The sequence below is a fragment of the Panthera uncia genome (assembly GCF_023721935.1).
Source record: "Panthera uncia isolate 11264 chromosome A1 unlocalized genomic scaffold, Puncia_PCG_1.0 HiC_scaffold_16, whole genome shotgun sequence".
NCBI classification, from domain to species: Eukaryota; Metazoa; Chordata; class Mammalia; order Carnivora; family Felidae; genus Panthera; species Panthera uncia.
In genome coordinates this window covers 78629255-78699776 of record NW_026057576.1, presented here as the reverse complement: position 1 = coordinate 78699776, position 70522 = coordinate 78629255, and the positions used below count along the sequence as shown (strand labels likewise).

Here is a 70522-nt window from a genome sequence, read left to right as displayed (position 1 = left end):
GAGCATTGGGGTATCGCAGAACCCGAGGGAAGAGCGTTGCAGGAAAAGAGTGGTCAACTCTTCTGCATGCTGCTGAAAGGCAGAATTAGATTCTGGTAGAGAATTGATCGTTGCATTTGGCAAGAAGATGATTTTGACGAGCTGTTTCACTGGAGTGCTGGTTTGTCACGTTTTTAGAGTTACTATTTTTTAAGAGAAGCAGCTTTTGGCGATGCAGATTTTTTTCTGTGTAATTAATCTCTGCATATGTTTATGACATGTCAAGTTTAAAGATTAACTGCAAAGCCAGAAGCCATGTTCCTACCTTCTAGTTTAAAATCTACAGCATTTCTACCAATGTGGGAGCCTCCTGTGACCTTTCCTGACTCTGTCACTGACCCCTTTCCCCTGTAATTTTACCACCTGCATTTGCATTGCTAAGAATAACAGATTGTTGGTGGGATCTGTAATTCAACACTTTATGTGTGAGGGCATACTGGTGCCCATAACTTAAGTGTGTTGATAATGGACACCTTGAGCAGTTACTGAAGTTCACTTACTGCTATGTGTCACTCCAGTTTTTGAACGTACCACAGTTTATTCAGCCCTTTTATTCTTAATGAATGTTTGGGTTATTTGCAATTTTTGGCTTTTACAATTATCACTAGATTTTAATGCCAGTCTGGCTGCAGTATGATGGTATCTCATGGCTTTAATTTATATTTCTTAGCTAGTAATGAGGTTGGATGTGATTTGATGTATTTGCTGGCTATTGAATTTTCCCATTTTTTGAATTGCCTGGTTTTGTCTTTTGTACTTTTGGGAGAGTTTTGTTTTGTTTTGTTTTCTTGTCATTTTGTTATTGATTTATGGGATATTTATATTTTTATATTTTTTTGTTTATTTTTGTGAGAGAGAGTGTGCCCATGAACAGGGGAAGGGCAAAGAGAGAGACGGGGACAGAGGATATGAATTGGCTCTGCGCTGACAGCAGGGAACCTGATGTGGGACTCAGACTCACAAACCAAGAGATCATGACCTGAGCTGAAGTCCAACCCAAATGAACGCTTAACCAGGCACCCCTTTATATAGTTTATGTACGAATCTTCTGTCAGTTATAGATATTGCACACATCTTTTCTCAATTTCTGGTATGCTTTCTTTGTGTTGTCTTTTTATCTTATTAAATTTTTTTAATGTTTATTTTTGAGAGAGAGAGAGACAGAGAGAGACAGAGTGTAAGCAGGAGAGGGTCAGAGAGAGAGGGAGACACAGAATCCAAAGCAGGCTCCAGGCTCTGAGCTGTCAGCACAGAACCCAATGCGGGGCTTGAACTCACAAACTGTGAGATCAGACCTGAGCCGAAGTCAGATGCTTAACCTACTGAGCCACCCAGGGGCCCTGTATTGTTTTTTTCATATTTTAAATTATAATATTGACCCATCTGTCAATCTTTGTTTTATAAAAATGTTTTGGTTAGCAAATGCTGCATTTTGTTTAAGAAATACTTCCCAACCCTGCAGTCATGGAAGATAAAAATGTAATAGTTTTATCTTTCACATTTTGTTTTCAATTTACCTGGGATGAATTTTTACATATGGTGTGAGGTAGGAGTTCAATTTCATTTCTTTTCCATAACTATTCAGTTTCCAAGTCCCAACAATTGAGAAGTCTGATCTGAAATACTCTCTCTGTCATAAGCCAGAAATCTACATATTCATGGTTTTGTTCCATTGGTCAAATTGTCTGTCCTTGCGTCAACACGAGACTGTCTTGATTTCTATAGTTTTATAGTAGATATTGGTATCTCTTAAGGAAAGTGCTTTAAACTTCTTACTCTTCTTCAAGGAACCCCTGGCTATTTCTGACCTTTTTCCTTTCATGTAAATTTTAGAGTCCAGTTCCCAGAAAAGAATAATGTTTTGATTAGGGTTGTACTGTCTATAAATCAATTTGGAGAGAGGTTGACATGTTTATAATATTGCTTATTCCAATCTATGAACATAGTATATCTCTCCGTGTTTACTTTTGTCTTAATGCCTTTCAAAATCCTATAAATTTCTCCATGATGACTTTGTACAACTTTTGTTAGGTTTATTCTTAGGGGCCTCATTTTTTAAATGGTAGTGTATTAAAAAAAAAATGTTTAGGGAGGGAGGGAGGTGGTGGGGGAAGGGGCAGAGAGAGAGGGAGAGAGAATCCCAAGCTGGCTCCGCGCTGTCAGCACAGAGCCTGACACGGGGCTTGATCCCACGAGAACTGTGAGATCATGACCTGAGCCCAAATCAAGAGTCAGATGCTTAACCAACTGAGCCCCCAGGGGTGCCTGTATTTTCTTCAAGGTAGGATTTTTACTTGTTACTGATACACAGAAATGCAACTTTTATATGTTGATTTTGTATCCAGAAGTCTTACTAAGTTGTTGTAGCAATTGCCCACTGATTGTACTAGCTTATCTATGGGTTCTTTGGATTTTCTGTGTACCTGTGCTGGTTCCCCCAGCAGCAGACAGCAAGGTGGGATTACTTGTGTGAGAGCTTTATCGGGAGAGATGCCTGGGAGAGAGCTTTATCGGGAGAGAGACCATGGTGGGAGGGATTCGGTGGAGGCTGGGAAGGCCGGCTAGGTGTGATTCAGGTCGGATCCTCACAGAAAAGGGCCGTGGGGATGAAGAAAGTTCTGGAGGAAGGGTCAGATGGCAGCACGGTTCTGGGGAAGTTTGACAAAGCATCGGAGAGTTCCTGAGCCAAGTTACCAGTGGGGTCCCCTGTGTGCAAGCGTGGGCTGAGCAGCTTTCAGGGAGCCTGGCCTGGCAGGAAGGCCGTGACGGACTTCAGAGCGTGCCATCTGGGGCTTCAGATCAGTGACGTGCCCGCAGGTGAAGATCTGAGGTTACAGCGCATGGATGTGTTTGCTCACACTGGGGCGGCTCAGAGGGAGGTGGTGAGTGGGGTGAGCCCCTGTCACCCTGGCCCTCCAGTCTGAATTCTCGGGGACCACTCTGGCTTATGGTGTCTTGCCTGCAGTGTGGCCCAAACCTTCGTTCCTGGGTCAGGGATCTGAATCTCTGCGGTGCTGCCCTCGTAGGCCAGGGTTGCTGCCTTCCGAGGGGATGGCTGGATCCCTGGGTCCCCCACGTATTTCTTCCCGTCAGGGTGCCCTCCCATGCCTGCCCGTGTGGTGGCCCCTCACCTGTGGTCGCCACGCGCGAGGGGCCTAAGCTGCCTGCGTCAGCCATCCCTGGGGTCTCGGGAGCCTTGCTGTCTGGGACTCCTGGCCCTGGAGTGGCCGCTGCCCCTGTGGGCATGACGCCTGCAAAGCGAGGCCTCAGGGGCACAGACTTGCCCAGCGCAGGGCCCTGGAGGGTGTTTCTGCTGCTGGTTAATCTGGGGAGGAGGCGACCCGTCCTGGCCAGAGCTGTCTGGCAGGCACTGTAGCCTTGGAGCACGGCCCCAGCCCGCAGGGCTGGCCCGTGGAGCTACGACCTGCGTGGGGGCCCAGCGGGGATATGGGGGGCTGGTCTGGCCACACCCTGGCCGCCTGTGTGTTGCGGGGCTCCGGGTGGGAGGCGGGGAGGTTAAAATTACACACAGATCTCCCTGCTCTGAAAATATACCTCTCCTTTCCAGAAAATTGCGTCAAATGGTATGGAAATGTGGCTGAGTGATTATGGATATTGTTCTGTGGACGTGTCGCCAGGTGTCTCTTCAAGAGGAGAAATAAATTTGTATATCTCTGCCTTTATTCTGGGTTTAAGGTTTTAATAAAAATGCAGCAAGGGAATCCTGCAGAGCAACTTGCCGGGAGCAGAGGTTCCCGTTGCTGGCAAGAGCCTCAGGCTGCGTTCCCTCACACAAATCCACCACTTCTATGCTGTCACCCCTGCGGGACACCTGGGAGCCCAGGGCCTCACTGTCCATCCCGGGACGCAGGCCCGGCCTCGTCCATCAGGCTGCCCCTGCTCGCCCTTCTGGTCCACAGCCTGGGGCCCGTGCCCTTGTGTCATCAGAGGGGTCTGCGGGTTCCCCGCTCCCGGGGACGTTGCTGGGAGCTGAGGCTGGGGGTGGCCTGTCTCAGCCTCCACCCTGGCCGGGGGAGGTCCTGCGGTGTGGAAGGCCTCCCATCCGCCCTTCTGGAGAAGTGAGTTCCCTCCGTCAGGTGCCAGGATGGGAAGGGTGGAGCTGGGGAGAGGGGGCCGAGCCTCCTGGGGCCGAGGCTGCAGGCCTGGGGTGGGGGCTCCGTGAGTCAGGCCCCCGGGCCCGTGAGCGCGGAGCCACCGTCTCCTGTCGAATCCAGAGCTGCTGCGCACGAGGCTTCGGGGAAGATTCTAGAAGGGCTTGTACTGCTCTGGCCATGGGGGACCCTGGTGACCCAGCCTGCCACAGGCAAATTCTGGGGGTGCCCTGAAGAGGCTCAGTGGTCTTCATGGTGGGGTGCCCGGCCCGGCACATCCGTCAGGCAGTCCGCGGAGGGGGCGAAGAACGTGTTAACAAGAAAGACAAGTGCAGGTACTTTGCATCGAGTCTTCGTGCTTAGAATACAGGTGGACTCCGGGGTGTGGGAGGTGTCCTTTACTGTGCTGGGGCCACCCCACGTGTCTCTGGTTTTGAGGGATGTTTTTGCAGAGACAGAAATGTGGGCTGGTGTTGTTCCACCTGCGGCCACGAGCTCAGATGACGGCAGAGGTCTCCGCCTTGATTCCCTTGTCGCACTGTCCTTTTTTCTTTCCCGTGCGGCTCTTTTCAGGATTTACAACCCATCCTGGTTTCCAGCAGTTTGCCGTGTGCCTTGGAGGGTTTTCTTTGTATTCTCCCGTTGAGTTTGCCAAGCTTCTTGGATTTCTGGTTCTCTGTTATTTTTGCAATATCCTTGCCTGTTATTTCTTCAGGCATTTTTATGCCTCAGATTCTGTCTCCTCTGGGGCTGCAGGTTCACATGTGCTGGCCGAGAATGTTGCCCTCAGGTGGCACTTCCCCCAATGCACCATCCTTCTGCTTCAGTTTGGGTAGTTTCTGCCTGTGCCCCCAAGTTCAGAGATTTCCTGCCATGCCGCTGCCAGCCCGCAGACAGACGGCAGACAGACGGCAGACAGGTGGCAGACAGGCGGCAGACAGGCGGTGTCTTCTCCGACACCGCGTGTTCCGCGTCGCAATTCTGTTTGGCTCTCTTCACAGACATCGGCCTCCTTGTTTTCTAGGTTCCAAACACACTTGTTATGGTTTTTTTAAAGTTTTGCTCTGAGATTCCAATATCTGAGTCATTTCTCCACGTTTGGTTCTATTGACTCTTAGTTTTTTTAATCTTTATTTTTTAAAGCAAGCTCTGTGTATAACGTGGGGCTCAAACTCATGACCCCCGTGGTCAAGAGTCGTGTGCGCCACCGAGTAGGCCAGCCGGGTGCCCCCCCCCCTCCCAACTAGTTCATGTTGGCGGAGCACGTTTTCTTGTTTGTTGATGTATCTTGTTTTTGTTTTTATTGATTGCCAGAGTCAGCTTGTATATGAGAACAGCAGAGACTAGAAAACTGAAACCACGGATGTGCAAATTAGCAAGATGCGGAGCCCTGTCGCGGTGTAGATGTGCACCCTACCAGCACGATGTGCGCTTCAGAGATATTCCAGTGTTAGTGACGCTGCAGCAAAGCTGGAAAAATAGAAGGAGCAGCGGACCCCAGCGGAAGCAGGTGACACTCACACCCGGCGCGGGCGCCTTCTGGCCACACGGGTGCAGTGGGACAAGTCCGCCTGTCCTGTAGTTGAGCCACGTGGAGGCTTCATGGCCAGTTGAGCTGGACTCAGATGACATGAGGCTGGTCAGGACTTTCTTGTCCTTTGGGGTCGAAAGTGGCCACGGGTTCATCTCCCTTCCGCTGTCTTGTCCTCAGGTGTCGCCCTGCACCTGCCCCTGGGGAGTTCCCGGCCTCCACCCCTGCCCCTCAGGGAGTGTCTCCCGTTCACCCAGGGCGGGGTGCAGCGCCTTCGGGTTTCTCTGCTTTTCTGCCTGACACCACTGGCCCCGTGTGCCTGCCGCCCAGAGCTGGGTCCCCCTCTGCTCCCCCGCGTCTTCTGTCTCCAGTGGCCGAGGTTCCCTTGTGTCTGTGGGGGCCTCTCAGCTGCCGCCGTTCTAGTCCCCCCATGAAGGGTCACCTGGGCGGGAGTGAGGGGTGCCAAAACTCGCTCCTGCCTCCTGGGCATATGGGGTCCCCTCAGAGGGTCTAGGCTACTCTCATTTCTGGGGCGGGAGCCACGGTCTCTCTGTGACCCACCGCGTCCACGTGGAAGCGAAACCACAGTGTCAGTCCCAGCATCAGTGGGTCCTTGCCGAATTTTGTAGGGACACAGGGAGTGATCCTGAAGCACCTGCTGCACCCGGAGCCTGGCGGTCACCTCAAGTAAAGAGATGCCACCGCTCTTAGCGATGAAGACGTTCCGAATCTGTGCATGGTCTCTGTGCAAGACGGGGCCACTGAGCAAACATTTTCATAGTAAAACACTCAGCCCCTGCGAGGAAAAACCTGGCTAATGATGTTTTGACAACGATTCAGGAAGGAGCTACTTTTCAGAAGAAATGTGTCTGTGGAGAAGACGCTTGGAAAATGTTCAGAAATGTTATGTTATTGTTATGGGGGTTTGTTGCCAAGAATAATGTGTGTCACTTTTGTTTAAGTTTAACTTAACACTTGAAAAACTTGGAAATAGTTTTTAAACTTGTTCTAAAATATCACAAACAAAGGGTTTTCGTAGATTGGACTTATTCATAAAAATCATTAAAATTCAACACTTTCTAATTAGCCTGGAGAACACCTGACTGTTATTATGGAGTATAGAAATTTGCTGCCCAAATTTTAACAAAATGAGGCCAAATTGGTCGATGGGATTGTGTCACGTGCCATGCAACTTGGCGGTCCAGCCAGTGACGCACGATGGAGCTGCCCTGTGTCCTGTGAGGAATCTTCTCAGACGTGATAGAAATTAAAACCAAGAGTCAAAATTATCTGAATGTCGGTGTCTCTTCAAATGGTCGCGTCACAAATGGTAAACGCGATTTTGTAAATAAGCTGGGACTCCCTAAAGTCACTATTTTTACCGTATTTTAGTACAATGAAGACCTACATTTAAAATTGTTTTAAAATATTTCATTTCATCCTTATACCGTCCTTCTAAAATGTCTCCTTGTGTTGATAATATGCATAACAGTAGTAGTTGTTTACATGATTTGTAAATAAATGCTCATGCTTATTGGGATTCATGCTTGGATTGTGAAATTCTTCTCAGAGATTACTGTCGAGACATCACTGCTGTAGGTCAGTTCTTATCTGCACTTTCGGGAGAACCAGGGGAGTTAGGATTTGGGGGGAAGTTGCAGATAATTTGAGGATAAAGTATCTGAGGCAGCACACGATCTGTTTTCTGAATATAAATAGAACCGATTCTGAGTTCTCCTTTTCCTGCAAGTTGCTTGAGGGGCAGAAGGCAGGGAGGCCACTGGACACAGACTCCAACGCTCAGGCCTCCCTGGTGGGCTCCCTGGGTGGCGACCCTGGTGGGCATCCCCGGTGGGCTCCCTGGAGAGCACCTGGAGGGTGTCCCTGGTGGGTGTCCCTGGAGGGTGTCCCTGGGTGTCTGGGTCTGTTGGCCAGAGTTCTACGTCAGAAGCATTCAGATGTGTGGACAGGGGGGCGTCCTGTTGTTCTCCAGCCAGGCTGCTCCGCGGCCCTGCAGGGGCAGAGGCAGACGGCCATGTGCGCGGGGGCTTTTGCGCCTCCCCGCGTCCCCTGTGCCCTGTAGTTCGGGTGCCCCCGGGCCGCAGACCCTGGCTCCTGGCGGAAGGGCCCATTCTGTGCAGGGCGGGCGGGGGGCGGAGCGAGAAGCTCACCGTCTTTATTCCTTCTCTTCGATGCCCAGGAAGATGTTCCTCTGTGGGCGCCTGTGTATTTTGTCTGCCTCTGGGACCCAAGACCGGGAGGAAGGGCCATCGGATAGTGCCGGCTGGGGCCCGGGTGGTCCCAGTGGCCCGTGGTCAGTGTTCAGGTCCGCGTGACGAGAAGGGCACAGCCCAGTGGCGCTGGCTGACTCCGTGGGGCTCCCGGAGGGGTGCGCAGACCCGGTGGTGGTCGACAGCACCATGTAGCTTGGGACGGACATTCTAGCTGTAGGACAGCGGTTTTGTGTGTTTTTGTTTTTACAAAATTAAAAGATTAGGTAGTGGGATAAGGCAAATTTAGTCCACGGGCTCGGTGTCTCATAGCTGGTCCCTTGGCTTCACCATTTGGGACGTTTGCTATCACGTGGGGGTCCCCCCCGTCCCCCACAACCCCCTACCATCCGGGCAGCTCCAATGTTGATGTGCTGTGTCTCACAAATAACTGATTTTAAATCATCACTCCAAGAGCTAATATATATTTTTTCATAATAATCTGCAAATATTTTTTATTAATTTCCTCTGAAGAGGAAAGAGAAGCCTTGCCTCGTTTCCAAGAGAGGATATAGCTCCTGGCCTGGCCCAAGCTGATGCGTTATCAACTGCATCCTTAGCTTGCCGGCCTTATCTGCATGTTCTTGTTTAATATTTCGTGTCACCGTGTGGCCTTTTGTGCCAAGATCCACGCGTCTCTGAAATATCCATTCATCACATCTCATTGTTGATGTTGTTACTCAGCCGTTTATGGCCGCTCTTAGCTGGCCCACCCGTGCCCGGGAAAGGAGGTCGGCCCAACGCGGGGTGTGTGGCCCTGGCGCGTCCTTTCCTGCTGCCGCCCGGGCTCCCCACTCGGGGCCATGCCCCAGGCTTAACATCGCGTGAGCTGTGTGCACGTCAGTCCCGGTGGGCTGGGTTCTCTGGAAAACACGCAGCACTGAGTGCAGACGCACCTTGAGGGGTGAGGCAGGGGGACCCCGAGGTGCGGGTCGGATGAGGAGTGGCCCCCTGGAGCCTGGGCCGGGCCTGTTCATCTGCAGAAGTCCCGTGGCCGGGCCCAGGGCCACCTCCGCTTGCTCGGCAGTGCCGGCCACCCCCGCAGTGGAGGCCCAGACGGCAGGCAGGTGGCCATTACTGGTGGGTGGAGCAGAGTTCCCATGGGGCCACGGCTCTGGCCACAGTGGGGGTGGGGGGGGGCGCCGGTCTTGCTGGGGGAGGGGACTGAGGGGTGGTGGAAGGAGCCAGCCCCTCTCCCCACAGTGCTCTTTCCTCCGCCCTGCTTGCGGCCGGCTTTGGCTGCTTCCCTGAGGGTGTAAACCCAGCCCTGGCTCCCAAGGGGCTGAGCTCCGGCTAAGTGTGCCCTTTCCAGGCCAGGTAGCTGCCCTTGTCTATTCTGGCTGTGCCGGGTGCCCCCTGGGGGCCACCCACGTCCCACACGCTCCTGCCCTAAGTGAGCCACCTGCCTGCTGCGTCCTGGTGGATGGCAGTGTCCTGTCGTCCTCCTGGACACCGGGAGGTCAGAAGAGGCAGCCACCGAGTGGAGTTCAAGGCCACAGGTGGGAGCTGCACTTCCAGATGGGGATTTGTGTGTCCTTTACCCGGCACTGAATGGGTTGAAGGGTGACCCCCAAAGACACGTTCCCCATGAAATCACTGGAACCTGCGTTACCTTGTTTGGAAAAAAGGTCCCTGCAGGTATAATTAAGTTCAGGCTCCTGAAATGAGATCTTTCTGGATCATCTGGGTGGATGTCCTCCTGCGATACGCTGGGAGGAGGAGGCCGTGGGAAGGCAGAGCCAGGGTGGGTAGGGGGGAGGAGATGGGAGAAGAGGTGTTGCCATAAACCAAGGACGGCCAACAGCCGCTGGAAGCTGGAAAAGGGAGGAAGGACCGTCCCCTAGAGCCTGTGTGCATCTGGATGTCGACTTCTCTGGGCCCATGAGACAGTGAGTTCCTGCTGCAAACCACCCAGCAGGCTGTGGTGCTTTGTGGCGGCCCCAGGACACCGACACAGGGACACACAACTTCTGCTCTTTGAAGGCCGGAGTGGATCCTGGGGGACAGAGATGGGCTCTGCCGGACACCCTCTGTTTGCCCCGTGGACTCGCAGCCCCCCAGCAGCCCCCAGAGGCTGATCTGTGTGGATCACGGCCTGTGTCCCCCCCAGTGTCATCCTGTTGCACCGCGGCCACACCTCCTCCCAGCGGCGCTCACCTGCGCGTGGGGCTGAGCGTGTCCCACCCGCCGCGGGTGCCCCGTCGCTGTGGCCCCTGCCCACCTTCCTGTGCTGCGGGGCACCCACGTCTGGGGGGTCCTGTACGACGCCATCTTGACGCCGGAGGTTATGTGACACTGACTCGCAGCCGCACGGAGCAGCATCTCGGATACTAGCATCTCCGCCCTTTCCTCCGTTTTAACCTCGGTGGGGGTGGGTGGGGGTGAGGTGACGGATGATGCAGGAAATGTGAGATCTTGCTGGTTTGTCCTTGGGGGGGGCAGCATGGACATGCGAATGCTTCCCCGCGGGACCCCGGTGGCACACGTGGGTCCAGCGGCTATGCAGACGGTGCAGCTCCTGGGGTGGTATCTGCACCCTGGGGGTCAGACAGGTGCTCCCGGCCACCGTCTGTACCCTGCCTGTGGCACCGGCTCTAGTCTGAGGCCGCAGGGCATCTGCCGGTGGAGAGCAGGATGGGGGCAGCCGGGATCACAGCCCGAGGATCGAGGTACCCCTGCCTGGCACCGGCACTTCCGTTGCCTTCACGGGGCAGTTTGGGGGTCTGGCAGGTGGTCTCGGGTGGCTGGGGCAACAGGGAGGTAGGTGGCTGCCCACGCCATGATCTGCATCTCCGTCTGTGTCCCCACACCAGTGCCCCCCCTCCCACTCCAGCTGTTCCTCCTGGGCCCCATGGCTTCTTCCCGTGGCCAGTCTTTGTGAGACACCCGTCACTGGAACAGGTCCCGTCCAGCCTTCTGGGCCTCTGTGTGTCTCCGGGAGCTTCCTCCAGGTCTGCGGCTCTGTTGGAAAAATTCGGCATCACGTGGTCACCCTTACAGCCCAGACCTTCTGGACTTTTCTGTCACAGGCCACAGGCAGCCGTTGCCCACCCTCACCTCCCTCCAGTGTCTGGCCCTTAGTGACACCGTGGGCAAGTCTTCTAGCACGTCCTTGGATGTCATACGTCTGGCCTCCCGGGCCCCCCTGAGGCCACCCGGCCACCGGGCCAGCCACACAGCCTCGCTCTGACCCAGGGTTCACAGGGTTCGCCACCACCACCACCCCATGGTGCACGGGGTGTTCCTGTTTCTGAATTCTAGAACGGAAGGGATTCGCTGTTCAGCCATTCGCATCTAGGAAGTCACCAAGCCATTCTTGTTAGTGTTGTTTGTAGGTCTTATTTCTTGTGTCTCCCTTTATTAGAGGCTTTTATCGTAATCTCTCTGGCTCAACAAAGACAATGAAATTTGCCCTGTTAATTCTGTAATTGAGGGAGGTCTCTGCAAACATACCCCCACCACCACGGGAAGATGTTTACTCTCAGCTGAACACACACAACATGTTTAGCTGAGCAAGATCCAACTGAAAGGCATAAATCAAGGGTTTAAAAATAGAGCGAGGCTTGCGGGAGCTTCGTCAATATACTAGTCAAGTATTGAAGGACAAGAAAGACTATGTTGGCAAAACTCAATTTGGCCCTTTAAACATTTCACGGTGTTTACAGCTCGTTTCTCAAGGAAAGCAGCGCGTCTTCTGGCAGGACGCTGGGGCGCTGGGAGGTACAGGCCAGAGAGGGAACCGAGACTGTAAAATAGTTACCGTCCTCTCTTCTCAGCAGCCAAGCTCTGCGACCACCGGACTTTCTGGTGTCCCTGAGGGGATGCACAGGTGCTGGTCTCAGCGGTAAGGCCTGGGGCAGAGTGAGTCAAAGCCCGAGACCATAGAGCACCCAGGCCAGGAGGGCACTCCCATCCGGGAGGGGACTTTAGGGAGACGTTGCTGCCCCAGAGCTGGTGACCAGTGTTGCTCGCTGAGCTGTTCGCCCGGAGTCCAGGGAGGCCCGCGGGACCCGACGGCAGAGCTCCATGGGTGGCCTTTCCTGAAGGACTAGCACAAAACTGCATCTGTCAATCAATGAATCAGCAAGCATCCACTCTTATAATTCACTAATTTTTACTTTACGTATGAAAAAAATAAAACTGAGCTCTGCAGACACTTAAGAACTTATCCAAAAGTCACAGAAATATCCAGAATTCAAATCCCAGCCGCTGTGCTGGGCTTGTGAAGGGAGCAGGGATGAGTCAGACCCAGGCCCCTGTGGGGGACTCCAGTCCAACTGAAGGGTGCAGAGCACATGCAGTGATTGTAGCAAGAAGGAGCCAGTGGTGACAGCCTGGTGACCCGGGGAGGAGCAGGTCCAGGAGCGGTGGCCAGGTCCAGGGCCCGCTGGGTCAGGACGCATCTGCAGGGAGGAGGTGGGAGGGTGGGGGGGGGGGGGGGGGCCCGGGGGGGGGGGGCAGGGCTGGGTCACGACGCTGTCCCTGGGACTGGGGTCCCGTCTGGAAGCTCAACTGGAGAAGGGTCCACCCCAGCTCACCAGCATGGTAGTGGCAGTGTTCGCGGGCCAGAGGCCTCTCTTGGTAAGTAAGCAGTGGAGGAGGTGACAGAAGCCACTGCCTGCTGGTGGCCTGACAGTGAAGGGATGGCCCAGCACTTTCCATGTCCTGCCAGTGAGGAGCTACTGAAGGAGGAGGGAGGGTGTGGCCGGGAAGACCACCCCTCCAGACCTCCCCCCCCCCCCCCCCCCCCACCCCCGTCCAGCTGGGGCCTTGAGCCCATGCCTGAGGGGCAGCCCCAGGGGAGGCCCTCCCTCCAGTGTGTCTGTGTCACAGCCACGAAGACACTGGAGAACAGCTTTGAGGACCATGTGGTCTCAGCACAGCTGAACATCAGGTAAACACCCTGAACCATTCAGCTGCCTCTCCACGGACATGACCTTGAGTCCTTGTGCCCTCTTGTTCCCGCACCAACTAAAGCATTCCTCTCAGCTCATGACAAGCACCCCCGGGAGGCAGCACCAAGATGTGGTCTGGCAGGTGCGCCCCGGAGGTGGTAACCACGTGGCGTAGACACAACCCTTCTTTAGGGCAGAGCCTGAGGCTGGATTAGGTGGATGGTGGCCCCACCCACTGCTAACGGCTGAGCTCCCTGGTGACAACCTGCCCAGTCTTGTGATCCTGTCACCAAGACACTTGCCCCACCCCCGCGGGACACCCCCTGCTCCCCAGGACCCGCCCTGCCTCCCTGTGGAACACCTAGTGCTCCCAGGCTCCCACCCCGCCACCGCGGGAACCCTGTGCTCCCTGGACCTGCCTCCCCCACCACTGGCAGATGCTCCGTGCTCCCCAGGACCCTTGCAGGACCCCCTCCCCATTAAATTTTATTATGCAGGACTCTGCCCATCATACAGGGTTGCTATTTTGTTGATTAGATGGTTGCTCTCCCCCAAAGCAAATGTTATTGTGGCACCTGGGTGTCAAAAAAAGAACTGTGAGGTAAAAACCCAACTCAGATGCACATCTGGCTTTTGGCTGTTTCTGGTCAGTGTGGACAGGATGTGAAGGGAAGCTGGGATCCAGTCCTGCAGGGAAGTGGTGGCCTTGACGACGGTGTGTGTGACCTGTGGTGCAGGTGTGCTCACTCTCCCACCCTGGGGCACCCGCCTCGCCCCCTCTGGCCGCTCCCGGGGGACCCGCGGAGTCCGAGTGGACATGTGACCTCCAGATGACCGGTCCCATTATGCCACGCGCCTCTTGGAGAACTGAATTCAGTTCAGTCTAGCTCAACAGAAAGTCCCACAGGATGGCGGGTGGCCGCGTGCCAGCCACCAAGTCGACCTGGCTGCTCGGAGTGATAGCGTCCGGTCTCCTGGACGGGTCCCCAGTTTCAGATGCTGGTGCCCCGTAGCCCCCACCCCCTTTCCCCACAGGTGGGGCGGGGAGACAGGGAGAAGAGAAGGGAGCAGGGAGGGGGCCAGCAGGGCAGGGCCCCCGCTGCCCCCCCAGGAGCCGTCTGGGCCTTCCACCTGTGGCCGTGGGGCCCTTTACAGAAAGCTGAAGGACAACCCTGAAAGTCGCCGCCATGGGGTCACGGAGAGTGGCAGCTGGGGGAGGGATCAGGCTCCGGGCCCCCCACGGGCTTTGCTGTCGGCATCCGGCTCTGTGCTGCCCTCTGAGACCCCGCGGAGGGACACATAGGGCAGAGAGCCGGCATCCCCGCATGGCCGCCTGAGGCCGCACCAGGTGGTCTGACCTTTAATGGAGGCGCATGGGGATTCTTGTGCGGGGCTTCCTGAGGCCCTTTCGGGGCTGCAGCCTTCTCCGGGATGAGGGTTGTAACTCCCGCCTGCTGAGCCTGTTTGATGCTCCAGCCACAGGCTGAATGCCTTCAACATCCCAACCATCTTACTGCCGGCACATTTTGCAGATGAGGAGTTCAAGGCCTACACTGGGTAACAGCCCTGTGTGCGGTCACATGGGCCCTGAGGGCCCGGGCAGGGCCTCACACCTGGTCTGACTCCAAGGCCGCACAGTCTCTGAAGACCTTCTCCCTGTTAGCTGTGCCCGGTGTCCCCACTGCACAGCTTCAGCATCCAAGCCTCGGTGCCTGGGATCGTTGCTGTCTAGGCCCAACATCCACCTACTAGGCTGTCTCCTCCTTGCCCGTTCCCGGGGGGAGGTCTCCGGTCTGACGCCGTCGGTGGAGGTGGGAAGTGCTGGGGCTGAGGGCTTCCCGGCGGAGGACGCACATCCAGGACAAGCCCCTGACTGCAGTGTCCATTGCACGGCCGCCGCATCGTAGGCTGGGGTGACTCCTGACTTCCAGAGTAGTGGGGAAGGGCAGAGTGGTTGTCGTTCTTAGATGAGCCACGGGGAGGCAGCGCAGGACAGAGATTGAGGTCCTGGGCCAGCCAAGCCCCTAAGGCTGCCCCTGCTCCACCATTCGAGCCTGGGCCAAGGTGCCTCCAGGCCCCATTTGTTCTGTCTGGGGTGATGGCAGCCATGCAGGCGCTGGTCGATTTTACGGGTCCATGTCTGGACTGTGGACACAGCCGGTCAGGATGTGGCCGTGAGTGGATCAGAAGAGGGTCCGAGTGAAGCGGGTCACCCTCCCTGGTGTGGGCGGGCTGTGGCGTTGCATTGAACCCGAGAGAAAAACCCCAAGTGTCCTGAATAGGAGGGATTCTGCCTGCAGACAGCCTTTGGGGTGGGAATCTCCATACCCTTCCTGGGTCTCCAGCCTGCCTGTGGGCCTGCTCACCTCAGACTTGCCAGCCTCCTGAATCGGGTGTGACAGTTTCTGAAAATAATCTCTAACACACTTCTGTTTGTCTGGAGAACCCCCACTAATACAGGTAACGAGGTGTGATAGCGTGTGTCCCTCGCAGGGGGACAAGGAGGGTGGAGTAGGTGGCCGTGGCGATGATGGTGGGGTGGGGGTTGGGGGTGACATTGGGGGAGGGGTGATGACCAGGGTAGAACAGTGGGGGTGTGTGACAGCTGGGGAAGTATGTGATGGTAGAGGAGTGATGGTAGGTGTGTGTGTGTGTGTGTGTGTGTGATGGTGGAGGGATGTGTGTGACAACTGGGGAGTGTCATGGCGGGTGGTATGTGTGTGATGGTGGAGGGATGTGTGGGACACTTGGGGGTGTTACCACGGGGGGCGTGAAGGGGGGCTGATGGCAGTGCTATTCCCACAGGTCTGTTGGGTGGGATGCGCTCATCCAAATGGAAACCCTTTGGACAAGCGTGGCACACAGTTGGCTCGTGATGATGGTCAGGGTGTCAATTACCACTGTTAATTACGGCTATTTCCTCCAACTGGTTATTTCCATTTTCATCACGGCCTAAATTAATCCTTAGAACCACCTGTGAGCTGAGTGCCATCATCTCCTATTTTGAGTTAAAAAAACAAAACCCTGGAGTGAGCTCGGGACGTGGCATCGCCAGGCCCTCTGGTGACCCGTGGCGGAGGGGGGTTGGCGCCAGGCCCGCTGGTCACCCGTGGTGGGGCCTGACCTCCCTGCCTGCGGGACGCCCCCTTGGGTGCTGGCCGCTGGGGGTTGGGGGCCCAGAGCTGACTCTGTAAAGCGCTGTTATCAGGGATTCAGATGTGAGCAGTTAAGAGTGAAATCTCAGTCGAGAAATGTCATGTGCGATCTTTAGCTGGAAAACATTTTCTAGCAAATGTTTTTCAAGTCTATTTGGCCACTTAAAAATAGCATCTTTTTTAAAAAAGTGTTTTCTGGGCTTACGACTTTTAGCCTCTGAAGACTCAAGTGGAACTTTTTTCTCTTTCGGTAAAATCATGCACAGGTGTGTCTGTCACCAGGAGCGAATCTTCTCTGGGCCTGAAAGGAGATACTGAGGAGGGAGCGTAACCGGGAACTCCGCCCGGTGCTCAAATGGAACCGGTCAGCCAGGTCTCGACCTCCCTCACCGAGGGGCCATGCAATAGGCCGCCTCGATTGTTTACCGTTAACTTACCTGAAATACAGTTTAAAATCTAGTTCTTTGCTCACACTGGCCACATTTCAAGTGCTCACGGGCCCTTGGGGGCTGGTAGTTCCCACGCCAGGTGGTGCCCGCGGAGAATGGCTCCTTCACCGAGCCCTTCCCCTGGGTGGCGCTGTCCCACGCAGACGTCTACGCCCAAGGCCAAGCCTGACTTTTGTAGAGTCTTGGACACGGCCACCCCCGTTCTGCCCAATGATCTCTAGCTGCCACCATCTGACTCGTAGCAGAGGCCAGGCGGCCTGCAAAGCCTCCAGGACCTTCTATCTGGCCCTTTACACAGAGTGTTTGCTGAGCTTGCCCTGGGGCTGGCCTGCTTGTGGTGGCCACACGTGGCTCTTGAACCCTGGCCCCTCTGGGGGTGCAGCCAGGTGGACAGGTCTGAGACGGGACATAGCAGGGGGACAGGGGAGTTTCTGGGCACAGCAGCTTAAGTCACAGGGTGTGCCGGGAAGGGGCGTGGGGACACACGGCCTCATGGGCATGGGGACACACGGCCTCATCACATGTGCATCGTACGTGTGGTCTATGCGCGCGTGAATGTGCATGTTCCCTGTGGGGTGGGCATACAGCCAGTGAGCACTGCTTCTGTGGGCAGAGGCAGGAGGGGCCGTGGGGCTGCCTGGGGCTGTTTCCTTCTCCAAGGCGGATGGAGGGCTAGGATCCCACAGGGCAGAAACCCCCTATTCACCAGGGAAAGGCTACCAGCTTACTTGCCAGTGACACTGTGCCCCGGGAATAACAGGCCTCCGCTTTATCGCTCATTGCACCAGGAGGCAGATTCGTCCTTGCAGGGCTGTTTCTAGAAAACGCGGTGGCATAAACTCCAGAGCAGGGGAGGCTCATGCTTGCAATCAAAGCGAGGATGCTGCCCAGGACTGATACAAAGTCCTTGGAACCAGACGCAGGCACCGACCCGTTGAGCTGGGGGCACGGGCTGTGACCTGTTTGCTTCATCACCTGTGGGCTGGGCTCTGCCATCCAGAGAGGAGAGCTGCTAGGCTGGGGAGAGCTGGGGGACCGGTGCACCCAGCACGTCTCCCCGTGGGAGAGCCACAGCGCAGGTCACGCAGGGGCTCTTGGGGCACAACAGCAGCAGCTTTTACAACGTGGGTCTAACTGCAGAGCAGACGCTTGTGTGAGCAAATCGGGCTGTGCTGCTGGGGATCCAGCGAAAATGCTGGGAGAGAGACACTGTGTCTGAGCACAACATCTGGGCGCTCCTTCCTTTCTCAGTGTCCCTCTACTTACCCTGAGTTTGAAGTCTCTCACTTATGCCCCTGCAGGGCAAGAGGACACTGCGGGTTCCTGGGTCTCTGAAGTGTGACTCATGGAAGATGCTGGATTGAAATTGGTTCATCTGAGCACAGCACTGGCCTGTGACGCTGACCTTGTGACCAAGGCACCTTCCCCCATGGAGGAGGGGGGACGATCTCGGACACAGATGCAAGCGTACGACTGTATTTCCTCTCTGTTGATCTAGAAACGTGACAGCCTGAGCAGCGGTCCCCCCTGCACAGGTGCCAAATCTCCCGGAGTGACAGAGCAGGCCGAAATCTGAGCGCTTTTGCCTCTGACAGGTTCCTCAGGAGTGGACGCTGCTCACCCAGGAACGTCACTTTGAGGAACCAGAGTCTGAGGCACAGAGCTGGCCTCCTGGCACCTGCAAGGAAGGCAGAGCGCCCAGAGATTCTGCACCTGGGGCGGGGCGTGGATGCAGCGGAGCGGCCCAAAGGGAAATGCGCTTGCAGAGTGTCCTGGTCACCTGCAGCTACACCCCACCTCCCCTGCACAGCCGCAGGGGTCGCACCGCACGGGGCTGGACTCCACCAAGCACGAGCCAAAATAGCAAGAGCAGGGATCAGCCATATCCCGAACTGCGTGTGTTTTAGGGTCGAGTGTTCATTTGTCGCAGACAGAGGGACTGGGCACTCTGTGGGTGCTGCACCCACACAGTCGACGGTGAGGGCATCTGCTCCCAACAACAAGTTGGGATGGAACAGCTAAAGGTGCAGGCTCAGGCCCCGGACAAGGCAGGTGTCCCCACGACCCCGGCAAGGCAGGCTCTGTAGAAAGAAACTGCTCAATACATTCGTGGTGAAGGAGTGTGTGCAAGAAAGAACTGCTGGCCGAGGGCTCGGCCGGTGAGGAGGAATTATAACTGAGCGCTAGAATCACAAATAACTGTACCTTCACACGATCTGGAACTTCTCGTCCATGCTCACGGCTTAGGTCTCCTGTTAGTAAGCTACACGTCGTTCATTCTGTAGCTTGGGCTTCTCGATCAATTTCTTTTGGTCCTTATTTAGAATCTCTTCCCACACTCTTCCAACTAGATACCCAAATCAGAGTAAACTTCCTCGATACTGCATTTTGATCAGATGTGCCCGGGAAGGCATTTGTATTTGCACCAGGAGAGAAAGCCTCCCCACCTGCTTCCTCGAGTTCCCCCATAGTTCGACGGGGATGCTGCTAGCTAACAACAAATGTCTCGTGTGTCAAATTCAAATAGATTCTTGACTCTCCTCTTTGTTCCTCTGTTTTCTTTAATTTTCTCCACATCTTTAGGTTGGCACACACAGTAGCAAAGGCAGACACATCTAACTTGGCGTCCGATACATACACAACTTGAAACCCTGGAGTCACGATGCCAAGTCGAGAGGGGGCGGTTCTTGGATGGACTGGTCTATGGGGAAGGGGGACAGTGAATGATTCAGGGGACCCCCTCCCCGACTCTGGGAAACAACTCAAAGTATTTCCTCATTACAGCCAGCGGCACTATTTTCAGGCCAGAAAGACCACAAGTTGCAAGAGAGAGAACTTCTTTGTGCTGTTTTCCTAAATATAAAAATTAATAAGTCTTATAAATCTTTACCTGTAATATTTTTTCTTTCATTTTCTATCCTCACTGCCCAGGACAGTCTCTGTTTCTCAAAGGTCCACTTCTGAAAGTGGTGGTTTGTTGGTAGTGGAGCTTTATCCCACTGGAGACACCGTTTCAAATCTGTGTACGTTGGAAAGACACCAAGAACTTGGGGTCAAGACACCAGAGAGGACAATTGACTGATGTGAGCTTTGTATTCTAAACCTGTCTTCCCTGTGAAGCATTTGCCAACTCTTATGTAATCACAGTTACAGAGTCTGACAAGCAGAGCAGAAATCAGGCACTAAGAGTCTCCCGGTAATCTCCCAGGGCCGGGGATAAAAAAAAATGTGAGTTCAGGGCTTCTGAAGTAGCCAGGAGTGGGGTGCCAGAGAGAAGGCATGTGAAGTGTAGTGAGTCTACACATTTGATCTCTTTGTCCCTCAAAGCATTCTTTAAGTTCCCAGCCATGCATTCAGAAATGAGGTGAGCAGAAAGTCGTAGCCAAGAGGCTGAACACCCAAGGAGAGCTTTCACGCAGCCTCATAGCATGAAATAAAAATAAAACTCAAGGTCCTATAAATTCTCTCAGATTTAAATCAAAACTCCTGTAGAAATGAAGAGTAAGAGAAACTGGAAATAGACCAGATATTACAAAGACTGAAACCTGGTGTTACAACAACTCAAGATGATCAGTTCTTATTCTAACTAGATGCCAGAGCTAGACGAAGGCCCTCCAGAGTCTCTGCGGTATTTCACAACACAACGTCCAGCATTCAGTCAGTAAGCACCAGTCATACCAAGAGTCGAGGCAACAGAAATAGACTCCTGGTAATAACTTCGATAGTGGAGTTGTTGAATACAGATAAAAAAATCACTATGACTAATCTAATTCAACAAAAAAGATGGCGAGCTTCACAGAGAAGTAGAATCCGTAAGATAGACTCAAATGGAAATTCTAGGTTTAAAAACACATTGATGGACATTTGGTACAAAGTAGATGAGTAGCCACAGCAGAGGAGAGTAAGTTATCTGGAAATAGGTCAGTAGAAAACATTTGGATAAAAGCAAAACAAAACAAAGCATGGAAAATAAAAAGAATAAGAAACAGGGGACATAATAAGATCTAATATGTACAACTGGAGAAGGGGGAAGAGAGAAATCATTCAGAATTGATATTTGAAGAGACAGATTAGAATTTTTCAAAACTCACAAAAGAAACGAAGCCATAGACTCAAACATCACTATAAGCTGGATCCGGGCACGATAAGTGCAGTAGACAACATCCAGGCACATCGCTGTAAATCTGCCGAGATCAAGAGACAAGAGAAAGTATTTAAAACGCCAGAGGAGGAGGGGCGCCTGGGTGGCTCGTCGGTTGAGCGTCCGACTTCGGCTCAGGTCATGATCTCACAGTCTGTGGGTTCGAGCTCTGCGTTGGGCTCTGTGCTGACAGCTCAGAGCCTGGAGTCTGCTTCCGATTCTGTGTCTCCCTCTCTCTCTGGCCCTCCCCTGCTCATGTTCTGTCTCTCTCTGTTGCAAAAATAAATAAAAACATTAAAAAAAAATTTTTAAATGCCAGAGGAGGAAAGGAGCCCTTAACCGTCAAAGGAGCAACGAGAACACAGAGGAAGACAGCAGACTTCTCAGTGGAAACTATGGAAGGCAGAAGACAATGGAGACACTGAAAGAAAATAACTTGCTAACTCAGAATTCTATGTATTTAGTAAAAATATTCCTCGAAAATGGAGATATAGATATTTTCAGACAAATACGAGCCTGATGACACACCCAGAAGAGCCACACTAAAATGCTACAAGGAGTTCTTTAGTCATAGGAATGTATTGTCGGTTGGAAGCATTAAAAATGCACTACAGAATAAAGGGCAGAAGGAAGGGTACATATATGGGTAAACCTAAATGAATATTAACTGTATAAAACTAACTATAATGTTCTGTGGTGTTTAGGACATTTGTAAAAAATTCATGATGAATATAATACAAAAGATAGTTGTTAATGGGGTTAAATAACCTCCTGTCCTTGCATTTCTCAGGAAGTAGTAAAAGCACTAATTTATTTTCAATTATAATAAGTCTAGGATGTAGGGGCACCTGGGGGGCTCAGGTGGTTGAGCGTCCGACTCTTGATTTCAGCTCAGGTCACGATCTCATGGTTCATGAGTTCGAGCCCCGAGTCAGGGTCTAAATTAACAGTGTGGAGCCTGCTTGAGATCCTCTCTTTCTCTCTGTCTCTCCCTCTCTCTCTCTCTGCCCCTCCCCAGCTCACACAACTCTCTCACAAATGAATAAACATTAAAAAAAAGTCTAAGGTGCATATTGTAATTTCTAACAAGGCTGTTAAATATTAAAAGAATACATAATTAACCTAATAAAGGGGAAAATGGAACGAAAAAATACTTGAGTGACTTAAATAAGGTAATGAGGGAGAAAACATAGGCAAGGGAGACAAAAGAAAACAAATAGTAAGACAGTAGATATAAACCCGGCTATATATATCACTAGATACATTCCATGTATGTGGATTAAGTAATTAAAAAGCAAAAGAAGAAATTTCAAAAAATGCATCCTTATATTTAGTGCCTAAAATATATACATGAAATACAATGCACAGAAAAGGTGAAGGTTGCCAGATGAAAGATGAATACCATGCAAACGTTAGCCAAAAGAAAATTAGTGTGGTTATGTCTATTAATATCAAACAGAGCAGATTTTTTTTTAAGCACATGCGTGGAGCCCAGCACGGGGCTCGAATTCATGACCCTGAGATCAAGACCTGAGCTGAGATCGAGAGTCAGACACTTAACTGAATGAGCCATCCAGGCGCCCCCAAACAGAGTAGATTCAAGGCAAGAAGAAATACACAAAGAGAAACATGTCACACAACTAAGGCTTCAGTCCACCAGAAAAATATAATAATTTAGTCTTTATGAACTTGATAACATAGCTTTGAAATATATAAAGAAAAACTGACAGCCCCGTAAGAGGGTGAGTCCCTCACAATCATCTTGGGGGACTCAAATGCACGTCCCGTAGAAACAGACAGTTGATGAGTCTATAGGACCCTGTGCCCAGCACCTTCAGAATACCCATTCCTCCCGACTTCCAGGGGGAGCAGTCACCAGAACCGTCCATGTTTGGCCATGAAGCAGGCCTCGGTCGATTTCCGAAATGGAAATCATAGAGCAAATCAGTATTTTTAAGCTTTTTCCAACCCATAACACATCACAGGGGATCACTCTGTGCCCCGGGTGGCAGTGCCCATGCCCATGTGCTTCCTGCCTCCAGAGGGTCACGTCCACGTCTTCTCCGTGGAGCTCTCACCCAGCTCGACTCTGGACCCAGTGGGAGACTCCCTCCAGCTCAGACTTAGTGGATCACCTGATGTTTGTTAGTAATGCTAATGTTTGTGTTCTTGTCCATAAATGTAGTTCTCAGCTGCTCTCAGCAACCGTCTATCCCCTGCCGCACGCAGGGTCTGGACACGTGGGAGCCACCACCGAGAGGAGACGTTCTGATGTGCGCAGACTATTAACTCATTAAATTTTCAGCTTTGAAAATCACCGTACTCAGGGATCCCGTGAGAGTGAGGGAGGGGGTGGGGGGACCTGGTGGATGATGTTTTTACATTTTATCTTATCGAGGTCAGTCCTGCTCTGTCAAAGCACCCCTGGGGATAAACACTGCAAGGTCCTGCTTGGGACCAAGGATGCTATCGGCATGCCTGGCAGGGAGAGTCGGCTGGGACTGGCTCCACCAGGGACCCTGTGATGGTGTGGCGATGAGAGGGCCACCTAATACCTCTGAGTGGAGACAAGTGGAAGTGACAAGACAGAAAAACTAGAACTGTATGCAAAAACAAACCCCAACCCCCTGAGATACCCGTTTACTGATGGAGGGGCCGAAGTAGGAAAGGGGTGTCTGCGTCCTGCTCTGCCACCGACTCACTTGGTGACGAGGGAGTCCTGTGTCCCCTCTCTGCCTGGGGTCCTCAGCTAGGATCACAGGATGGGCTGAAAGCCTCGATCCTCTGGTCCCAATGCCCCGAGCCTCCACACTACCAATGACTTGATGACGTTGGGGATAGAGAAGAGAGGACTTTTGTTTCACTGGAGAAGTGTGGGCAGCCGGCAACCACCAATAAGAAGGGTGTGTGTTCTAGAACAAACACCAGTCCATTGCCAACACGGCCTCAAGGCAGAAGTTCTCTCTCCAGGGCTGTTTTAGGACCTGATTCATGAATGTCCACCGACTTGCCCATTTAGAAAAAGGAGGCAGCCACACGCTGTCCCGAGTAACTTTTCCCAGCCTCACCCCATGGATCAAGCAGAGGCGTAACCTGTCCACAGAGTGGGTCTGGGTAGGAAAACCTGCTCAGAGAAATGTTCTGGTCAGCCCCGAACATGCCGTAGGTGGGTCAGACGCCCCCTGGAGCTCACGCTCACCGTCTGCACCACAGGGACCCAACCTGCGTGTTCCCGTGCTCGGTACACATTCCGATGCGGAGAAGTTCCGTGTGTGTTTTGTGTACACGTGTGTGCACTCTGCAGGGCGCTGCCACGGGAGGGGGGCAGCAGGTGACTCTGGTTCTTCATGGACACAACGCTCAGAAGCTAAGCGTCCTCAAGCCTTATCCTGTTAGAAAACAGGAGCCTCTCAAGCCTTTCCTTTCTCAGACTCAGTAATTTCTGTTTATTAAAAAAACAAAAGGAAACCCACATACCCTCAACCTTAACATTTAAACAAATAAGCTCTACTTGAGACTCATGAATAAAACACACTTCCTCGCACAGCGTGGTTAACAGTATGTGCACATATATGCTCTTTATTTCTGAGGGTGGGGCTGTGGGGTCTCACGAAGTCTGGAGTTTCCTGCTGAGGGGGCTCCCTCGGGGCGGGTGGCCTTGCTGACCATCCTCTGCGTCTCCTCGGAGCTTCACCCTCCTCTTCCACTTACTGGGAAGAGCTCCCTGTTTGGAGAGAGAGTTTCTTGAGAAATCCTAGGCGCCCTGCTCATCCTGTGGCTCAGACCCTCCTGGACTGTCCCACTGGTGCAGGACTACAGGCGTGAAGCCAGCCTCCAGTGTCCCCAGTCTGTGGGCAGCAGTCACAGGTGCTGTGGGGCTGGAAGGAACCGCAGGAAGAGAGAGTCCTGGGTGGGGGGAAACGGGCTTGCAAGGGTGCAGAGGCAACAGGGGGCAAGCCAAAGTCCCAAGAGGTCAGGGCAAACTCGGAGGCACTGTTTGCATGAGGGAGAAGGGGAAGGTGTGGGTTTGGGTGAGGGTGGCAGTGGGCCAGGTGGGGAGAGCCCTGGCAGGATCTTGGGGAGCCCAGGCCAGGATGCAGAGAGGGGAGGAGCTGTGGGGAGGTGGTCACAGAGGGAGGACCGGGTGGGGGCCAGGCCGCACCCTTTAATGCCTCACTGCCACGGCCTTCTGCCTCCAAACCCGGTGGGGGCCCCTCTGAACACTACTGGGCTGGGCTGGGGGTGTCCCCTCCCCTCGGGGGCAACCCCTGTGGACGCAGTCCTGTGATGTCAGGCTCTGGGAGGTCAAGGACCTCGGTCCCTCCCGTACACGCACTGCTGGGCCCCCAGCCCTGGCACCAGAGGAGTGCCCGCCGCCCATCCCCCAGACAGGCAGGCCCAGGACCAACGTGCAAGACGTGCAATGTGGAAAGGTCCTGCCTCAGACACTGGAACCATAGGGATGTTCCTGTTCTCAACGACAGAACTCTCAGGGCCCGGGGACTGGGGATTTGGCAAAGTCTCCCTGACATCTGACTAAAGCAGCAGAAAGCGGCTGGATGTCAGTACCGGTCGGTAAGTTTGTGGCGGGCGGGGCAACCGCTCACCCCCCTTTCAACCCCCGACTGCACTGGGCTGTCCCACTGGGGGGAGGTGCAGACCGTGGGGGGCCTGCAATTTCGGGGCCCCAGGGCTGGCTCTGGCCCCGCACAGAGTGGCTCCTGGCTGCTTGGTGACCAGTCACACAATGCAAGGTCTCTAGTGACCCGTCTGTGGCTCCACCCTGCTGGGCATTTAAACAAAGGACAAGATAGCAGGCTGGCCGCAAGAGGATGACAGGTTGGGGGAGGGGTGTTTGAAGGAGCGGCTGACCGCAAGATGCTGGACCCAGAAGTGTCCCAGCAGGCAGGAGCGGAGGGCGATCTAACCTTCCCCTGGAATGCGGGCGCCTCGAGGGCAGGGGTCCGTGTCCACGGTGCTCAGTCCCCAGAACTGAGAAGGGTGTGGGCCCGTGGTAGGTGCCCAGTGAGCACTGATGGAGGCGAATGAAGGTGGCCAGGTGTAAGTGTTTGGTCCTGCACTTGGCTCTACGAGGACCCAACTAATGGTGTGTGGTAGAAAGAACGCAGGAGGTGCTGATTCGAACTGTCTACGGGACTACAGAGTCTACCTGGGAGAGGCTGGGAGGCCAGGAGGAGGACTGGCCTGGAGAAGAGGCTCAGGAGTGTTCTGGAAAGTTCCAGGAAGAAGCACGGGGCCGGGGCAGAAGCCACCAGAGGAAATTCGTGGACCAACTTCAGCAATTAGGAAGTTGTCTGAAAGGGCAGGGGTGGGAGGAGTGGGGAGGGCAGAGGGCGGGGGCACTCAAAGGTGTGGGACTCCCCAGGTGGGAGTCTTGGGGACCTTGTGGGCCTGGTCCTGTGGTATGTAGTGGTGGGCCCACAGGTCCCAGGGACAGTTGAGAAGGGAGGGGACACCCACACGTGGCCCAGGACTCATGGAATTTGGACTCAATGGGCCAGGAGTCCTGCACTGACAACACAGGAAACCCGTGGGGGTCCCTGCCAGTCTGCCCAGGGACTGAGTCACCTGCCCCTCCAGAGAGCTGTCCCCTGGAGCAGACGGTTTACTTCTCTCCACGGCGGGGGTGGCATCCCAGCACAAGGACCCACTTATCTATTATTCCACTTACCTGAAGATTTTCCAATGTTTTGAAGGATTTTGTCCAGAACTGATGTTTTTTTATATTGATCATTTTTTAAATTCTTTCCTGTGGGGAAAAAATAAGTACAATGATCAGGATTTGGTCAAGGGTTAAGTCACGATTCCAAACACCTTTCCAGCCTCAGAACGACAGCTCTGGGGACACCAGTTCGCAGGTGAGGGCGGCCTGCCCCCGAGCCAGAGCTGCGGCCTGTGCGGCCCCGGGCGGTCACGGACACGGCCCTGCGGCTTCCTCCTCATGCTGCCGCCCCAGCCTGCGTCCTTCAGGTGATGCTCCCGGTCCCTCAGACGCGTATTTTATGACATCTCACGCCCCATCCCGGAACCGCCCTTACCCCAGAATCGCGGGGCCCATGTCACCGCTGCAGAGAGGGCAGAGTGTGGGTTCACGGTGCGGGTCGTCGGGGAGAGGCCCACACGGCCCGCCCACGAGGCTCCCTTCCCCGGGGGTGTGGCCTTTGCCACTGCCCGGGTGCTCTCCCCCTTCTCCTTCCTGGCTGCCCCGCTCTCCAAGCATAACAAGGACACTGCCATCCTGAAGGTTTCCCGAAACTCCACTTGAGCGCAGCAAGAAGACGCAAGGAAAACATTCAAGCCAGCCCATCTGTCCACCACGCGGGTCCTGCCTGGTGGCCGGCTGCTCTGTGGGCTTATAAAAGCGCAGCCCCTCATTCGCCTGGAGCCTCCCAGCCCGTGCTCAGCAGGTATTCACCGAGCAAGAGGACAAATCTTTTGTTACAGCGAAGGCCAGCTGCGAATCACTGATTAGGGCATAAAATTATCCGTGTTCCGCGCGGCACGCAGGCTGGAACAGAGCCCGAAGTCCAGGCACATTCCAGAGGTCAGGAGTGGTGCTTTGGGTCGTGGGGCATTTTTGGACGTTCTGGATAGCACACAGGGGGCTGGCTGTTCCAGCAACAAGAGAGAGAGGTTCTCGGCAGATCCTTCAAGGTGCTTCTGGCTTTTTTTTTTTTTTTTAATGTTTATTTATTTTTGAGAGAGAGAGAGAGACAGAGTATGAGTGGGGAAGGGGCAGAGAGAGAGGGAGACACAGAATCAGAAGCAGGCTCCAGGCTCTGAGCTGTCAGCACAGAGCCCGACGCAGGGCTTGAACCCACGAACCGTGAGATCATGACCTGAGCTGAAGTCGGACGCTCAACCGACTGAGCCACGCAGGCGCCCCAGTGCTTCTGGCTTTTAAAACATTCCTCAAAGTTATTTTAAGGTAACAAATTCATATTTTTATAAGTATTATAAGCCCATGGTAGAATTTGAAAATCTGAAAAAAATAAAAAAAACTGTGGAAAGTAAGGCCATTTCCAATAGTTGGTGCCTTGTTTCCAGCTTCCTCCTGGAGGCCACAATTGCCATCCACCTCTGTGTCCTTCTGGTGACGGAGATTGTTGCCAACATCATACTCTCGCTCAATATTTAAAACCACATTTATGTTTTTTAGAGGAAATTGCTTAGGAAATTTTGGTGGATAATTCAGACTGATGAATTTTAGGGAAACACATAATTCATTAATAAGTATAAAACATGTGCATCTCAAAATGCTCATTTCTGGACTACGATCTTTAGTTAGGACTTCACGTGCTATGGTGACATTTACACGGACTGTGTAGGTGTGGTTCCACCTGAACATCAATGCACTGATGAGGCTTGTGGGAAATGTTTACTTTCCAGTTGTGGATGAGACCTCAGGGACACAAAGCATTGAGGTCACTGAGGTGGCACGTGGTCCAGCTGGGAAAGCACCCGGCAGGCAGGGCCCCTGGCTTCTGCTCCTTCTAGGCTACCCTGAAGCTTTGACCAGGGTTGAAATGCAGGGCTTTTCCTATATGTGAGAGCCTACTATTTGAACTTTCACGCCTGGAAAATATGGGAGTAACAAGGACCAGATTTATCCTCCCGATTTAATAAAAAAAAAAAAAAAAAAAAAACTAGAAAAATTATATGAAACAATGATTTCCCATTCATCAGACAATGGGCAACAAGGGACAGTGACCCCTGAGGAGGGACTGCCAAGGGGCTCCCATGAGCCTCTGGTTCCTGCCTGGAGTGTTTCTGGTCCTGTGTAATGAGGGAGGATGTAGGCAGAGACCTGTGGTGTCACCAGGAGGGGAGGGGCTGGGGAGGCCTGAGCAGCAGAGGCGAGGGAACGTGGACACTGCAGAGGGTGGCCCTGTCTCCAGCTGAGTAGGGGTCAGTGAGAAGCCACAGGAAGCCTTAGCGTGGAACAAAAGCCACCCAAAAAGGTGGCAGAACAATCTCCAGAGCTCACACAGGCCAGAAAAAGTTGGCGTCTTCGCTGGTAAACGTAAAGAGCCTCATTATACACAGGCATCGGGTAGAGTTTTACTGCCTCAGTATCGGGGAATACTAGCCTTTGGGGTAAGGGCTGCTTGGTCTTAACAAAGCTTAAAAGTGAACCTCAAAGTTATTTAAGTGGGTTCAAGAGCAAGGCTTGCTAATATTTTCTAAAAATAGAATATCCAACATCCAAGAAAGTGAGATTCATACTTGGCATCCAAACAAGAATGAGCAAGTATGAGAATAACCAATGAAATATGACCTATAATGACCAGAGTCAACCAATCAAAACTGGGCCAGAAATGACTCTATAGGTAGAATTAGAGGGCAAGGATATCAAAATTTATCGTAACACCGTATCGCAAATGTTCAAGAAGCACAGAGTGTCAAATTACATAAAAACACAGCTATGCACTGTCTACAAAATTCCACCTTAAATATAAAGCACAAGGAGGTAAAAAATAAAATAAAAAGATCAGCCATGCGAACACTGATCAAAAGAAAGCTAGAGTGGCTATTTAAATATTAGACAAAAACAGAGAATATCGCCAGGAATAAAGAGGGTCATTTCTTACTGTTAAAGCAGTAATTCATCCAGAAGATAGAACAATTCCACATTTTTATGCATACGGATGAAGTGCAATGAAAGAGCTTCGAAGGGCGTGAAATGAACACTGGTCGAGCCGAAAGGCACGGTGAGCACATCCACGGTGATTGTCTGAGACTTAAATTCTGCTCTATTAATAGTCGAGTAAATGGGGAGACAGGAACTCAATAAGGGTGTAGGAGACCTGAACAAGGTAGTTCAGCTACTTGATCTAATTGACATTTATAATTGTTGTGACTCCGCAAATCAACAACATGTACACGTTCTTTTCAGGCACACATGGGAGTGCTTGCTAAAGAACGCTGTATTCTGGGCCATATTTAAAGTTTTTTAAAATGCGTTAAAAAGATCTAAGTCATACACTGTGTGTTTCTGACCAAAACAGAAATAAATCATAAATCGGTAACACAATGGTGTTGGAAAAGTCTCCAAATATTTGAAAATGAAATGGCACATTTCTAAATGGCCCACGGGTCAAAGAATAGATTTAAAAGGTGAGTTATAAGGCATTTTGAACGGACAAAAATAAAAACACAGCATATTGAAATTTGTAGGGTGGGATTAAAGTAGAATTAAAAGGAACTAAACATTCACAATAAAAAAGAGAGTTAGGCTCAAGTCTACGACCTAAGTATTCACATTAACAAGTCATTAAAAAAAGGAGAGAAAAACCTCAAAATTCGCAGTGAAAAAAAAGAAAATTAAAAGAAAAAAAATCACTCTGATAAAAAAAATAGAAAAACAACATGGAAAAATGAAACCAAAAGCCTGGTTCTCTGGACAGATTAATAAGATTGATAAACTACTGATCAGACCACCAGGGATTTAAAAAAAGGCACAAATTACTGATATCAAGAGTGAGAGAAATGACAGCCCCATGGTTCCTGCAGACATTAAAAAGGGCGTTGAGAGACCGCTATTTAGATGAAATGGGAAAATTCCTCTAAAGACACAAACCACCAAAGCTCACCAAAGAACATACAGATACACTAAACAGCCCTTTATCTACAGAAGAAATAAAATGCGTACTTAAAAACGTTCCCACAAAGAAATTACAGGACCTAATGTCTTCATTGGTAAATCCTATTGGACATTTTATGTAGAAGTAATATTTATTTCATACAGACAGATCTAGAAAACCGAAGGAAATGGAGTACTTCCCAATTCATTCTGTGAGGCCATTAGTACCTTGAAACCAAAGCTAGACAAAAGCATCGAGTAGAAAAAACTATAGGCCAACATCATTCATGAACACAAATGCAAAAATTCTTAACGAAATTTTGGCAAATTGAATCCAAAGGATATAAAAAAGGAAACTGTATCACGGGTTTATCTCAGAAATACAGGCCTGGTTCAACACTCAGAAATCAAGACATGTAGGGGCGCCTGGGTGGCTCAGTCGGTTAAGCGGCCGACTTCGGCTCAGATCATGATCTCACAGTCTCTGAATTCGAGCCCCGCGTCGGGCTCTGTGCTGACAGCTCAGAGCCTGGAGCCTGTTTCAGATTCTGTGTCTCCCTCTCTCTGACCCTCCCCCATTCATGCTCTGTCTCTCTCTGTCTCAAAAATAAATAAACGTTAAAAAAAAATTAAATAAAAAAAAAGAAATCAAGACATGTAATTCGCCATATGAACAGAATGAAGAAAAACCAACCGATCATTTCAGTAGACGAGGGGTTGGTAAACGTGGCTTACAGGCCAAGTATGGATCAGCACTGGTTTTAGTAAATAAAGTTTTGTTGGAATATAGCCACACCTGTTCTTTTATGTGTGGTCTCTGGCTGCTTCTAGTTAAGTAGTTGCAACAGGGGCCATATTGCTCTTAGACTAAAATATTTGCTATCTGACTTTTTACCAAAAAAGTCCTCTATGCTTGCAATTAGATACACCTAATTTATGAAAGGGCACCCGTTCTGACCACTCGTATTTAACCTCCAACACTGTACTGGAACTAGTGGGGTAAGGCAAGAAAAATGAATAAAAGGTGTATGTATTGGAAAGGAAAAAAAAATCTATTCACAGATGATATGATTCAGTAAGCAGTAAATCCTAAATAATCTACAGGAAAGCTTCTGGAACACAAGAGTGAGCTGAGCAAGGGGGAAGGTTACAGAGCCTTGTACGAAACAATCACATTTCTATACACTGGAAATGACTAACCGGGGGTTGAAATTTAAAAAACAGTATCATTTATGATCACATCAAGAATTATGAGATATTTATGCATAAATGTAATAAGACATATGCAAAGTCTTTATGCTGAACACTACAAAACTCTGGTGAGAGAAACCAAAGAGGACCTACATACACAGTGTCCTCCACAGAGGGCAAGACTGAATACGGTTAAGAAGTCGGTGCCTGACAAACTGATGTATAGACTCATAGCAATTCCAGCCAAAGTCCCAACAGAATGGGCTGCGGAAATTAACAAGCCACTTTTAAAATGTATAAGGGAAGGCAGAGAAACCAGAATAACCAAGTTGATTCTGAAAATCTGAACAAAGCGGGAGGACACTACCTGATTTCAAATCTTGGTATCAACGTACTGTAGCCAAGACAATGTGACACCTGAAAAAGAGTAGATCTTAAGTCCGTGGAACAAAGTAAGAGGCCAGAAACAGGCTCACAAATGACTAGTTGATTGTCAACTATGTGCACAGGCAATTCAACAGAGAACGAGGAGTTTTTGCAAAAAATGGTGTTGGCACCGGACATCAATATGCAAGAAATCAAACCAAAACAAAAGAATCCTTATCTTACACCATATACACAACTTAACTCAAAATGGATCACAGCCCTAAAGTAAAATCTACAATTTTAAAACTTCCGGAAGAGAACGTGGAAAATGTTTGTGACTTTAAATGAGGCAAAGATTTCTTATTTGACACTGAAAACGAAACTTGATAAATTGGATTTGACCAATGTTAAGAACTTCTGATCTCTGAAAGACACTGGTATGCAAATGAAAAGCAAGCCACAGACTGGCAGGCAATCTTTCCGATCACACACGTGACAGAGGACTTGTATCCAGAATGTGTAAACACATCTCAAAACTCAACGGTAAGAAAACAGACTAAGGAAAATGGGCACTAGACCAAAGGAGATCTTCAGATGGCAAATAAAGACAGGAAAATACGCTCGGGATTACCAGTCACTAGGGAAGTGCAAACCCATGCCACAGTGAGACTCTTGTGTATCTGCTAGAGTGGCCTGGAGACAGAAAATCTCAGGTGTTGAGGAGGACCCAGGGTCGCTCCAATTCTGCTAGCAGGGATGCAACTTCTGCTGACAGTTTCTTTCTTTCTTTCTTCTTTAAAAATTTTTAATGTTTTTACTTATATTTGAGAGAGAGAGAGAGAGACAGAGTGCAAGCGGGGGAGGGGCAGACAGAGAGACACAGAATCCAAAGCAGGCTCCAGGCTCTGAGCTGTCAGCACAGAGCCCGACACGGGGCTCGAACCCACGAACCCTGAGATCATGACCTGAGCTGAAGTCAGATGCTCAACCCACTGAGCCACACAGGTGCCCCCCATTGACAGTTTCTTATACAGTAAAATATAGCTGCCATACATTTAGCTGTTTACCTAAACTAAAGGAACATTTTTATTCACCCAAAACCTTGTATGGGAATATCTCCAGTGGCTTTATTTGTAATTCCCAAGCTCATTCAGCTGGTGAGTGAGTAAGCCAGCAGGGGCTGCAGGGAGGGGAACCGAATAATTACGGGCAAACATGCATGCGTCTCAAATGCGTTGTGCTAGTTGAGGAAGCTACACTCAAAGGTCTACATGGTCTTTGTAGTGTATGACATTCCGGAAGGGGGAAAATTACAGAAACAGGACACAGGTCAGTATATTAGGGCTCTGTGGAAGCAGCGTGGAATTTTCTAGTAATGGACCTCTTCTGTATGTCATTTGTGGTGATGGTTACATGACTCTAGAAAGGATGAATTTCCCTGTATCGCACTGAATCTTACTAAAACACAGAAAGTCTAGTAATAACGCCTAACACTTCTTATGAATCAAGATCTGCCCCAAGTTCTTACCTTTTCAACCAATTTAATTGTCCCAATGACCCCACAGCTTAAGGCACTATGACTCCCAGCTTACAGATGATGAAACAGGTTCGAAGATGGCAGAGCCAGTAGGCAGTGGAGCCGGGGTCTGACAGGCTCTTCCTCTCTGCCCTGCACTCTTTCCCACGTCCCATGTCCCACAGACACTTGTCCGTTTCCAGGCCCATTCCGCCGAGAAGGATGGCAGGAAGGTTAGCTGGACTTCCACTGGCAGATGAAAAACACCACGGGGTTGAGATCAAGCAGAAAATGACCCATGCCCCCAGGGGACGGTCATATCACATGAGCAGTCCCACCTATCGCTTAGCGGGAGAGAAGGGCTCCAGCCCAGGAAGGAGAGCCTGTCAGTTTCCAAGAGGTGCCCTGCTGTGGCGGCCAGAATTTCACATTAGAGATTCATTCCTTGGAGCCTACTTTAAACCTTCCTTGCCGTGCTGTCCCCAGGTGTGGCGTAGGAGGACGACATTGTGGTGTCTATACTTTTTTGTCTCTGGGGCAGTCGGTGGTGGAGCTCAGCGTAGCCCTGAGCAATGAGTCCTCAACACGTGGGGTTGCTTGACTGCCCTGCTGAGAGCCCGCCCATGTGCCCGCTGGGGGCGGGGTCTGGAGCCCCAGGAAATGCTCCGCCTGTGGCCACAGGCCCAGGATGCACACCTGCTCCCAGAGGGGCCTGCGTGTTGCGTGGGCTCGGAGAGAAGGGACGCCTGGGGGTGCCCAGCTACGCTGAGCCGCAGGGGCCCCGAAAGGTTCCTGGGAGCGGGTATCGGACCGTCTTTGATCTGCATGGTCATTTCTAGTGGCTCAGCCTAAGACCCTAGTCCTCAGGGAGGTGTTCTAATCTACTCATTCCTTCTAATTTGGAAGCTTCCAAAACCTGCTCGCTGTTGACCAGAGACAAAGAAGAAGACTGGTTTCTAAGGGGCCTGTTTGTCTACAAATGACATGAACTGACTTCTAACCCAGTGTAGATAAAATCATGGCACACCTGGGGGTCTAGGACGATAAACGAGCAGAAGTCCCCTTCGTCCTAAAGTCAGTGTGAAGGGAAGAGAGTGTCCGCAAATCTCACTGGCCCAGAGCACTGGACTGGAGATGATGTTATCTTGTGGCCATGAGAAAGTTCTAGATAGATGTGCCCACAAAAGCTGGGGAGGACCCCTCCCCTGAGGCACCCCAGGGAGGCAGGAAGCGCTGGCTGCTGGCTTCTGAGATGGAAATCATTTCCTGCAGGGACACCTGAAAGGTAAAATCACCTCCATTGTTCTCCCTGGCACCCGTCCTGCACACTCACAGCGCAGGTGGGAAAGACAGGACGGGTGGAGGCAGGGTTTGCAGAGCCACGGGCAGAGCCAGAAAAACCAAGAACTGGTCACAGAGCTGGTCCTCACTGCTCCAGGCAGCCGCAGGGGAGCCCCGGCCCCGGGTTCTCCAATGCCCTTGGAAGCGGTGTGAATCTCCAGGGCTAGGTCCTTGGCTCCCCAGCCTGAGGTCCCGACATAGGACCGCCGTGAGGTCCCTCGGGGTGATTTGAATGTGACGGGGCCAGGCACACCGTGAGCGCTCCGAGGGGGAGAACGTCACTGTTGCTGCAATGGTTGTAACAGTCATGGAGGGACGATTACCTTTCATACTTATGCACCATTGACGACACTTGCACTATTCACCTGCTGACTCGCTGATTCGGCAAACGCCAGGCAGCAGCCGCTGTGCCGGGTGCTAGGTCGGGGGCCACGTGAAGGGTGCCTCCTGGTGCCTGTCCAGGAGGGGCGCACAGGCCAGGGCCCATCACAGTTAGCGGAGCTCTGGACTTCGTGTCCCCCTTCCGTGGATGCACACGGAGGAGTACAGGGAGTAAACGCAGAGGGGAGTGGATAGAAGCCTCGACTAGAAAACATTCGCAGACAACCGTGGGATCCTGTGGTTCCTCCCAAGGAAGGACAGAAGTGACGGCTTTTCAAGTCAAAAGATCATTGTAGACACTAAGCTTTCCTTCTCTCAGGTGAGGCCCTTACCTGTCCCTGTACCTGGAGCGTCCATCTGTGTGTCTCCACTGACATCGCCATCATCCAGATACATGCCTCGTGCTCCACACGGTGGGTTTCTTAGTCTTGTCTGCTAGCTCTGAGGACAGGACTATGCTTACGCGGCTTCTGGGAGACTCCAGACCCGGTGGATGCCGGAGTCAGCAGCGACCCTCCTGCCCACTCGCTCGGGAAGTCTCTGCCGAGGGCCTGTTGTCTGCAGCTACCCTGGGGCAATGTGGCGCCCTCCAGAGCATGCCTGTGGGGGGCCCTGCTTGTGCTGCTCTGGGCCTCCGGGGGCCGCGGGGTTTCCTAGAAGCAGCCACGCTTGTCGCGGTCGGACCTGGAGTCATGGAGGAGGCATCCCCTGGGCGATGGCTGTTCTCTCACTGGCTGTGGCACAGCCACTAAATCTGCTTTCCTGGATCGGGAGAGGAGTGACGGTGGCTTCCTCCCCTGGTGGTCAGGGGCTGCCACCCCAATGTGTTCCACACACAACTCCCTGCTCCTTCAAAGCTTCAGACTGCGCACGCGACAGTATCGGGCCGTCCACAGGTCACCTGTCCCCGTCCTCCTCAGCACCTGCCCCACTATGTGGGAGCCACGACTTTGCAGGGCTGTGTCTCCGACCGCGAGGTACTCAAGGACGGGCTGAAGAAGTATTGCTATTGTCACTGACAACCACGTGCTGGTTGAACTGCCTCAGGGTCTCTCGCCCACAACAACGTGGCTCGGGGCAAAAATGCACGTGCAGCCCACAAATAACACCCACAGCTCTCAGTCTGCAGCACAGCAGCGGCCTGGCAACACTGAACACAGGTCCGTCCTTGCTCACGGGCCAAAGTCTGCAACGTCACTGTCCCACCCAGACCACAGCCTCCTCACGGGAACGTGGGGGCGGGGCTCCAGGCAACCGATCACTCAGAAACAACCTCCCGGCCGGCCAGCTGGGGCCTCCCCACCACCACCGCCCCGCAGGACCCCACGGTCCCCGCCCTTCCCTGGCCAGGGCCGGGCGTCAGGGGCCCCGGGTCACCGGGACCGAGAACAGCCCAGCAAACCAGACAAGGCTCCTCTGACCCTCGCACGATCTCTTAGTGAAAATAAGACGGCAGAGCATTTACTTCTTTTTTACTGCAGTCCACATCCGGCAAGACACCCCGGGCTTGTTTCCGGGCACTGACAGAGGGTGTCCACTGCCAGGCGATGTCATGGGGCGCCCTAGAGTTCACGTGGTGGCCTCGTGGAAATGGGGCTGCGGCAACTGTGACCAGCTCAGAGCCGGCCCACGGGTAGCAGGGCGGCCCCCATCCAGCGTGACTGGCGTCATAATTAGAGGAGGACATTCAGCTGCAGAGCAGTGCGTAAGGAGCAGGCATGTGGTAACAAGGCAGGGGTCGGGGAGGCTGCTGCAAGCCAGGGAACCCAGGAGGCCTGGGGAGACCCCTGAGAGCTGGGAGAGCGTGGGAGGGACTCCCTCACGGCCTGGAAGGAGCCTCCTGCCAAAACCTTCGTCTGGGACTTCTGCCCCCAGGACAGAGCGACAACGGGTCTCAACAGCACAGGAAGCCAGCACGCAGGAGGACAGCCTCTGGAGCAGCCTGGGGGGCTAGCAGAGGGTGGGGGGCCGCCTGTGCCCATGGTCTTCACGTGCTCACAGCTCCCCTCCGGCGGGACCTGGCCCTTTGGGTCTCGGGCACAGGAGCCTCATCAGCACCGGCCTTACAAGTGTCGCTGCCCCTGGGAAGTTGATTTCCTGGCCCACGCGTGGTGCCCCCGCAGGAGGCCGGTTCCTGGGGAAAGGTGGCTTGGGGAGCCCATGGCGCTGACTCTCACGAGGGAGACGGTTTCTCTCCGGATGCGCTCATGTCCTCATCCCGTCTTGCTCTGCCACGGCCTGTCTTTGTCCTTTGCTGTCCGAGAGCTTAGAGAAAAGATTTCCTTCTCCGTTTTTCTCCTGGTTCTCCAGTCGGCTCCTCCACCATCACACGGGCCTCCCTGGGTCCCCCGATGGGTCCCAGAGCACCCACCACGCCCAACACGCAACGATTCTATCGAATTGCCTTTCAGTGGCTTGTGAAGTTGTGAAACATTATGGAATGTTGCCTTTTTTGGGTGTTAATGGATCCACGTTTCCTCCACATATTCCCACAGTGGCATCTGGGCCAGTGTTTTGCTCAAATGAACCCCACGATTTCAGGATCCCCTTGACAGCTGGTTCATCCAGAGCCCACGGACACCTGCCTGGTACAAAGCGCTGGGTGACAAGGAGGACACAGCAGCCCCTTTGGGAACACACAGGGGACTCGTGGGGCTGGTGGGGGGCGGGCAGGGAACAAAGCAGGGGCCGTGCTTCCCCAGAGACCAGAGCCCCAGCTCTACTGTGCATCGTTCCCTCAGTTGTTTTTTTTTTTTTTAATTTTTTTCAACGTTTTTTATTTATTTTTGGGACAGAGAGAGACAGAGCATGAACGGGGGAGGGGCAGAGAGAGAGGGAGACACAGAATCGGAAACAGGCTCCAGGCTCCGAGCCATCAGTCCAGAGCCTGACGCGGGGCTCGAACTCACGGACCGCGAGATCGTGACCTGGCTGAAGTCGGACGCTTAACCGACTGCGCCACCCAGGTGCCCCTCGTTCCCTCAGTTTTTAGGGGCCAGGTTGAAGTGGGAGTTGTCTTAACACTTCTGTTCAGCTTTTTCCAAACGCTCGAAAGTCTGGCTCAGGTTGTGGCAGGAAGAGGAAGTGACTGGGGGCCTGGGGCCTCGTCACAGCCCAGGCTCTGCTTCCTCGACACCTCCCCCTGGAGGGAGGCTTTGGACTTCATGAGGCGGTTTCCTCTTCACTGAAAGGGCTAACACAAGATCCAGGTACACATTGTGTACTTACAGCGCGACAGCTTATTTACGTAAAGATGAAAAAATGGACAAAGACACAGCAGGTAAACTGAAATAACAAGAAAGCAGGTGGTAGTGACCCTTACATCAGGGAAAGTAAAATCCAAGCCCGAAAGCATTAAACATGACAAAGAAGGGCTCTTTTTAATACCGAAAGCTAGAGTTCGTAACGGAGAGATAATGCTCATGAACATCCTTGCGCCAAATGTCACAAGAATCACGCTCGTAAAGCAAAAACTACAGGAAATGCAAGGATGTGTACAGTGGGAGGATTTACACCCCATTCTAGGGAAAGATTAGGGAGAAAAGAAGAGGTGAGCAGAGAGGGGCCTAAACCACATCATCAATAAGCAGATACTATAAGTACCCTTACCTCCCCGGCAGAGTGCACACCTTCTCAGTGCTCTCGCAGCATTCACAGAAATTAATGTCAGGTCACAAAGAAAATGTACATCAGCCACACAGTAGCACTACTGAAAACACTTCCCGATCATAGTTTAATCAAACTAGGAATTATTAACAGAAACAAAGAGAAAAGGCCCTACTACCTAGAAATCAGAAAACACCTCTCAGACAACTTTTGGGTAAAAAGGAACTATGCACTAAAATTTGTAGAATTTCTGGGAGATAATGACAATGAAAACATGATATATGAGAATCTATGGGACACATTTAAAGAGCAGAGCACCAACCACTTATTGGTAAAATGAAGTCAGTGAGCCACTCAGCCTGAAGACTGGGAAAGGCAGCAAAGCTCACTACAAACAAAGCATAAAGAAGGAAATAGTAATGACAAAGACACAGATAAATAGGGGTGCAGAATGGAAACTCGGTGTAGTTAGTTAATATGCCAATACCCTAGATCTTCGGAAGAAATTAATACATTAGACAAAATGCTGGTTTACCTAATAAGGAAGATAAAAAAAGAGTATATATTTATAAAATAAGACATGACAAGGGGGAAATAGCAGTAGAAACAAATGATATTTTTAAAATAATGCGATGAGTTGGAGACTTCCTTGCAAATACGTTTGAGAACACAGAAGAAATGGATGTTTTTCTAAAAAAATATGCATTGCTAAAATTGACTGCATCTGATTAAGAAAGATTAAATGAATCACTTTGCCTAGAAGAAATAGAGAGTTACTGAGTAATTACTCTAGGAAAAGCACCAGAATGAGATGGTTTCACAGGGCATTTCTGACTAGTCTGAAAAGACCAGATGGTTTCAATGCTCTTTAAATTTTCTAAGAGATTCAAAAAGAAAGAAAAAAAATTTTTAAATCTTTGTTATGAGGCAGGTATCACACTGACATTTCAATCTGATAAAAAGTACCAAAAAACACTACAGACTAATACCACCTATGAACTGTATTTGGGTGCAAAATTACTAAATAAAACACCAACGAGCAGGATGAACATGACCAAGTGAGATCTGTTCTAGGAATGCAAGGTTGGTTCAACACTGGAAAATCCATGCATACATCATTCACCGCATTAATAGATCTAAAGAAAAAAACTTCAGCATTGCCAAAGATAATGAAAATGGTCGGGACAAAATGTAAAAAAGTTGGTGGATACTTTTTTTTTTACACATGAAAATACATAAGTCTTTGTCCTAAAGCCAGAATCTTACTTATTGGCTAAACTTATTCTGCTAAGACTGTGAATGAGGCACTGAAACCCACTAACTCTGCTACTTCCAACCACTGTTCTAGAAACATGAGCTAATGCAATTAGACAAGAGAAACCAATGAGATGCATAAACATTGGTAAAGAAGAAGAAAATTCTATTTGTACGTGATAATGCAGTATGTTTGGAAAACCCTAAAGCATCAATGTTAAAATGAACTGAAACAATAAAAGGATTTAAGAAGAGAGCAGAATAATACTTAGCCTTCAAAAATCAACAGCATTCAAATACACAAAGAAAACAGTTACAGCACACAGGGCAAAGATGTCCTCATTTGTAACAGCAGCAAGGCAGACTGACTCTCCTGCCCCATCTTCCCGGCATGCAGGCAGAGGTAGCTACGGAGTCACAGTCACTGTCATTGGAAACTCTGTCCTTACCGCCAGAAGAGAACTGTGATTCACTGTAACCCTCAGGATTGCTGAGTCGGTAACTCTGGTCAGTACTGGGTTCTTCGATGACGAACATGGAAAAAACAGGTAGACAGTGTTTTGATTACACATTTATGAACATTTCGGCCATGTTTTATTTTCGAACATTAAGTTGAAATGCAGTATCATTTTCAAATTTTATTTAAAAATGTGTTCTTGGGGCGCGTGGGTGGTTCAGTCGGTTAAGTGTCCGACTTTGGCTCCAGTCATGATCTCACGGTTCGTAGGTTCAAGCCCGCATTGGGCTCTGTACTGACAGTGAGGAGCCTGCTTGGGGTTCTTTCTCTCTCCCTCTCTCTCTCTCTCTCTCTCTGCCCCTCCATGACTTGCACCTTCTCTCTCTCTCAAAATAAATAAATAAGCTTTAAAAAATAACGTGTTCTGGAAAGCCATGGCACAAGTATCAAGTCAGGCATCATCTATCAACACCTTGTATTCACTTGTTTGCTGGCCCCACCTCCCAATTAGGAGAATTTACATCTCCAACAACATGCAAACACACGCCCAGCAGGCTGTTGCCGTGGCACCCTGCAGAACTGTAGAGACAATGTAAAATGGAAACAAGTAGAAAGACGGCAGGCACGAGACATGGTTCACTGGCACAGGGGCGTGCCCCGCTGGAGAACCAGGCACCAGCTCCCTTAAGGGTGTGCGGTGGCTCCCAGCTTGGTGTGAGGGGACAAAGCAGAGCCTGGTGGGCGCCCTCACCTAACAAGGGAGGTGATCTGAGTGTACATGAATCTCATTTGAGCCCAAGGGAACACGGGACTCGTGGGGATGGCCCACTAGGCATGCACGTGGTGGGCCACTAGCGGATTCTGGTACATACCTCTGTCTATCATGATGACCTCCAAAACCATAGTAATGCCCACATATACAAATACAAACATCTAACATCAACAGCATGAGGAATGAGCCTGGCTTCACGGGAAACGAGGGGCACACAGAAAGGGCGGGAGGAAAGACGTGCCCCGGGTGACCCTGCGAACCACACGTGAGACAGAGACAAAGAACTCCTCACTGACACTGCTCTCCTGTTGGCCAATCTGATTTTCCCAAGGGGTGGGGGGAGCAATCCGAAGTCTCTAGACTAAGCAAGTGCTTCAGTTACTGTGGAAATGGGAGCCAGATTTTTAAGAAAGTTCCAAGGAGCGGGATGGAGGCCTGTCAGCTGCAGGTCATGGTTTTACGTAGAGAAAGAGGGAGACAGTTTAATATGGCTGCGTGTGCACGTGCCTCTGTGTTTGTGCGTGTGCACGCCTGTGTTGCACATTTGTGTGTGCGTGACTGGTTGTGTGTGTTTGTATCTGCACACGCATGTGTGTCTGTAGGTCTGCATAAGCACACACGTCTGCGTGTGCCTGTGTGCACACGCATGTGTGTCTGTGTGTGCATGTGCTTATCTGTGTACATGTGTCTAGCTGTGTGTGCACGTCTCTGCATGTGTACTGCGTGTCTCTGTGTGTGCACATCTCTGCGTGTGCACGAGCATGTGTCTCTGCATATGCACATGCGTGTCTGTGTGCACGAGCGTGTGTCTCTGTGTGCGCACGTCTCTGCATGTGCACAAATATGTGTCTCTGTGTGTGCATGTCTCTGCGTGTGCACGAGTGTGTGTCTCTGTGTGTATGTGTCTCTGCGTGTGCATGTGCATGCGTGCGTGTGTGTCTCTGTGTGTGGTCACATACTTCCCAGCCCAGCCTGCTGAAGGAGGCAATGACATTCTACTCAAGTCCACCTGACACCCACTTTGTTTCTAAGTTCCATCCTTTGGTGAAAAAGAATCACGACTCCAGGGCTGGGGCTGGGAGGCTAGAGGCCCAGAACACCTCATGGTGCCAGAAAGTGGGGAGGTGTTCAGAAGGAGGGGGCACAGTAACAGGACCAAAGAGCCAAATGGAGGGACCCCCCAAGGCAAATCTGGGGTAAGTGAATGAATAAATAAGGTACAAGCTCTTCCTCAGGGCAAAAATCCCAATAAAGAAACACAGAAGGAGTGATGGAAGCAGAAAGCTGCCATTTCACAAGCTCTCTTCTCTAGAGCCTGCCACAACCCTTCACGGGCCAGGCGTCCCGCGAGCTACATGGGCACCTTTCTTTTGCGTCATCTTTAGGGTGAGGAAAAGATCTGTCACCCCGTGGGGGGCTAGCTCCTCAGCCTCAGAGCCTGAACACTGGAGTTCATTTCAGCAACCTTGGCCGTTGGAGGGACACTTTCCCTCACTCCGGGGGAACCTCCCTGGTGGTGGGGGCGACACTGGCTCTCCCTGCCCAACCCCTGACCCCCAGGGAGAGGCAGGTACCCAGCTGACGTGTGGGAGGGGCGGGCAGTGTGGCGGCCCTTCCTCCCAGCTAGTGGCCACCTGCCTGCCGGGACCTTCCTGCCAGGCTCTGCTTCTCTGGGTCAGAACCACGGGCAGGGGTGGTGGGCAGGCGGTTCCTCGATGAGACGGGAAATCAGCCCAACTGGAGTGAAGCAGCCTCAATCTCTCCCCAGCCACGCTTTCATCCTCCGTGACGGGGACTTCCCCATGTACATCTGCCTGGCTCCTCTGTCCTCCCCACCACCTTCTCCTAAGGCAAGGGCATTACTGTGTTGCATTTACCATTATTGAAAATTTTGTCCTCACTGCCAATAGAGAATTGTGAATTATCGGAGAGTCCATGATAATTCTGAGTGCCACCAACTTCAAAATTCTCATTCATGCTGTCATCTTTGATGAAGACCATGGAAAAAATAAGGAAACAAATTTTTGATTACACATACACGAACGTTTGGGTCCACACTGTATCTTACGGAACGCTAACAGTTGTCAAGGTCTACTGAAAACGTGCCTTGGAAAGTTGAGATGTACCAGAGTCAGGCGTCATTTGACCGCCTTGAACCCAGCAGTTTGGGCCCCAGCAGATGCTGGGTGGTGTTCGTCCCAGGAACCGGAATTCACATCTGGGTGCACAATTGCAAGAAAGTGCTGAACTTCCCAGCTGCTGAATACAGTTCACGCACTGCTTGTGGATTTCTGCTCCCGGCCTCCCCTTGGCAACTGTCAGCCAAATACTGGGTCTTGGTTCCCAGCAAGCTGTTTCACTGATCGACACGCACCCCGGACACCACGGAACCGCCCTTTGGAAAAGCGCCTTCTCTCTCCACGTTCACTACTAGCGGTGTGGCCTCGGGCAGGTTCTTCAGACCTTTGTTCTGTCCCGCTTGCAATGGGGTCAATGTCACTGCCCGCGCTCTCAACGCTTAGGTACGTGTCAGTGAGCGGGTGGTCGCAAGTCCCCGTTTCCATGTGTCCCCCCTGTTCCCGCAGTGGCTAAGCCGCCTTTGCATCCTGAGCACAAGAGCCTGCTTGCGTGTGCACCCCCGAGACCACCCCAAAATAAGAGGAACTCGTCTCTGCCAGCCTCGGCTTGGCCGCCTCAATCTCGGGAAGGTTACAGAGAAGGTTGGACACCTGTTTCTTGCACACCGCCATTTGCTTTTGCCCCAGAAGTAAGCTGGCCTTAAAGAATGTAAACTGGTAGGATTATGTCTTCACAATCAGACCTCTAGGTCTGACCTAGACCACAGACCTCTAGGAGTACACGCAATGCAATCACAGGTTTAAAAAATGTATACTTGCTTTTATCGTTGAACAACTTTGTTGACAATGTTGATGCTGTCATGTGCTTTCCAGCCACTGATGACTTATTTGGATTCAACATCTCTTGGACTAGAATTTCATCTTGGGAAAAGCACATAAGGACATGTCAGAACCAGCAGAGCAGGACAGGTACCCTTTTGTTCTACCTGGACCGAAGGCAGTCTGTGAAGCGGGACTAGAAACCGGAACTCAAGGGGCACCGTGGAGATGGACAGGGTTGGGGTCTCTAAAGAGCCCTGTCTGGGGTGGGAGATCACCGCCCCCCTCAACAACTCCTGAAAACTTGAGGATGTCCAGATGCCCTGGACAATAAACTTTGTTCCCCAAAGACACGAGGCTAGAAAGCCTGGTCCAGATGCCGTCCCACCTCTACTCTCTGCCCCTCTGTCCTTCTGTCCCCTCTGAGACTTTCCCCAAGCTGTCCCCTTGGAGGCACCCGGTCTTTCCCGATTTCTGCAGAACGCAGCATTGTTTTCTCTCTCCCTCTACGTCTCCCTGACAGCTCCCAGGAAGCTTCTAACGTAAGCACACTGGGCTTTGCGTCAGACAGACGGGACCCACGTCCTGGTTTCACTCTCACTGGATCACGACCCAGGCAGCTTCTACTTGGACCCTCAGTTTTCTCCTCTGTAAAATGGGTCTGTCTTATCTCATCAGGCATGTTACGAGGGTCACATAAAGCCGTGTATGTGGAAAGCCCTTAGCACAGTCGGGGACCGTGGTGGAGACTAATGTAATTTAAAAGACAGCAGCTGGGAGTCGACCGACCTCTGCCGCCTACGAGGAACCCTGAGCAATCGGTCCAGGTGCTGAGGCTGGAGCCCACCTAGCAGGCGATGACTAGTTTGCCCAGACTTTCCTGGTCCACATCCTGGGAGCCCTGAGATCCTGGGCAAAGCACACGGCTGCCCACCCGGGTTCCAAGTCATGTGACTTACAGGAGTCCAGGGGAACAGACGTGAAGGGCCACTGGAAACAAAGGTTTCACCACCATGTACGGGAAGACGCTCTTGCACGGCTCTGTGTGGCGTCCTCCAACCTCCCCCACAGAAGCTAAACTTGGCTGGGGCCGTGGGGCGGCTGGGGGCTCGGGACATGCAAAGGTCAGCGAGCCTACTGGCTTTGACAGGAACTTTGCTTCTCCCGGTAGAGAGAAGTGGGTGGCTTCACCCCCCACACCCTTACTTTTCCCTGCCCTGGAAGTAGACACAGTTCTGGGACTGTGGACGCCATCCATGACCACAGGCAGAAGCTCAAGTGATGGCCAGGGTGGCCTCAGGGCCATGACTTGATGTCGCCGAGCTGCTGGTGACACAGGAGCACAGCCCCTTACTGCTGCCATTCTGGCCCTGCTCATGTGGCCAGTGGTTTTTGCCACACCTGTTTCCACCTTGAGAAGATTTTGGCCACTCTTCTGGGCCAGTTATTGTGCAGAAGAGCCCATTTTAAGTCCCGAAGATCAAGGTGTCTAGTTAGATTTTGGGTCAGACAGAAGAGCGGAGATTCATGGGAATAATAAACTTGTATTGAGCACTTACTGTGTGCCAGAAACTGTCCAGGTGCCTGGGGGTCAAGGGCGGCCCAGCCCTGGTCCTTGGTCTCTGTCTGGAGCAAATACGCAGCCGCGTGCGAGGGGCAGGACTCTACATGTGTGATTGTGCACAGCACTTTACAGAGCACCCACCAGGGGCCGGGACAGGAGCCTGACTGACCAGCTCAAAGCAGTGGGAGCTCCTGGAACCAGTCTACCTCGTGAAGGAAGTCGGGTGGCCTCCTGGGGACACTAGAGACCATCAGCTGCACACATCCTGAGAGGTCCTCAAAGTGGGCGGGGACAGTCCTCAGGGCCAAGAGGAGGCCGAAGCCAGCCGACCTCACACCACCTTCAGAGGGGGGGCTGGGGGACACCTCAGAGGTGAGCAAACCCAAACCACAAGTTCCAACAGGCCTCCAGAGGCACTGTGCGTGTAATCGTAGCAGAAACCTTCAGGGAGTGACAGAGCATCAGGTTGCTGTACGAGTGAGACAATGCTGTCTTTGAATTGTGTCTAATTTCTTATGGGTAACTTGTTGTTTCTGATAAATGAGATACTGAATATACAAACAGACAAGCACCAGACCTACGTCAAAATAAAACCAGCCCATGGTGTCGGCCGTAGCCCAGACGGCCGGGTTGGGGGGGTGCCTTCCAGAAGGCACTCCTGTAGCCGCACCTCCACCCCCGGGCAATCTGCCCCTGAAGGCAGGACGGCTTCTCCAACTGTTGTCCTGCTTCCAACCTGGGACCAATCAGAGAAAGCCCCGTGTGCTTCCCTAACCCATCCCTGGACCTGCTTCTGGTTAGCTGCCCCGGTGTCCTGGCCAGCACCCACGTCTGGGCCCCCCCACCCAGCTGTCCTGGCCCAGGACCTCCCCCACGGGCGCCCCCCGCCGCCCCCCCCCCCCCATTGCTGTTCTGGGCTAGCACCTCCGCTAAGCACCCCTCAGCTGTCCTGGGCCAGCACCTCCCCCCCCCCCCCCCCCCCCCCCCCCCCAGCTGTCCTGGGCCAACACATTCCCCAGGCCCCTCTCCCAGCTGTCCTGGGCCAGCACCTCCCCCAGGGTCCCTGCCCCCAGCCACCTCTTTTCCATCCTGAGCTCTCCCCGCCCCACCCACTTGAGTCTCTGCCACAAGCACATGGCGGTGGCCTGGCGGATGCCCTGCTACAGGGAGCTCTGAATGGGCAGACCCTACTGTTCTCACGCGGTGGCCTCACTTATTTCCAGAGACAAGGATGTCTTACTCGCCCGCCCCTACCCGGGGGAAGTATGGGGAGGGTGGACAGGGAGCCTCAGCTCCCCTTCTGGGCTTAGTTGATCAGAAATCCCAGTGACTCATCCTTTCCGACTTTCTCCACAGTAGCCGGGACTTTGGGGGGTCAGCCCACGGGATGGAGGGGGTGCTGGGGTCAGGACTATGGTCCTGCGGGGCCTGGGACGGTCAGAGCCCCCAGGAAACTTGGGAGCGTTTGTCTCCACCGCTCATGGACCTGCTGGTGCCCCGTTCTTGCTGGAAAGTTCACCTGATGAGGCCTCACCCTTCCAGGTCTGGCACCCTCAGACTTACCTGACCTGCACGTAGCATTTTTAAGGGCATCTAAGTCACACCTTTAAGCTCACACCTGCGTGGGGCAGGGGCCTCCATGCACCTGAGTTCTCCCCAAGGCCTGGACCACACACAGAGCTGATGTCCTGTCGTTTTACGGCCAGGACCTGCTTCAGGGGGACTGAGGCACCTGTGGGCATTGGAACCACTGCCTCTGAGTCTGAGACGGGAAGCGCAGAGATGAGTGGAGTAGCCCCAGACCAAACTGGAACATTCATTCATTCGCTCATTCATGTAATCTGCCAATCCACCTGTCTGTCTGTCTACCATCCCTCTGGCGGTCAGAGAGGATTTCCCAGGGCCTCTGCTGCATCAGACTTGGAAATGCAGCAAAGTCCAACGTCGTGGCAGAGACGCTGCTGGAAAGAGCCCACATCACCAGACAGGCACTCCGCTGTTTGAGTTTCTAGGGCTCCTGCTCAGACCCAGGGAAGTCCAAGTCCCCAGCCGGAGCCTAGGGGGAGAGCCGTCCCAGCAGGAGGGAGACTGCCGGGAGCCCTCTCTCTGCCCAGGGGGCTTCTACAAATGTGAAGTGAGGGCTGGACCAGAACTGGGGGCCCCGTAGCTCTGGCCATGTGGGACCCACGTGTGTCCGACTGACATGTCCTCTAAGCGTGAACTACACTGAACTGTGAATACTCTGTGTGACAAAAGGCTGAAAATACCTCATTAGTACTTTTATGTTGGTTATACGTTGAAATGATAACATCAAACAAAATGTGATTAAGTTTCACCCGCTTCTTTTAAAAAAAAATATGGCTACTGGATGGGGCGCCTGGGGGCTGAGTCGGTTAAGCATCTGATACTTGATTTCTGCTCAGGTCGCCATCTCACAGTTTTTAAGTTCAGGGCCCATATCAGGATCTGTGCTGGCAGCATGGAGCCCGCTTGGGATTCTCTCTGTCCCTCTCAAAAATAAAATAAACACTTAAAAAATATATGGCTACTAGACAATTTAAAACCGTATGTGTGGCCTGCGTTGTACTTCTTTTGAGCAGCCCTAAAGTCAGCGATTCCCAGGACAGCAGGGCTTCTGGGGAGGGCTGGATACTGGGCATTTCTTACGTGCTCCTGGCTGGCGCGGTTTGCTGGTCTGGGGACCTGCATTCAGAAGCGATGCTCCACGGCCCTTCTTGCGTCTAATGGCCTAAAATTCTACTTCTTTCCTGAATTCTTGGAAGTTTGACTCAGGTGAAAGCACTGAAGCCGTGGCCATGGCTGTGGCCATGGCGTGTGGTTCTAACCTCAAACCAAATCACACCCTCCACCTGTACCACCAGGTTCTCTGGGGAGCACCCATTCACAGGCACCCACCCCTCCAGATACAGACCAAATACCGATATGAGGAGGTTCCTTACCAAATATTCCAGGTATATCCTCCTGATCTTTTGAGTTGGGTGGCATTTCAGTGGTTGGACCTAGGGGGGAAATAAATACCCTAATAGTTTAACAATTCATTGAATTTGCACTGATCTCTCTCTCTGCGGCGCCCACCAGCCCGCTGCAGGGGGGAGAGGCCTGCAAGGGGTTCCCAGGACTGGGTTCTCATCCGGAAAGTGGCGGGCAAGGTGGCCGTGTGGTAGAGGGACGTGCCCTGTGCTCTGACTCCTGCCGTGTGGGGCAGTGCTCGCTGGCACCGTCCCTCAGAAGGGAACACGCGTCCTGGCACCAGGGATGACTGCCCTTGCACGTGCTCCGCGGACAGTCAACCAAGAGGGACGCGGACATCCTTTCTGAAGGGCTCCAGAGAGGCCGGTGCCTCTGGGAGCTTAGGGATGTGATTTGGGGAACGGTGGGGGTTCTCTGGTCGGGAGGGGGTCCCAGAGAGACTGGCCACCGGCTCTCTCCCCTTCAGAAGCAGAGTGATTCCAGGTGGTCTGTTTACAGGGAAGGCACGGGGTCTCAGGGGTGAGCCGGCCGGGCCAGACGGCAGACTTCCGTGGGATCCCTGGACGCCCGACCCCCAGCCTCCCTGGCCTAACTGGGGGCCCGACAGTGCATGGAGTGAGGGTTTCTGTACAGCGGCACCAGCCGGGGGCTCCCTACTACTCCTTTTGCTCAGAGCTGGGTGTCCTCGTCCATTTCCTCGACTCAGGGTCAAGGTCAGCCTCCCCTCCCGCCCCCGGGGAGGGGAGAGGGCACGCCCGGGACCCGCTGGGCAGCGCCACCTTGCCCGGCTGCACAGAGCTCGCAGGCGTCTGCAGACTCGTTCCAACAGTAAACCAGTGACGACGCTGATTTTCAAATGGTTTTAATGACGGACAATCTGCATACCAATGGCCTCATCTGCACGCGGGGCTTAGAACAATGCGGAAATCTCTGCAAGGAGGTCTGCACGGAGATGACAATCGCTTCCCAGTGTGCTGACCTCCCGGCAACGAGGCAAACAAAAGTACAGTTCGCCGAGGATGAGGCATTAATGAGTCATTAAGAATGGGCACAGCTGCGTCGAGCGAGCACTTTGTCAAAAATACTCTTTTCATTCTGTGTCTGTCCCGTGATTATAATGGGAGTATTGTGCCAGTCAGGCAGCAAGCGTGTGCAGAAAAATATTTATGCTCTAGAATACCCGCACGGTTTTCAAAGTGCATTGTCAACGGTGGCGGCTGTGGCGTGTTTCGCCTGTTGTCACCTCCGACTGACAGTCTCTCGGCTTCAAACCGCCGAGCGCCGGAGTTACCAGGATCCCTGACTACTCCTCCATATTTGCACAGTGCGCATCACGGACACCGGGAAGGGCTCGCTGCTGACCTCTGCGGCTGTGCTCTGGTTAATTTGGGGAAAACAAGGCAAACCAGGCCCGTGGCTGCCGTTCCCGTCTCTCCTCGTGGTCAGGGCGGCTCACGTTGGCCAACGTCACCAGTGCCCTGGGAGGCGGTAAGCCCCCGGGGGGGGGGACTTCAACCATCCCCGTTTTGACTGCAAACTTTCTAATAGATGAAGTTCTCATTTCCAGTTTCTCCCTTAACTCAAGCAAGACTCGGAGGGCAAAGCCTCCTCTGATGGGAATGGAAACTGCCTGAGCCGGCCGGAGCCCACACGTGATGGACCCCATGACAATGATGCACATGACCCTTCCTGTCCATCTGCCTGTGCCTTGGCCTCTGTCCCACATCTCTGCAGATAAACCTGGAAGGGTCTTTGCATTTGGAGACAGTCTTGGAGACACCAGTCCGCGCTGTCTTCTGGCTGTCGGCCTCACCGAAATGAACTCATTTCTCGTGTCACTACCACTGTCTCCACCTTTGGATTTTGTCAGCGGCCGGAGCTGGTCTGTTTGGGACCCCCGGAGACGGGTACTCCCGCTCCCCTGCGCCCCAGCCGCAAGCCCATAAGGAAACCCACTGTTTCCTTTCAGAAAATGATTTAGAGACTGCCCTTAACTGGCCTTTCAAGCCGGGAAGACCATGACGGTCACCTAAGGGTGTCCCTGTCTGGACAGGAGACCAGGTCGGGGAGGGGCGGGCTGCCTTAGGGCTGGAGGAGTGCTCCGTCACTGAGCGCTGGGAGCACCTCCCGAGGGCACTGGCACGTGACAGTCTGAGCAGGAAGGAGCAGCCTGGAGGGACACGCCCTCCCATGGGGGACACACAGCCCCCTCCTGTTACAGCCCCATCCGCACCCACGGCGTCGCAAAGGACACTGTCCTTGGGAAGCGCCTCAGAGCTCAGTTTGCTGAAGAAAAGGAAGTTGGGGATGTTCAGTCCTTTCAGGACCACCTGACTTCTGGCACGACTGCAGCCTGGCCCAACCCCTGCCCCCCAACCCGGACGTGTGGGCGTGGCAAGGGCGGGAGGGGACACAGAGCCGGCTCGGGCAGCACCCATGGTTCTACTCTCAGAGGAGCCCCCCAAACCTTGTGGGTGAGCCTTCAGGGTCCACTCAGCCATCCTTGGGAGCTGGGGCTGGAGGACCATCTCTGCCCCGTTCCTTCCATCTGTGGTGACCTGTGCGGCAGGTGTAAGAGTGGCCGGGTGGCCTGAGAATAGAGCTTCCTGGCAGGAAGTGGGGTAGGGGGGTCATGGAGCACCCCCTCCCTGCCATCCTTTGCTGGGGAGTCACAGAGTCCCATCCCGTCCCGACCGGCCTGTCCCCGCTCAGATCCTCCACAAGGAAGGGGCCAGCATGGGAGGGCCGGGGCCAGAGACACATGGGGGCCGTCCTGGGTGTGATCGGCACCCTCCCTGACAAGGGCATTCGGGGACCACGGCGGATCGGGTGCAGCCGGGATGAGCTGCTGTGCAGGCTTCCGTTAATTTTGTCCGGGTCTTCATGACACCGGCGTGTAAGGGACAACCGCCTCACGTTAGCAAGAAAAAGTTTAGGTGAAGCAGTAAGACCATTTGGACAGGACTACAAGGTCCCGGGACAGCAGCAGTGTGTGTGTGCAGGAAGTGCGGGGTGGCGGACGGGGCGGGGGCGGCAGGGTCTCTGTGCTGCCCCTCGACTTTCGGGAGGTTAGAAATTGTCTTTGTTTCCTTAGTTTAGGGGGAGAGGGAGAGAGAGAGAGAGAGAGAGAGAGCAAGCATGTGCATGAGCAGGGGAGAGGGGCAGAGAGGGGAGAGAGAGAAAACCCCCAGCAGGCTCCACACTCAGCACGGAGGCCAATGCGGGGCTGGATCCCATGACCCTGGGGTCAAGACCTGGGCCGAAATCAAGAGTCGGCCGCTCAACTGACTGAACCACCAGGCGCCCTAGAAATCATCTGTGATAACAAGTGAAAATACATCGCATACGCTCCTTCCCCATGGGGTTCTGGAGTTTGAAAAGGACTTTCAAGGTAGAAAAAGTGTTCAACTCGCTTCACTCTCTCCCAGAAATGGATGGGAAACTGGGGAGGTGGGGAGGGGCCTGACTCAGCCCCAGGGAGACGTGCGTTTCCCACCCGCCCAACAGCCACCCACCTGTGACTGTACCTGAAGTCATGTTGATGGGCTGGGGCTCCGTGTGGCGCCAGCAGGACAGCAGCAGGACAAACAGGGTCACTCCTCTGTCTCCTGCCATGTTCCCTCCAGCTGAAGGAGGAAGACCATGCCCTGAAGACCTTGGTCTCCAGGATACCCTGGAATGTCCAGGGTCCTGTGACATCACGGCAGGAAGTGAGCAGGGTCCCACCCTGTGTTCTGGGGAGGGTAGTGTCCAGCGTCCTGTGACCTCACAGCAGGAAGTGAGTGGGGTCCTGCACCCTCGTGCTGGGAGGGCCATGTCTGGGGAGCTGTGACGTCATGATGGGAAGGGCGCGGGGTCCTACCCCGTGTTCCGGGGAGGTTAGTGTCCAGCATCCTGTGACGTCATGGCAGGAAGTGCACAGGATCCCGCCCCTTATGCAGGGAGTCTGGTGTCCAGGGCCCTGTGACGTCACGCAGGAAGTGAGTGGCGTCCTGCCCCCTGTGCAGGGAGGGCTGTGTCGGGGCCGTGTGATGAAGCAGGGAGGCTGACTGGCGCAGTAGGGTAACAGAGATCCCCTTAGCGTGCTCACTTCCTGTTCTGGAGCCTTCTTTTGTCCTGCAGTCCTTGAAGCCCGAGGGGTGGGATAGTAATCAAGACTCTAAGGGCACGTGGCAGAGCCAACCAAAATCAGCTTAAGTGACAAGAGGTGCCTTGGAAGGCGGATGGTGAGCGCTGGAACCAGCATTTCCAGAAGAATAGGGCTGATGCCCCAGGTCTGCCACTCTCCCCCTTTCCCTCCTTCTCAGCAGCCCCGACTTCTCTCTGGTGGTGGACTCTCATCCCAAGACAGGAGCATGGCTACATATGTCCCACAGCTCATTGTCTCAGACACTCTAGGCTTTTCTCCATTGACATCTGTGAGAAAACCCCAAAGGAAGGACTCTGGTTGGCTCCCCTGGGTCATGCCCGACCAGGACTGATACCTGTCCCCAGGCTCACAGTGGGGTGGGTGGTCTGCCCAGGCCACTGATCTTGTGTAAACAGGTGTGGGGTCCCAGGGGAGTGGACCAGGGTAAAAGAGAACAACCATGCCTCCTAAAACCTGGTAATGGCTCTAAAGAGGGCTGGCCTACCAGGGGTCTCTTAGAGTTCTGATTTTTTTATTGCTGAAATGGGGAACTTTTGCAGATTTTTGCTTAGGTATTCTTCCTGGTGGATGTAGTGGAACCCTTCTACCTGTGGGAGTGATCATGAAGGACGCTGCAAATATCTGCAATGTCCGTCAGGCATGTTAACGTGGCTTGGGTTTGCGGGTGATGTGGTCGGTTTCATGTCCCACTTGAGCTAATTAATGGACTGATGACATATAGACCAGTGGTGTGGACTTCTGCTGTTCAGGTCCTTGAGCCAGCAGTCCCCGCATGAGACAGTGGAAACAAAACACAAATGGACAGCGGCACCTCGAGTGACAGAATTGTGACCCACCGTCCAGGGCCACCGTCCGAGTGGTTAAGCAGCAGTTGCTACAACAATCAGCCCCAAATGACCTGCATTTGATCAGTAATTGACAATTTTCTTAATTTTTGTCCCACTTCCTACCTATGCCACTGGGAGAAGGCAGCTCCGGGCATTTCCCTGTGAGGGGCTGGGGAGCAAACCTGGGGAGAACTACCTGGGGCAGGCGTGTCCTCAACACTCACTTAAAACAACATAAATTTAGGGGCACCTGGGTGGCTCAGTCGGTTGAGCATCCGACTTCAGTTCAGGTCACGATCTCATGGTTCGTGAGTTCGAGGCCCATGTCGGGCTCTATGCTGACGGTTCAGAGCCTGGAGCCTGTTTCAGATATGTGTCTCCCTCTCTCTCTGCCCCTCCCTTGCTTGTGCTCTTTCTCTCTCTCTCAAAAATAAAAACATTAAGAAAGAAACATAAATTTATCATCTTAATAGTCCCAGAGGACAGAGTCCACACTGGGTGGACGGCAGCGATGTGTGACTTCCAAGGGCTCTCTAGACTTTCTTCCTCTGCCTCTTCCAGTGCCCAGAAGGCACTACGTTCCTTGGCTGTGGTTGGTCTTCTCCATCTTCAAAGCCTGTCCTCTCTCTGGTTCTCCCTGTGCTGGTTATATAGACATTTGAGATTTCATGGGGTTCTCTGTGAGCATTAATTTTAGGTGCCAACTTGGCTGACCACATGGCCTAGACATGTGACCAAATATTCTGGATGTTTCCATGAGGGGCTTCTTGATGAGATTTACTTTCAGACTGTTGGACTTTGGGTAAAGCCGACAGTTCTCCATAATGGGGGTGAGCCTCATTCCATCAGTTGAAGGCCTGATTAGAGCAAAAACACTAATCCCTCCCGTGCAGGAGGGACTTCTCCCAGCAGATGGCCTTCAGACCTGGACTGCAGTGTCCGCTCTTTCGTGGGCTCCAGCCTGCCCTGCCGTTTGAGACTCGTCGGCTTCCACAATCATGTGAGCCAATTCCTGAAAATAAATCTTTTCTCTCTGCATCCACACCGCCTCCTGGCTCTGTTTCCCTGGAGAGTCCTCATTCAGGCCCCCATGGACAATCCAGGATAAACCCTCCCTCTAAATTCAGGTGGCTGGCAATCTGAATTCCACCTACAACCGCAGTTACCGCGACCATATTAAGTCAGAAAACTCGCAGGCTCTGGAGATTGCAGGCCTGGGTGTGCAGACCACCGTCCCGCAGACAACAATGTCTTTTGCCCACTTCTGACTTAGTGTGGAATTTTGAGAGTTCATTATATATTTATTCTTACTAAGTACGAGTACCTATTAGAGCTTCCATTTGCAAACAGTCTCTCGCAGTCAGCAGCCCACCTTTCATCTTCTTTACAAGGTGTTCTGCGGAACAACAGTTGTTTTTGGTTTTGCTGAATCCAACGTGTAGAGGCTGCTTTCAGGCAACGAGCCTGGGCAGTGGAAGTCTGAGTCAGGGGCCTACAGTGACCGCCAGGCTGAATGCAAGAGGCCCAGTAAGTGACCCACCCTGAAGTGCCATTGGCCCCAGCGGACCAATGGACTGCCTACAACCAGGCCCGACTCCTAAGATTACCAAAACAGGGAAAATTCCTCCGTCCGCATGCTTCCTCACTGCATCCTGTAACCACAACGCCTCACCACTGCCTCCTGGCGGACAGTCTCTCTGCTGTCCTGCGCCCCCCCCCCCAACCCCGCCCCCAATGTATTCAACAAACCTCTGTCTCTTTGTTCTGTCCTGGGGGGTGAGTTCTTTCACCGCCTGAGGCCCGGACCCACCCAATCAGAATGTGCCACACAGTGTAGTCATGTTTTCCATAGTTGTCCTGTCTTTTCCCTAAGCCCTTGGTCTGGAAGATTTCTCTTATCTTCTAAAAGTTTTATACTTTATAGCTTATAATTATCATGTATAACCCACATAGATTTATGATAATATTGTCTATACTTGCAGAAAAATTTTGCTGGGATTTCAATGAGAATTTTGTTAAACCTTTAGATCGGTTTGGAAGGAATTGTCAAAAATGTTTTCCTGCGTGAATTGATACGATCATAGATTCCTTCTTCGTTTGTCCACCAATATGGTCAGTGACAGCGGGGAATTTCTACTGTTTTACCTTTTTCTCCTCCACTGATCCTTTTCTGTCTTCTCTTGCTATTGAACCCATCTTGTGAGATTTTTAACTCTTCAGACATTTAGCGGATATTTAGTTCTAAAATATCCGCTTGGTTCTTTACATTCTCTGTGTATTTGCTGAAAGCTTTTGTATCTTTGTGGAGACTTTCTATTTTTCACTTGTGCCAAGCATGTTTGTAAAGTCTCGGGGAGGCATTTGTATGATCAGTGCATTAAAATCCTCAGCAGTTACTTCAGACACCTGTCCCGTCCCGGTGCGATGACTGGGCTTTGACTGACATCCAGCCGGTGCATGCATCGCCGTATAAGACTCTGGGGTCATTTAGACCTTGTTCTCCGTAGGCAGGCGTCTGACACTGCCCTGGAGCCATCGTTACTGTCGATGGGGTGGGGTCCGGCTGCCGTGCTCAGCCTGCTGCACCGGTGTCCCCAACAGTGAGTTGGCCCCTTTTAACAGCTCAGTGAGGGTGCAAGGCTAGGTTACCCACGCAACTTTGGCTGGTGGGCTGGAGACAGGGAACATTTTTTTCTGTGGTGTCTGGCTGGGGTAGAGGCATTGTACTGTGGAAATGTCATCTGTCTCGTGAGGCTGACCCTGCGTCCCTGTCATTTGGCTGGAGGGAGCAGTCTGGGTCTGTGGGTATTTCTGTGTTGCCAGCATCTCCAGCTGGACCCCACTGGGATTCATGAGGCAATCTGAGAACCCAGGGGACCCATTGCCATTCTGTCCCTCGGGTCCTGAGGCCCCTTGTCCTCTGCCATCTCTGCGTCTCCTGGAGAATTCTCACGTTTGTTTTACAAGTAACATCAACAGACTTCATTGTGCTTAGTGACAAGACCAGGGGATGGGTTTTCCTGGTAGAGGTCCACACGTGCTTTCCTAGAAATCACCAGGGGGTTCATGTGCAGCGTGACCAAGCTTTGGAGAGGTGGTGCACACTGGGAACTAGGCTGACTCAGCTCCCAGCTTGGCCGCTTACTAGCTGGTGACCTCAGAGAAGTCACACCGAGCCTCGGCTTCCGAGCCATCCCACGAGGACAGGTGTTCCCATGGGTCATTTATTTCCCCCTCTTGCCACGTAGCCCCTACTCGCTGGGCTGTGTCGGGGCCCCCGGGGTCATCTCTGCCTCACCTGGCTGTGCCCTTGCCAGTCCCTCCTTCAGTGGCTCTCTTCCTCACCGACGTCTTGTCTTGGGGGCTCTGCTGTTGGCCTGTCTCGTGACTGCACGGCTTCTGACATGGTTCCGTGGTCCCAGGAGAGACTCCACGCTGGCCAGCTCTAGGCGGGGTGGGGGTGGGGGGCTGGCAGCATTTGGGGGTTCAGGTATAAACAGAATAAACCACAGAATAAACCACTGGCCTCACCAGCTCATGGTCCTGCCCAGCATGACAGCTTGAAGGGCTGGGGTCCGTGGGGCAGAGAGCCAAGGGGCCAGGGACAGAGCTGTGACCAGCACCGCTGTTCTGGTTTCCAGGTCCACGGAACAAATCTCTGCTCCTGGAAAACCGGAGAGGGGAAAAATGGGATGTTTCTATTGACTGGGAGGCCCTAGGGGTAGCAGGCGCAGGTGATTGTCTGCACGTCGCCAGACGCCCCAGTTAAAGATCCTTTCGAAGATCGTTCAGAGTTGTTTTCACTTATGAAAATATCCCGTAGACCCATAATTTGGCAGTATACATATAATCAATTGTTTCAAAACCAGAAGTGATGCTGGCTATTATAATGTAAACTGTTTGCTAAATGAAGAATTACAGGAATCTAATTGGAGAAGTATACAAACAGTGGTTAATATGCTGCTTCTCGCAAAGACATATTACAACTTATAATCTTCCTTTATGGGTGTATGTTGTCAGCGCCTAATCAGGCGTGCGGGTGTATTCAGGTGTTACAACGTTCTATTAGCGGGGACGCCGCACTGTTATTTGCTGAGCTGTTTGTGTTACATTGTTGCTGGCTCTCTGAGCTCCCTTTCCCTGCTCCTCTCTCTCTGGTCTCTGCAATCTGTATAATTGTCTTCTTACTTTTGTCTTCAGAGCGCTTAAAATAGAGTCCTGGGAACAATTAACTGTGTCAGAACCACAGAGTTCTGGTGCCCTGCAGATGAATGGTAGGGACCTGTGCTCATGAGGTGCAGCCGTGTGGTATGCCAGTGACCCTTCCTGCCTGGGCTGCCAACCCGTCCGAGGCCGCATCAGGGCGGGCTCAGTCCCTGGGGGCGCCCACTTGACCTCAATGGGCCCCGATGACAGCTCTGTGTCCTGAGGTCCCTCTACAGGGAATCCCAAGGTGGGGGGTGCTGCAAAAGTGAAATGCCAGGGGTGACACCGCCTCTTCTGTGGGAGTAGCGGGGAAAGGTTTGCCCACGTGAGGAAGCCCCTCCATTAATTCATTTGTTCGTTGGTTCGGCTTCCTCGTCTCCTCCCGGAGCGTGTCTTCTGTCGGCCTCAAAGAGAGGCCGAGACCGGCTCCATGAGAGCAAAGACCGATATGTCTGCTGAGATCAGCTTCCATGGTTTCAGTCTCTGTTGGGTTCAGTCAGTCTCCTGAATTCAGATAAGGAACCTGATGTTGCGTTGGGGTAGAGTTTTGTCAAAATGGAATATGATAGACCAGATGCGGTGTTGTGTGAGGGTAGCAGAGCTTCATAACTACAGTTGTGCTGGAAACATCTGCCCAGGCCTGTGCCCTCGTATTGCTGAGGAGGGGACCTCTGCTAGCCGAGCTTCAGTGCGGGTCTTTGGTTTCTGTTCACAAGGGCATCAGCCGGAGGGACGAACAGGGAGACAGGGTGGAGAAACGGAGAGGACGTGCCCCAGCCACGCGCGGGGGGAGCATGGGCTTCCTCGGTCACGGCCAAGGGCGGGGGCCACCGCTGCCCCTCCCTGTGGGGCTGAGGGTGACCAGGAATTGAAACAGGAAACCCTGAATGTCTGGATTACCTGACCGTCTTTAAGATTCCAGAACCATGACTTCAACTCAGACCACTCTGCCCACACCCCTGGCCCTCTCAGCCGTGAATATTGGCGCGCGTGGAAAGAATCCCGTTCTGATCCTTGATCGTTTCAGTTCCTCGTCGCCGTGGCCAACAGACCCAGGTAACGGCTTCTTCCTGGCAAGCTGCTGAAACGGGGGGCGAAGGAGAGAAAGCTGGGAGAGCCTCACGCGGGCAGCGCTGATCGGGCCGCGCTCTGGGCAGCATACCCCCCGGGGGCCTGCCCCGTGAAAGGGGACCGAGTCGGCTCCTGACAAAGAAGAGAAAATTGGTGTTACACCCCGTAGTTAATGTGACAACATACAGCTAATGAGCACTTAATGACCCCCAGTCTGCTCATTTCTGTCACCCGTTTGAGAATGTTACTTGTTTTATACTTAGCCCTCTGCTGGAGGATTAGCTCCGCGCTCAAGTGAATTAGTCAAGGTTCTTTAAAAATCAGAACAAAAGTGCTAGCAAATGTGTACAGATATGAGGGGCCTGCCTGTGTGTATGCTTGTCTGGACGACATGTAATTAACGTGAAGAAATTTCTGGCTGACTGTGTGAACTGGCAGTGACATTTTACCCACATTTGTTAAGAATGTCACCTTCACCTGGGATGTTATCTTTTCTCCCGAAATCCCTCCGGGAAGGACATCAGAGGCTGTGCTCTCTGCACAGGGACAGAAGGTCGTGTGTAGAGCAGGTCTGAGCATCTGTGGATGCACGCGGTCCCAGCACGGATTCGTTGGTTACACACACACACTCACACCCAGTTTTTCTTTCTTCCATTTGATCTGGTTCCGCTCTCTCCTCTTCTCTCGTGTTCTCTTAGGGACGTGCACCGAGAACTGTGGGCATCCAGAAAAGTGGTAGAATCTGTCAGTTTAAAAAAGTGCAAAGGTCTCTTTTTGTCATTCTAATGCTCTACAGGTCAGATCAACTTAGCAGAAAAGCTCACTCTCACTGCTGTTACATTTTGCAAATGACTGAAAAATATTATTCTCATTTGCTGACTTTTTGTTTGATTTATTTAAAAAATTTTAATGTTCATTTATTTTTGAGAGATAGGGAGAGACATAGTGCAAGCAGGGGAGGGGCAGAGAGAGAGGGAGACGCAGAATCCAAAGCAGGCTCCAGGCTCCGAGCTGTCAGCACAGAGCCCGACGTGGGGCTCAAACCCAGGAACCGCGAGATCATGACCTGAGCCGAAGTCGGAGGCTTACCTGACTGAGCCCCCCAGGCGCCCCTCATTTGCTGACTTTTTAAAGATGACACCAGAGCCTTGAGACGGGTGCTGGGTCTATCTGCTTTCCCGCTGGAATTACATATCTCCAGCACCCACTCAGCCAAGTTTATGCTTCTTTGTAAGAACTCGTGTCTCTTTTAACAATGCAGAATAAGTAACAGCCGACGTGCTTTGGAGCCGGGAAAGCAGGTGGAGGCACAATGGTTCTCTTTTGACTTTCAAGTGTTCAGAATAGAATCCCAGTTCCGCTGCGTTGCCTGGGCTCTGGGGGACCACGGCAGAAATTCAGCTGGGAATCTGCAGTTCACAGAACCAACCATAGATGTCGACACAGTACGCGGCTCCTTAAAACCATAAAGGCACAGATTGTTTTCTTCTTGGCTCAGGTGGCTGAATTTTTACCATTAGAGAGTTCTTCCTTTGCTTAAAATATTATGTAATTGGGGGTTACCATTTAAAAATTCAATACTTTTGGAAGGGATAACATGTTAATAATTTAGCAGCCGCTGATACCCAAGAGCTAATTAGTTTAGGAAACGGCTTCACTAGCTGCAGTAAATCATGGTAAGTGACGGCACAGGATCACAGTGACTAGTGCCTACGGGCCGTGCTGTGCTGAGGAGGCCCCAGAGCTCTGGGAGTGGGTGTCCGGAGGGAGGAGGGGCTGGCTCCCTGAAGGTACCCTCCACTCGATTCTAAACGTGTCCGTGGGGCTTTCTTGTAGCCCCCCGTTTCGAGAAGGCGGTACCCTGAAAACCCATGTGCACGTGGAATTCTTTGGGAAGCTGAGGGGGGAAGCGAGAAGAGGCAGCGGGGCTGTTCGCAAAGGCCACTTGTCTGTCGATTTGAAATTGAACACTTAGAATTCTGAACTTTCTAATATTGTTATCTAGTAGCTCTGGGAGGTGGATGGGCCAGCCTTGTGAGTCCATTTTAATAGATCCTGTCATCAGCATCTGCTCATGAAAGTTCTTCGTTACATTAGCGTCCCTGAAACTGGAAGGAGGCTCCTTCTGCAGTCTCCAGGTGGCCCAGAGTTCAATGCAAAGTCGTTTTGCACAAAGACATCTGCAAAAATAATTGGCCTTTCCGTTTCGATTTCCTTTCTATTGATTTATGTTAGGGACATTTAATTCCAAACCTTGGAGATGGCCGACATGGTCATTCGATTGCGGCTTTGTAGTGAAGAAACCGTTAAGAAAGTGGAGAGGGAGAGTCATACAATTTCCGCTGGGATGAGGGATCGGGGCTAATTTTATTCTGAGATCAAGCTCGTGCCAGCCCTGAGCAGGCCGCAGGCCGACACGTAGAGCCCCTGGTGGTGGGCCCCGCGAGGGAGGATGCCGCACTACCCAGGAAGTAGAGCTGCGCGCTCTGTGGGAGGGGGGTTTGGGCGCTGTCCCGAGACGCGGTCCTTCTCTGTTGCAAGGGGACAGCTCCAAATACTTCCAGGCACACGTCTCCTCAGACTGTCGCTTGAAATAACAGTCTAGTTTTCCAAATGAATTTTGATCTTAAAAAAAAGATGCCGGTTCCTGAGCCTTGGCGTCCAGGTGGCCCGGCAATCGGATGACAGACGCTCTGCTTCCCACGAAGCCATTACTGTGTCATTTGGAGGAAGGACACTGATGGGAAGAGGAGGCCAGGCCACTTACAAGTTCTCTCTTTGCAAACGGCCAACTGATGCGCTCAGTGGATAGCCCCCACCACCGCCCCCCACCCCGGCAAAGGAAAGAAAAACTTGGCTGAGCATAACCATGCATATATCTACATTAATAAAAACCCAATCTTACAATTTTGTTTTGAACTTGAAGGTTTCAAATTTCATTTCATTTTGAAGGGAGTGAAGCCTCATCAGAGTTTGGTCTTGTTATGGTGTTAGATACATTTCTCCGCCGTGCAAATTTCACGTCAGGACGCCGGGTCGAGGGTGGCAGTTGCTAAGGGGTGCGTGCCACTGGGGGACCGATGGGGCCACCTGCCGTGGATGCCACTCCTTCTGGAGAAGCTCCAGGTCACCGTGCCAGCTTTGGGGAACGGCTCCTCATGCCCCTGGGACCTGAGGTCATCCCACCCTCAGAGAGCCTGCCCCATCCCCAGTGCTCCCCGTTTTGGGGTCCACTCCCCTCTGGGCACATGCAGAAGACTGAGACAGGAATAGGGGGCGGGCCGGGAGCCAGGGGGCAGAGGAGGGGGGAGGGACCGAGCCAGGAGAGATGGCCACGTGAGGTCTTAGTCACAGCAGTGGCATGGCGGGCTGGCCAAGCCCCAGTGGTAATGCCCCACCCAGACTTTCCTTCCCGCCTTTTCTCCAGCTGCACCTGCACCCCACTTGCACACATCTCCCATCACGTTGACCCCGTAGCCCACCTAAGTACGTGCTGCCAAGTAGAACGAGTCAGCTTCTGGAATAACTCCAATGTGACCCCACAGCCCAGGCAAGGGCCTGCACCCCTGCACCCACCCTCACTTTCCTGCAGACACTGCCCCCCTCCTCTGAACCCCACCCCCCAGCACCCCTGCACCTGCCCTCACCTTCCTGTAGACCCTGCCCCCCCTCTGCACCCCACCCCCAGCACCCTGCACCCTTGCACCCGCCCTCACCTTGCTGCAGACCCTGCCCCCCCTTCTGTACCCTACCCCCTGCACCCTGCACATCTGCACCTACCCTCACCTTCCTGCAGACCCTGCCCCCTCCTCTGAACCCCAGCTCCCAGAACCCTGCACCCCTGCACTTGCCCTCACCTTCCTGCAGACCCTGCCCCCCCTCTGTACCCCACCTCCAGCACCCTGCACCCCTGCACCCCTGCACCCTCCCTCACCTTCCTGCAGACCCTGCCTCCACTCTGTACCCCACCCCCAGCAACCTGCACCCCTGCACCCTCCCTCACCTTCCTGCAGACACTGCCCCCCCTCCTCTGTACCCCACCCCCTAGCACCCTGCACCTCTTTTCAAATACTGGCTGTGTCTGTGGGTGTGGAAGAGGTGGGAGCACCATGTTTAGGAGCCGGACCGCCGAGCTCAGGTCATCTGTGACCTCAGGCAGGAGCTGGGACTCCCGGTGCCTCGGTTTCCCCATCTGTACAGTGGGGCTGCTGATGCTCATAACCCCGGTGGGAATGGGGATTAAAGGAGTGATAAGTGTCCTATGGGTGATGGTGTCTTCGCGTTGGCATAGACATCTCAGCCCTGGAGAGCATTTCCGTGACTTTCTGGTATTTTCTAGCCATTCCATCCCACTCAAATCTAAGTGACAACATCTCTTCTCCTCTTCCCCAGCCACCCTGTTCTTTCCCTCCCGATTTTATTCTGTCTTGCTGCCTGCCCACTGATTTGACTTCTGAAAGCGTTTTAAGATTTTCTCTTCTTCTGTCAACAGGGTTTGGGAGCTGCCTCATTGTACCGTTAAGTTCTGATCGCCAGGCAGCATCTACCGGCTCCTCGTGGGCGTCTGAGAGGAGAAGTCAGTGGAAGTTTCCAAGGTGAAGCGTCCTCAAGAAGGGAAGCTATTAAGAATTTCTGAAACAGCTTTGCTCTCCTTTGACTGAAATCAGTGCATGTTTTGAGGGTTAAGCAACAAGATTGATGCCTCCTTTCAAAGGGCCGGGTGTCCTTACTGAGCTGTCCTCTGGAGCACCTGACGGATGCAAGCCTCTGGGGTTGGGTCAGTTCTGGAGCCTCTGAGAGCTGCTCGTTCTAAAGCTGCTGCAGCTCATAGTACAAGGCAGGTTCTCGCTGTTTACTGTCTTTGTGCGGTCAGGTCGGAGTCCAAACTTTGATGGCTTTAGTAGCCAGCAGCTTTCCAGGGTGGGCATCAAGAGACTGTAGACAGCCTTTGGGCTTTATCTGAGAGCTATTTACTTACTTGTCGCAGGAAACGTGTGTGTTTTCTGTGGAGAGAGCAGAGAGCTGCCTGCGTGGATGCATCATCTATCAGCCAGCAACTCGAATGTGCTACAGAGCAAGGCCCCCAGGGCTGCCGATTCCACCTCCCTGTTTCACGACAGATAGCACTAACCTCTCTTTACCTGGAACGACTAACCCACACGTGGAGAACAGTATGATGGCTGACTCAATAGAGGAAATGGAAATAGACTGTCAGAAGAGGAAACTGACGTGTTTCCAAGTGTGAATCCCTGGGCACAGGGAAGGGGACAGGCATTTGCCTCCTTGAAAGGAGTCGTTTGAGTTTAAGAGAAAGGGAGCGTGTCCGGCTGGGTGGTGTTGACATCTGATGGCTGATGTTTGAAGCGACGGCTGGTAAGTCTGTTTATACTCACGTTATATCTGTAGAGACGGGCCCCTAGGAGCACACGCTGATCCGCAGACGTGTCCTGTCTGTGCGTCGCACACACCAGCCACGGTGCTGTCAGGTGCCTGGGGCACGACCGTCCAGACTGGTGAGCAGCTCTTCACAACGATCTGATCAAATAAATGGACAAAGCGAAGGGCCCGCCCTGCCCTGGGATGCCTCGCACCCCCTCGCGAGAGCCCCAAGTCGTTGCTGATACGGTGGGAGCTTCCCCGACACTGCTGCACATTCCTGAGGTATTTTGTAGCGGCTGTGGGTTTTTGAGCTATTATAATTAATTTTTGAGGAATAATATGTGAGACTTGGGTAACTCAACATGTTTTCTGGATGTGAAGGGACAGGCTGAGGACACAGCAAGGCAACAAGTGCCCGGCAGTCCCACCACCCACGCTTGGGCCCAGACGAGCCACGCGGGTGCCTTCCAACACCGCCAGCATCATTTCCCAGCTGACGCCAAGTGGGGGTCCTGAGGGAGAGCCCCTAGCCAAGCCTATCAGCCCAGCACCATGGAGGTGATCGTACACTGTTGTTTTCAGCCACGAAGTTCGGGCTTTGCTGGGCTGCACTGATGTCTGGGTGTAAGATCCGCGGCATAAACATTATGGTCCACGTGAGGAAGGTGGTGTTTGCAGGGTCTTATTCGCCAGAGTAGAGCTGAACCCTGCTCACACCAGAAGGGCTGCTAGAAACATTCACAACCGCATGCCAGCATTGCAGCCATACAGAACTATGCACAACCACGTGCATCCACAATCACGTGACCATCTGACCACTCACAGCCGTGCACGACCACGTACAGCCATCCAGAGCCTTGCACCAGCACTGCAGCCATACACAACTGGTGGGGACTGAACACGGATCTGGATTGCACACTGCCTGGGAGCCAAGTGCAAGCACGCCATCACACGTGGAAAAGGGAGGCAGCTGCGGACAGTGATGTCTGTAACTGCGGAAGGTGGGTGCTGGCCGGGGCGCTCTGGAGCTCCTCCTTGACGAAGGAAAACACTGAGGCTGCTTCGGCCCTCGCGGCCCATTGCCTCCTGGGCTGTTGGCAGCAGAATGGGGGCCCGGGTGTCACTCCTCCCCTGGACGGTGAGTATCACGGGGCGACCAGGCTGAGTGGGCCAGTCCTGTGGGCCAGGGCCGTATGCAGAGGTGTGGGGTCCAGATGTGGGGCACTGGCCATGCCAGGAGAGCAGCCCATCGCGAGAGCCTGCGCCCTGCTGTCAGGGGCTCTGGGAAGCCGGCAACACCCATTGTGCCCAAGACAAGATGAGCCCCAGGTGCCCTCCGTGGCCAGTGACGGGGACTCAGGTGCGGCTCCTTGGGTCCTGCAGGGTGCGGGGCAGAGTGAGTCGGTTCAGGGGGAAGGTTGTCAGGCTCCCGAGCCCACAGGAGGGGCCTCTGGACCAAGGGAAGGCACAAAAAATCCAGACTTTCCTCCAGTTTGTCCCCATGAGGGGCCAGAGGAGAGCACTGGCCGGTGTCCCAAACGCAGTGACATTTGGAGGACAGAACCAGAAGTAGGACCCTCGTTAGAGAGAAGATACCCAAATCTGGCTTGCCTTGCAGAGGCCGCTCAGGCGTGCACTGTTTTGTGAGGACTTTCTTGTTCTCTGCAGACAGAAGTGATGACTCAATTCCTAGTTCATTCAAAACCAAGGCCAGAGGGGCGCCGGGGGGCTCAGTCCGTTAGGCCTCCGACCTCGGCCCAGGTCATGATCGAGGGGATCGAGCCCCGCGTCGAGCTCTGTGCTGACAGCTTGGAGCCTAGAGCCTGCTAGGATTCTGTGTCTCCCTCTCTCTGCTGCTCCCCTGCTCTCTCTCTCTCTCTCTCTCTCTCTCAGATATAAATAAACACTAGAAAAAACAAAACCAGAGCCATGATGTGTGCATCGTGGTGCACGTGTCAGTGAGACAGATGCACGGGTGTGCCCCCCCGACCACCATCACAGCCCCTCCTCCCTGCCCACTTGGCGCCTGGATGGCCGTGGCCGGGGAGCCGCACCATCGGGCAGCTCTCAGGCTGACGAGGACCTTGGCCGCCGGGCATCTCTTTGTCGTTCTCGGGCAGTGCACAGAGATGTGCAGATGCTGCTACTGGAGTCTGCTCACGAGGCGGAGCTCTGGACTCACAGCCGGCACAATCTCCGGGGGCCCGACCTCACACACCCCTGCGTTCCATCGGGCGGGAGGGGTGCTGCTCTCAGGGTCCTCAGGAGCCCGTGTCCGTGGGACCCAACCCTCCAGCATGGCGGCCATTTGAAAACCAGGATGATGTGTTTGGGCCATGATTTCCTTGATCCCCTGACCGCCCCAGAATTGCTCCTGGGCGTGGCTCGCTCTCCCATCAGCCGTGTGTGGGGTTAGTGTGTTGGCTTAAAAGTCAGGCCCAGAGTTGCCAGTGCCCCCCTCCTCCCTCCCGCCGCCATCTGCGCACAGCCGAGCGTCATCAGCCCCGACCCAGCTCCCTAAGGCCCGATGGCGGTGCCTCAAACCTCTGTGCGCAGGTGGCCTGTGGATCCCAATAGATGCGGGACGTGCAGGGCCCAGCAGGTGCCCGAGATGGCAGTTCTCACAAGCTCCTGGCAGAGGTGATGCCCAGGTCCCGGGCCTCACGCTGAAGAACAAGGTGCTAACAGTCGCGGTGTTCACATGAGACTCGGCAAGACGCACAAAGAGGGGAATTGCTGTCGCGGGGCCGGCATGGTGTCCCCTATGCTAGGTGTTTGGGGACAGGTCTGTGGGGACAGGGCAGGGAAGGCTGGCCAGCGAGGTGGCTGGGCCGCGGTGCCGATTCCAGACCCAGGGCTCAGGGGAGGGAGCTGAGGCTGCGTCTTCTGAGAGAGGCTCCAAGGGGGGTTTCAGGTGGACTCTGTGACTTTAAGTCTTCTGCAGCCAGAGGGAATAAGCCTGCAGCCACCCTTGTGGGCTGAGAAATTCGTGAAACGCGGTGTCACGGTGTCAACGGTGACTGTGCTGGCAGAGCCTGGAGTCCGCTGGAGGCCCTCATGGCCACAAGTGGTACCAGCACATGGAGGGCGGAGACCCAGCAGCACCCACTTCTTTCCACCGCGAGCGCACCCTCTCAGCCACGGCCCCTTGCAGAGAGCCCGCAGGTGCGCAGAGCAGGACCCATGACCTCAGAAAACGTCTGCAAGGCTCTTCTGTCAGGAGGTTGGAATGACGCCTATTTATGGAGCTTAGACCTTTAGGGTCCAATTTAACAAAAGAAGGAATCCAGACTCCCAGAAGGAAATTTGGGATTTCAGAGTTTATTTCTTCTGTCTTTGTAGCAAGCGACACACAGATTGTTTTCCTGGACTTCACTTTTTAGGTAAAGAATTCAGATTCTTCAGTGATCGTGTTTCAGAAGTTACTGAAACAGACAATATTCTGACATTTTTCTTCAAGGTGCTGGAAGATCCCTAGAGCTAGGGGTGCAGTGGTAACACCCAAGACACATGGGTAATTGTCACTCGTCCCTCCCACCAGCATAAAGGCCGTGGCCCAGCTCAACACAAGTGCCCCGTGGACACTCCTGCTGGAGCCGGAGACCATATTGCGGATCTACCCCTGTAAAACCCAGGGGGCGCTGAGGTCTGGCTGGAGTTTTGTGCCGTGTGTGTGTGTGTGTGTGTGTGTGTGTGATGAGACCAGCCACCCCGTGACGCAGGACAGACCACGCTTAACACATCCAGCAAGAGATAATTGTGTTCTGTAAAGAGAAAACACACCCATAGAGGGGTCATTTATTTTAAAAATTCCTAGTTTTGTAACATTAGGAGCCGAGTGGTACCTGTTATGCAGTAATTACGTCCACTGGCGCTGTTTTGCATCCTTCCATTTGAGTAAGAGCTAAAGAATGCTTTTTACTGTGCCAACACACTCTAAATAATGACATATTACCTTTAATTTTCCCATTTGAATTTAAAGTTTTCTTTGGATCAACACTGATTTGTCAGTTATTTCTACATGCAACTTCCACTAAAATATACAGCAGATTCTGAAACAGCTTCACATCACGACTCAGCTGTCACGGGTGTCTTGCCTCTGTCAGTGACGGCCGGAAAGTGCACAGGCTCTGCCTTGCACCTGATTCTTATTTATAAATTCTGCTTCATTATTGCAACAAGACACCGCAGGTAGTGCATTTATGTGGGATTCCTGCCCCCCTTTCGGGTTAAAGTCTCTGCGCCTTCAGCCGCAGAGCTCCTGGTACCCCCCGATGGGTTCAATAATCACCCAGAAATGCACTGCACGCTGGGGCTTATGGCTTCCATATATTTAGTGCGATCGTTTTAGGGGAAAAAAAAGGACTATAATGAAGATTATGTGTGGGGGGAGAAAAAGCTCAGGAAAGAATTAACTATGAAATAATGTAATTACTCAGAGGCTCTTGGACATTTGTTTTTAATATCCAGGAAAATTTCAGAAGTTCTTACAGCCCGCTGTATATGCTCTCTCGGGAGATCTAAGCACCAACTTTGAAAATGCACTTTGGCTGGTTGCGTGGTGGAGACCTGGGGCTAATTTCTTAAAAGGGTTAAGCTGGCATGTTCCGCATTAAATTACCGCCGTCATTCAATTCATTAGAAGAGTTTATGGAGTTACAATATGTCTGTAATTTATAGCCTGCTTACTGACAAAGCTTAACGCTAACATACGCCTAATTTGCCAGGGTTATCTCAAGTTCCATTCATCTCCCCCGGTGACAATGCGCATGATTCCATGCTTCATGGACAAGGTACATGCGGTTTCGTATTTAGTGCTATCAATCACAGGGGATTGCCTCTCTCTCCTGCCTCAGCGTTCAAGGTGATTTCTCTGAGGCCTCTGATGAGTGATGACAGGGTGGCCCGGCCACTGGAGGGTGGCGTCCCTCAGTGTCCCCAGAGGGACCTGGGGAGGCCACGTGTCAGCCGGGTGACTCAGTCGTGGCAAAGCCTGGATGTCCTAGCACCACCAGGGCATTTCAACTTGGTGGGGACAGCATCTCATTTACAGGCCGTCCATACGGAAGTGGGCGGGAAACGCGCTCTCCTGGGTCAAGATTCCCAGGTTCCTGTGTGTGGGGCTTCATCCCTGCCGGCCTGCTGGGGACAGCCGATTCGAGCTCAGGGCCACAGCACCCCCTGACAACAGCGCTCTCCTGGCCATCGCCGGTTCTCGTGGAACAGTGGCCTTAGAACACGTCTTGCAAAGCTTGTGGGCTGTATGAGAGCCACATAGTGAATGAGGTTGTTTAGCTCCTGTGTGTGCGAAGAGCACAGTGTCGACACCCGGGTAGAGATGGGTCTGTGCTGTAGGGTTCAGGACGTGCCATCACCTTCTGTGTCTCCAGACCGGTCTCGGCTATGTGTGTGTGCTCACACTGAGTGCATGGCCGCGGCAACAGGATCCGGGCAGGGTGTTGGGCCTGTGACCCTGTGTTATCCAAATGGCAAATGTTTAAAATAGCACCTCAAGCCTGTAAGTGAACAGAGGTAACCCAGCACACAAAAGCAAATAGTTCTGGCAAGTTCCAGAATTACTGGTAGACGGCAACTCGACTTAATGGAAGGCTTGATTGTATGTGTATTTTCACCTTTTGTGCAGGAGACCAGCCACAACCATCTGAAGGATGAGCCTTCTGGAAAAGGTCTCGGGTCCAGGGAAGCAGCTCTCACTGGTGATGCACTCTGCCTGGGTCTGTGTGGGCTCATGCCCAGACCCCAGGACGGCGGGGATCTTCCCTCCTGGACACTGCTTACCTGCTTTCTTTCCATGTTCTCTTATTAGACCCTCCTCGATAATTTCAGAAGCCGACACCTGGCACGGCTGCCTGGGGCTGGAGGGGATAGGGGTTGTGGTTCAAGGGCTGTAGGTGGGGTCTCTGCTCCCCAGGACGGAAACGTTCTGCAGATCCCGCCCACGACAGCGTGCCACACGCTCAGAAGTGCCGAGATGGTGGTCTTTATGGTGCGTGCATACCCTGACCCTGTGGTCTTCAACTCACACGACTGGGATCATGATGTCATCACGGTGACTCCAGAAAACCGCAGAACCCACGGGTCCCAGGGGGTGGCCACAGGAGTTTCCCCGTTGGAAATTGAGCTGGTTGTCCGCCGTGCTCCTGAGCAGCAAGTGTGGAGCTTCCGCACAGGATGGAAAAGCCCGCGTCGGGGGCCTGTTGGAAAGCATAAGTCTGGAGATGCGAGGGCTGTGCATCCTGGGCAGCAGGGCTGATTCCACACGTGTCTTTTCGTCCAGAAGTTGGAGGCATGTTAGACTTTTTCCTGTGACCACTTCTGCTGCTCAGAGTGTCTGTG

The 70522-nt window shown here is 52.8% G+C and overlaps 1 protein-coding gene across 2 annotated transcripts; it reads right to left on the bottom strand.

Annotated features, from left to right (window-relative positions):
• Positions 1-24144: 24144 nt before the first annotated feature.
• On the bottom strand, positions 24145-52378 carry SPACA7 (sperm acrosome associated 7). Of its 2 annotated transcripts, none has more exons than XM_049647237.1 (7): positions 52048-52378; positions 48502-48561; positions 43978-44079; positions 42958-43065; positions 40301-40372; positions 26285-26362; positions 24145-24316 (listed from the first exon to the last, which is right to left on the bottom strand). In XM_049647237.1, the coding sequence occupies exons 1-7, from the start codon at positions 52346-52348 to the stop codon at positions 24300-24302; spliced, it is 738 nt and encodes a 245-aa protein (XP_049503194.1). In that variant the 5' UTR covers positions 52349-52378; the 3' UTR covers positions 24145-24299. The 2 variants fall into 2 exon arrangements, with proteins under 2 accessions (XP_049503194.1, XP_049503195.1); XM_049647238.1 differs by having other exon boundaries at positions 52060-52366.
• Positions 52379-70522: the final 18144 nt, after the last annotated feature.

Excerpts from the sequence above, each read along its gene's own strand:
- SPACA7 (XM_049647237.1), bottom strand. The coding sequence starts at position 52,348 with ATGGCCCTCCCAGCACGAGGGTGCAGGACCCCACTCACTTCCTGCTGT. Across the intron at positions 43,066-43,977 it reads AAAGTTGTTCAACGATAAAA|ATGACAGCATGAATGAGAAT; the intron begins GCAAGTATACAT and ends TCTTCATCAAAG. Across the intron at positions 26,363-40,300 it reads ATCACAGTTCTCTTCTGGCG|GAAAGAATTTAAAAAATGAT; the intron begins GTAAGGACAGAG and ends TTTTCCCCACAG.